Source organism: Zingiber officinale, chromosome 9A (genome assembly GCF_018446385.1).
Source record: "Zingiber officinale cultivar Zhangliang chromosome 9A, Zo_v1.1, whole genome shotgun sequence".
Classification (NCBI taxonomy): Eukaryota; Viridiplantae; Streptophyta; class Magnoliopsida; order Zingiberales; family Zingiberaceae; genus Zingiber; species Zingiber officinale.
This window is the reverse complement of record NC_056002.1, coordinates 71,999,814-72,071,902: the sequence shown is the minus strand read 5'-3', so window position 1 is coordinate 72,071,902 and position 72,089 is coordinate 71,999,814.

The following is a 72,089-nucleotide window of genomic DNA, read 5'->3' as shown; positions in this document are numbered from 1 at the left end:
CATGCTATGTTATGATTTACTTACATGAGTATGACTCTACTTTAGGCTAGCATGTAGAAAAAGTTTATATCTGGATGTTGGTTAAATGAACATGTCATCACTTTATGTTTAGATGCATGATTTATGTTTTGTGAGTAGGAAAGAATCTTACTAAACCTATGTGCTTATAGTTTAATTTCCCTTGTACTGTAGATAAAGGAAAAGAATGGTTGAACTAAAAGGGAGCAGCAGGAAGGGCAAGAATGTGTGTGGTAGTGGCATGGTGGAATAGATCTGCTTATTGCTTATATATTCTAAACTTTACGTATGATCTTATTTTGCAACATAATGTTGATGGATGATACTTATTGGTGGTTACTGATAACCATGATTTCATTGCATTATTTTGATTCATATATGAATGGTTTGATGTTGATTTTATAGGTTTAAATCATGGTTACATCATATTTTGTGCATTGTATCTATTTTGCACCTAATTACAAATTATTGTAATTTTGTGTTATTTGATGCTAATATTTGATTCTTATTTTGTAGGCATCATAGGATCTTGGATTTTGATCTATTTGGCCCGAAATTGTGCTCGAATCGGAGTTCAAACGAGAAGATCAAGCTTTGAAGTATTATGGGCCGTTTATCAAGAATAGGAGAGATCTGTACCATCCGTTGAAGATCTGGCAAATCCAACCTAATGGGGAGCAGATCTGAGCCATTGATGAAGATCCAAAAGTTTTGATCCAGATCTGAGTTCATCTAGCCATTGATCCAGCCATGAATTAATCTGGACCGTTCATTGAAGACAGGGCAGATCTGGGCCATCCAGTGATGATCTGGTCTATCCGACTTAAGGGAGAGTAGATCCAGACCCTAGAACAAGATCAGTACCTTCAGATCGGATTTTGGGCAAACTTTCACCGTTGATTTAGCTCCAAATCAATCCCAGCCGTCCGATCAGATCCAGATCTGATTCAAAAGAGAAGCTACAGTGCTAAAGTGCCTTCGTCGATTCTCCACAGCGCTGTTCTTCGCGTCCCACGGTGTTCTCTGAGATTCCGACCCCATCTCGAATTCTAGATCAATTTTCCGGCAACTTCATCGACGACGACATTCTCAGTGCTTGCGACCAGCTTCCGGCCATCTGAGCTCGCTCAAAGGTGGTCCTGCGGCAAGAATTCTGCTCCGCAAACCTCTGCTTCTGCCGCTGACGATTTTGAGGTGTTCCTCCAATCGATGGTTCCGTTTTCCATCCGAGAGCATTGGCCGCGTTCCTCCACTGCTTCTGGACCATTCCCGACGACAATCCATCCACCATCAGCTCCATTTCAGATCTGAGGTTGCAGTTGCAGATTTACAGATTTCCTGAGGTTGGCAGCATCGATCTTCATCAGATTCGTTTGGAGTGGTCTCCGATGGTGCTGGTGAAGGCTGAGCTGAGTTTAGTTGCTGAGGTTGTCTTTCTGTGATTACAGTTGGAGTGTTCTCTGCTGTTTCCTTGTGTAACGGCAAGGAGAGGTTGCCAAGAAGATTGGTTTGGTGTTGAGATGGTTTAGGGTTTCTTTTATGCATTCTTTTTATTGTTGGTAGATTTATTTGGATTAAGTAATCATATTTTTCTTTTAGCTTAATTGTTTTAATTCAAATGTTTGGAATAATTTAGTTTCCATTGATTTTAAAGTTGTTATTAATCTTGCTTTAGCTTAGGATTAAGTATTAGTGAGTAATTTAGTTTTCTGTAGTTTAAGTAGCTTTAATTTCAGTCGTAGTGAAGTTTCTTAATTGCTTGCATTTCATTTGCTTAATTTGGATTTAAAGCTTTAAAACCCCCATTTATATGTTAAAACCCCAAAAATAGGAATAAAAGACGATCCTAAGATTACATCCTACTATTGGTAACTCGAGGTTCGATCCTGGGCTCGTTACTACAACATTATCATTTAGTTATGGGGTTCAGTGGAAAATTAATTGTTAATTTGATAAGCCCATTCTTGACACGTAGAGTTTTAAGCTTATCAAATTTTGGCGCCGTTGCCGGGGAATAATATGCAATGTTTGGTAATTTTAGGATTGTTGTTTGATTGCTTTCATGATTATATATCCATGTGTTTGATTTTATTTGTTCCTAAGTCTTCTGATTTTATTTGCTGATTGTCAGTGTAAGAACAGGAAATTCTTTTTACCATGGATTCATATTATCCGTATTTTGGAGATTGGAGTCAGAGTTATTATTATCAGCCTCAGACTGGGATTTATGTGCCTGAATATCAGTATGAGGATGTATAAGAACAATTTGAAGAATCAATGTGGAAATTCAATGAAGTTATGCAACAAATGAGAGAGCATCAAGAGCAACAATTTGCAAGGATACAGAATATATAGACTCAATTGGATCAAATTGCATCATCCATCAACCAGTTGTAAACACAAAGCATTAGTAAAGAGATGGATTGTGGAGCTCTTGTCAGGCCTGACACTGCATCTACTTCTTCACTAGATTCTTTAAGTACTTTTTATTGTTGTGAAGATGATGTAGTTGAAAATACTTTTGATTCTACTAATGTTGTTGCTTTAGATGTTGTGAATGATGTAGGAATTAATGTTAAAGATGATTTAAGTGTAGGGGAATGCTTACTGGAAGCATTACATCAAGAACCACCAAGAATTGAGGATGTAAGTGTAGGGACTTGTGCTTTGGAGCCAAGCACCCAAGAATCACTACATGAAGATGTGCATGCACCAGAACTAGAGTTTGAGCAATTACTTGATGAGAAAGAGGTAACAGCCTCCACTTCAGGTACCTTTCAACACGATAAGGTAAGTATTGTTTGTGATATATCAGAAAATTTCATAGAGGTACCATTTATTGATTTTATTAGATGTGAATCATTTCTTGAAATATCTTTTACCCACACTAATTTTCTCCTGTTTTCTTTTTACCCCACATGTGTGTGGGAGGTGTTTTCTTTTATTGATTGTGTAGGAGAATTTAAGCTTCCAGAGTGGGTGCTTAAACTGAACCGCCTTCGACCTCTAGAAAAAGCTTTAAAGGGAAAAATGACGAATAAAAACAATTTAAGTGGAACCACAATTACTCCATTTTCGGGGTGACTTCTACTTCTAAACCTTCTTCAACCACCGGGAAATGAAAGGGGAGTTGGTTCCAATTTTATTTTCTCTTGCATTTTGATTCATGCTTTGTGTTTAGTTTTTCTCTAATAAATTCGTTATACGTTTCTTTGGTTTCATACTTTGTGTTTGCACTTTTTTTTACATTTTGCATTTTACTTTCATACTTTGCATTTTGTTTGGTATATATAGCATTTCATTTGAATAAAATTCTCCATGGGAATTTTCTAAGTAATATTTTTAAGATGGTAAAAGTCTCTTAAATTTGATCATCAATTTTAGGTCATTGTACATGATAGAATGCTTTTCTTACATGATATTAGTTAATTTGGTAGTGGATTCCAAATTGATTAGTTGAGTTTGTTTGCATGAAATTACCTAGAGAGGACCACCTTAAGCCTAAACACTATTTTATCTTTGTGTGGCATGAACTCATAGCAATTGAAACTTTAGAACTTGCTTAGTTTCTTTTCAAAGTCACAATAACATTTGTGTGCATGGAAATTGAGGATTTTATCGATTTTGTTCCCCTTCATACTTTCCAATTTCTTCCTCCACAATTTTCTTGAAACATTCTTATCTAGCATTCTAAATCTTGATCATTTTTGCTTGTCATTCTTCTTTTGTTGAGAGTTTTGGATTAATTGCTTGATGAGTTAGATTGCTAAGATGGACAAGGTTTTATGTGTTGGGGGAGGGGTTTAATTGAAATTGAGTTCTTTTGTGTTGGGAAGTGAGTGAATGCACTGAAAAGAGGAAGCATAGTGGATTTTATTGGCTGGTGTCTTTTGCTAATAAGTGATACATTTGATGTGTGAGTAGAAGTGTTATCAATAGCTTGGAATTCCAGGAGCTATGGAAATCTGCAGATTTGAAGTGCAGAGATTTTTACAGAGCTAGAAATTTAAGTGCAGAGCTGAAAAATGAGGAGCATTTTGTATCAGATGTGTATCAAGATTGGGAATGCAAGATCCAAATGAGTGGGAGTTTAGTTGAAATTTAAGAATATGCTAAAACAAATGGTATGCTTACCTTTTATGGCATTTGCAAGATGAGAAAAGATGAATTCAGAACTCAATCTGGACAGCAGAAATGCAGAAACAGGGAGTTTATGTAATCATTGAAATTTGATTTTCATGAACCATAATTCAGAATTCAATTAGTGGGTAGTATTTTATCAACACATCACTTGAGCATTGCATCGTTTACTTTGAAAAGTTGAAGAAAAAGGTAACATTTGACACTCAAAATAGTGAGTTTAAAAGCTGGAAACAGAATTCAGAAATAAATGGAAACAAGTTGAGCAACTATTTCATTATCAGCCTTAAGACCTTTGGGAAGTTATTGAAATTCTTGTATTTCCAACAGCAAATGTGGATTACTTTCTTTCCAATCCTCTACAAAATTGTTGGACAGGAATTTTAAAGTATCAAGTTGTTGGAATTCTGAAATTGCAGTAAACCTTATAATTGATGCTATAAGCTGAGACAAGATAGAGATCAAGCTATTATTTGATTAAATGGTTGTAAAGTTCTATGGGAATAAATTGTTGAAGCTTGATGTGAGAAAGTTAGTAACATCAGTTGTGGATATCAAGTGTACCAATCTGAATTCAGAATTTTGTGAGAATATTACAGTATTGGGAAATTCTGTAAAAGTTGAGAGCTGTGGGAGTATTAAGAATTCAGAAATGAAATCAAGTAGGGGAAAAGCTTACGTGAGGTTTTATAATGTGAAGTAACAAATGGAATGTTGGCATCAATAGTTTTTATCAGAATTCATTTCAATTCCTGAAAAGTATGAAATGGCATGACACTTGATAGTACTTGAAAGGATGCATTTGGTTGAATGAGAAGAATGAAAGAAGACATTGATGGTTGTTGATTTGTGAAGTGATACTCAATCCAAGGAATGGAATTTCCAATCTGAATGAACACATGAAAACAAAAGGAAACGTTTGTTGTAATGACAGAAATTAACATAGTGCAAAAACTCCAGAAATGCAGATTTTGCAGAATAGTGAGGAAATTCTGTGCCAAATTGGGAAGAGGTTTGAGATGAGCAAAAGCTGCTGGAATATGGGAAGCTTTCGGATATGCATTGTAAAGGGTCTATATAGACAAGATGAAGGAGTATTGAAATATTTTGTGGCTAAACAGTGACAATTGGTACAAAGACCAGAATGTGTAGAAATGGAATCAGCAGTGGCTGTGCAGAATGAAATCAAGGCTATTGGTTCATTACAAATTTTGAAACTCACCTGCTAACCCAGTATTGACAAAGGATTATCTTGCTTAAATAGAGCTACAAGATTTTTAGACAAGAAATCTGATACTAGACAAGGAAACAATGTTGAAAACTAAAAATGAATCAAATCTGTAGCTTGAGTTTTGGACTGTTATTGCAGCAGGAGAAAGCTCAATTTAGAGCTGGAAATTTGTGCCATTGTAAGGAAATGTGGTTAAGTCTTGCTGTAGATCAAATACAAAAGAGGGAAACAGCAAGAAATGTAGCTGGAAGTGAAGATGAAAACCATAATTCTGTAACTGAATTATGTTCTCATGGAAGTTCAGATTTGTGCCAAAGTTTTCTTGAAACTTCTGATCATTGGCCATATTAAATTTTCATTTGATGCTCCTTCCTTTCCGAGCTTACCATGGATCAAAATATGATACTCCAATGAAGTGGTTTTCTGAAACTACTCAGTTTTACAAGAAATCAGTGAGTAGCTTGTTAAGAAAGGTGGCATTGGAGAAATTTTCTTGCTAACATGATCAAGAATATAAAGTGCATGTTTGTTGAGATCGCAGAGGCAAACTGATGAAAAAAAAAACAATCTGTTAGTTGCAGAAGTGGTTTGGAGATGAGTTTCAAAGCTGCTGTTAATTTTGAATTCTGAGTTTGATTTCTTGATGCTAGAAGGAAGGTTTGAAATTATGAATTGGATAAGTTTAGATCTGAAATTAATATCAGAATCAACTACTATCTGGAGTGGAATCTGGAAATTCAAAAATGCAGAATTTTGTATCAATGGTGTGCCAAAATTTGGAAATCTTACAAGTTGTATAGAAGCATAGATTGTTCTTTGCCCGGTGTGGTTTAAGATTCTGTTATCTGTAAAGATAGAATCTGTAAAGAAATCTTAAAATTGATGATAATAGCTTTGCTGGAATTTTTGAGCAACAGGTCAGTGATGCAAAGAATATGAATCAAGACAAAATTGAGCTACTGAACTCTTCTTTACCTTCTTGTTGCGATTGTTGAAAGCTGAATCTCTGATATGAATTCAGTGCTGTTATCAGAGATTTAAAGTTGGGCAGCAAAATTACAACTCAATTGTGATAAAGATCAGTTCTGAATTTTAAGTATCAATTTGGTCTATTGTGTGCCGATTTCTATTTTAAGGTAGAATGCAAATTTCTAACCAGCCTTAGATTCTGTAATTGTGGAAATTTCAAAATATGAGTTCTATTTTATACCAGTGCAATATATATGCATTTTCAAGCTGTTCAGGAGAGCTAGAAATTCTGTTATAAGCAAATGAAATGTGGCAAAATTTGCAGAAACCAGTAAGTTTCTGGGTAGGTTTGAGAGAAACCAGTAAGTTTCAAGATAGTTCCTCTAACTCTGTTAAAAATTTAATTGAGATCTGCAGAAGTGAAATTCAGAAATCAGATTTGTTTCTAAAATTAGCAAGTGTGTGCTAAGCTCTTCTTCTCAAGTTTTTCACTACAGAAATGGAAATGGTCTATAATTCTAATCAGTTTATATGCAAAAGCTTATTGAAGTTCTTGATTAGCAACTGATTTCTGGAACTTATCTTGAAAACTGAAAACAAGGGAACTTGAATTTGAAGATTATCAGGAATTGCAGAATTTGAATAGTGGAGAATACAGTTTGGTCCTTTATCTATTGAATGCTTGGTCTTGATTTCTGAAATTGAAGGATTAAAGTTTAACTCTCATATAGTTCAAAGCATGCAATTTCAATGGATGTAATTTCTGAAACCTGAGGTAAAGTTATGAATCCAGAGTTAGAACTTGTGCAGAGACTGCAGAAAACAGAGAAGATTTCTGGAATTTGGAGTTTCAATTGTGTGCCTAATTGATCTGCAGGTTTCTTCCAAAAACTTTCAACCCATTTACTGATCAGGACCAAGGTGAATTCAATTCCCTGTTGATGCAGTGTTGAATAATGTTCGTGTCTATGTTTAGTTTTTCATGATTTAGGGCCAGATGTTCTTGAAAACCAAATTCTGAAACTAAGGTTTAGAAATCCATATTTCAAAAAGGGCAGCTTTAATTCTAAATTCTTTGGCTTAGTTTCTGAATTAGATTTATGAATTCATGAATTATATATATTAACTCTATTTTAAAGACTTTGTAGTTGATTTTGGCAGAGTTATTGAAGATGAAACTGTTCAGATTTGCAATTCTGGAAAACTTGAATTCTGTAGCTTAAACTTCAAACTGTTTCAGATATTGAAGTTATGAAATTTATGAATCTTGCATGAAAAGAAATTTAGCCAATTCATGAGATGTCCTTGCAGAATTAGAATGCAGTTTTGAATTCTGTGATCAAGCTGCATTTCAGTTTTTGAATCAGTAAGTTGACACTACTTTGTGCCAGGATTTTAATTCTGAAATTGTGGGTTTTCAATAGTTACCATCTTTAGTGTTTCTATGCTTGGTAAGGAAATAAATCAGTAATGGCAATTAAGCAAGGGCTCAATATTATGGTGCTAGATTCATCAACTGTAATGCTGAGAACATTTAAAGGGAGTTGTAGTGCCAAGTATATGTGATGATATCATCTTGTACTGCTTAACTTCTGAATTATTGGACTTTTATGATGCAATTGTGAGGAAGTTGTACATGCAAAACACCACAGAAACAGAGGGAGAAATAGAACAGATTCTGCAGAATGCAGAATGAACACTAGAAGGGTGCCTGGAAGTGTTTCAACTAGTTGTGATGTGTTTCATTGTCCGAGACGGCAAAGATTTTAAGTGTGGGGGAGGGAATTCTTCTCCATGAGGTGATTTGAGATTATTTTTGAGATTTCAAAATGCTGAAATTGAAATGAAAAAAAAACAGTGAAGAAAATTTTTTTTTTGGCAAATCAAGTGTGAAGATAGAGTATCAAGAATTTTGGATTGCCATCAAATTGAAGGGGAGATTAGCTTGGTCTTTTGAATTGATAAAAATAAATGGTATTCATCTCTTTTCACTTCAAAATTGGTCAACTCATCAAGTATATTCCTCCAATACTCTCATCTCCTCAATTTTTCATTAAATTCTTTTCTTATGCCTATTTCATTCACTTCACTTGTTTTTTTGCTTCCATTTCAATTCAAGCGTGAAGATAGAGTATCAAGAATTTTGGATTGCCATCAAATTGAAGGGGAGGTTAGCTTGGTCTTTTGAATTGATAAAAATAAATGGTATTCATCTCTTTTCACTTCAAAATTGGTCAACTCATCAAGTATATTCCTCCAATACTCTCATCTCCTCAATTTTTCATTAAATTCTTTTCTTATTCCTATTTCATTCACTTCACTTGTTCTTTTTGCTTCCATTTCAATTCTTGATGATAAATTCCTTTTGATTCATGTATGCTATGTTTATAGTGGTGGAGAATTAGAAAATAAGCAAGCTTATGGTAGTGAAATGTTGTGAGTTGCATTGAGTGAGCTCCACTTATACACATGTTTGAGTGTGAGAGCTAGAATAGGTAAATCCCTTGTGACATTACATCTTGCTTAATTTTTCAATTGGAATGAAGCTACCATACCTACTAATTATTGTTTAGATTGTATTCATGATTATTTGTGATCTTTAAATGGTCTTAATTAAATTCTTTTTACTATCTTCTAGGTATTTCTAGGGAATTTTTTGTGGAGATTATTTTTAGTTTTCCTTACTTTCACAGGACGTTCAAGACTAAGTGTGGGGGATTTGATAACCATGATTTCATTGCATTATTTTGATTCATATATGCATGGTTTGATGTTGATTTTATAGGTTTAAATCATGATTACATCATATTTTGTGCATTGTATCTATTTTGGACCTAATTACAAATTATTGTATTTTTGTGTTATTTGATGCTAATATTTGATTCTTATTTTGTAGGCATCAAAGGATCTTGGATTTGGATCTATTTGGCCTAAAATTGGGCTCGAATCGGAGTTCAAACGAGAAGATTAAACTTTGAAGCATTATGGGCCGTTTATCAAGAATAGGAGAGATCTGTACCATCCGTTGAAGATCTGGCCAATACAACCTTATGGGGAGCAGATCTGAGCCATTGATGAAGATCCAAAAGTTTTGATCCAGATCTGAGTTCATCTAGCCATTGATCCAGCCATGAATTAATCTGGACCGTTCATTGAAGATAGGGCAGATCTGGGCCATCCAGTGATGATCTGGTTGATCCGACTTAAGCGATAGTAGATCCAGACCCTAGATCAAGATTAGTACCTTCAGATTGGATTTTGGGCAAACTTTCATCATTGATTTAGCTCCAAATCAATCCCAGCCGTCCGATCAGATCCAGATCTGATTCAAAAAGAGAAGCTACAGTGCTATAGTGCCTTCGACGATTCTCCACAGTGCTGTTCTTCGCGTCCCACGGTGTTCTCCGAGATTCCGACCCCATCTCGAATTCTAGATCAATTTTCCGACAACTTCATCGACGACGACATTCTCAGTGCTTGCGACCAGCTTCCAGCCATCTGAGCTCGCTCAAAGGTGGTCCTGCGGTGAGAATTCTTCTCCGCAAACCTCTACTTCTGTCGCTGTTGATTTTGAGGTGTTCCTCCAATCGATGGTTCCGTTTTCCATCCGAGAGCATTGGCGGCGTTCCCACTACTTCTGGACCATTCCCGACGACAATCCATCCACCATCAGCTTCATTTCAGATCTGAGGTTGCAGTCGCAGATTTGTATATTTCTTGAGGTTGGCAGCATCGATCTTCATCAGATTCGTTTGGAGTGGTCTCCGATGGTGCTGGTGAAGGCTGAGCTGAGTTCAGTTGTTGAGGTTGTCTTTCTCTGATTACAGTTGGAGTGTTCTCTGCTGTTTCCTTGTGTAATGGCAAGGAGAAGTTGCCAAGAAGATTGGTTTGGTGTTGAGATGGTTTAGGGTTTCTTTTATGCATTATTTTTATTGTTGGTAGATTTATTTGGATTCAGTAATCATAGTTTTCTTTTAGCTTAATTGCTTTAATTCAAATGTTTGGAATAATTTAGTTTCAATTGATTTTAAAGTTGTTATTAATCTTGCTTTAGCTTAGGATTAAGTATTAGTGAGTAATTTAGTTTTCTGTAGTTTAAGTAGCTTTAATTTCAGCCGTAGTGTAGTTTCTTAATTGCTTGCATTTCATTTGCTTAATTTGGATTTAAAGGTTTTAAACCCCCATTTATATGTTAAAACCCCAAAAATAGGAATAAAAGACGATCCTAAGATTACATCCTACTGTTATTTCCTCGAGGTTAGATCCTGGGCTCATTACTACAACATTATCATTTAGTTAAGGGGTTCAGTGGAAAATTAATTGTTAATTTGATAAGCCCATTCGTGACACGTAGAGTTTTAAGCTTATCAGTTACCCACTATGGACTTATGTTTTCATGTTCCATGTTAGTATGCTTTATTCAAGTAAAACAGCATGCATCACGTAGCAAGTAGTAGATGTTAGATCAAGTTATGAATTCTAATACATGGTTCACATGATATGTTTGGATATATACTCTATGATAATGGACATGCTTCTATGATAACATGATTATATGCTTTAGTTAGTCTAGTTTGTTTTAAAAAAAAGTACAAAAAGATTTATATACTTCCACTGCCATATATGCATGTATGTATGTTTTAAGTAACTCCGTCCTTCTCCCCCTTTCTATGTGGTGGGGAGGGCGGGCGTTACAATCTTATTCCTCAATTGTCCATCATTTGTAAAAGGTTGTCGGTTCTCTCTTGCAATAGGCAACCGACCTAGGATTGAAATCTATACCTAAATGTGATCAATTAGGAATGAACTTATGTTGTCCTTACACGGGCTTGCATGTCACGTGCGTCCCTCGCATAATCAACATACGAATTCATCACTCATCAACCGCATCAAGATATAAAGATTAATGCACACAATCTATCCTACCTCCTTGAATTATCCTATTTCACCCTCAAGATCATTCCTCAAACGTCTTTACACGGGCATGTTCCTATCACGAACGTCCCTTGGAATATCGAATGAGATACAATCTCAACAAGATCCACAAGATATCCAAACATCCAATCAAGCATGGTAATTAAGCCCTAATCATAACAATCTATACAAGATAGAATGAATATAAATAGGGCAAAATCATAGAAATAGAAAATTGGCACATCGACAAGAGTTTTACATCAAATCATCCTTACAATTACTCCCTCCATCAAATCTACTCCATAAAATAAGGGAAGAAACCCGAAGAAAAGTAGATTACAAGCATTCTTAATCCCTTTAAATCCAAGAAAAGAGAGAAAGAAAACTTATCTACAAAGAAGAATATCTTTGGATCCAATCTTTGCTTTCCCGGAGTCGATTCGGTGAAAATCCACCCTTAGATCACCGGAAATCCCTCCAAGAATGGTAAGGAACGCCCCAAATCTTGTTTCCCCCCAAAAGGGAGAAGATCACCTCTCAAAACATGAAGGAGGTTTTATATAGAGGTGAGGTTTGGGCGCTACACAGCCTCGAGGCACGGCCGTGTGAGGTTCACACTGCCAAAGCCATTCCCTTCTCTGCCAATCTTACACGACCATGTGTGGTACACGGCCGTGACATCTTTCATGACCCCCCCCCTTGCATGGCCGTGTAGATCTACACAGCCTGGACTGCTTCTACCTCTGGAAACCTGGCACGACCGTGTGGTGTACACGGCCAAAGCCCTCTTGCTCACTGGAAACCCTGCACGACCCGTGTGGTGTACACGGCCAGGGCTTCCTTGGTTTTTGGAAATCTTACATGGCCGTGTGGTGTACACGGCCTAGCTCCATTTGGCTACAAATCTTGGCACGGCCGTGTGAGGATCACACGGCCGTGGTAATTTCCTCCTCTGCTGCAGCCACACGGCCAAGGATATCCACACGGCATGGGCAACCCCCCATGGTAGGGTCGTGTGAGGTTAAGGAATGACGCCTTCCTCTCTAGCTTCACTTGCAGATTTGGCCTCGAACATGAATCCTTCACCAAATTCGACTCCTGCGTACAGAAAATGCACAAAAGTAGATCTCTGAACAAAAAAAGTAAATATGCTAAAAGGAAAGCTGGAAGTATGAAAATGCGTTGACAAAGCATGTGCAAAATACGTGAATGTGCGTCCAAACATGCATAAAAGGTGTATATAATCTATGCACATCAATAATATGTCTATTTGGATTTACTATTTATATGGTTAGAAACATATGTTACTTTTATGTGATAAGGATAACTTAAGATTTTATACTTTCAACATAGGAAGTTATTTAAAGTATGTAAATAAATGTTTATTTTGTATAAAAATAAATTGATAATTATAATATTTTTAAGTTACCTAAATGGCCATGAAAATTATTATGCCAACAAAAAAACATGTAAGAAAATTTCACATTATCATTTATTTTTTTAAAAAAATTATCATAAACCATATTAGTGATCCATTTCTATCATGAGTGGAAATATACTAGATCCTCTTATCTAGCAGATCCATATGAAGGGAAGAAACAATTTTCATGGCAATAATCTATGCTAGGCTGCATGATAGGATTATACCTTTGTTGCGTACCCTTTGCAATCCCGACAGCAACCTTTTTTTTGGATCCAGATCTCAGCGCGTTCAAGCGTCCGCACCTCTACGGTATCCACATGAACATATCCTTCGTTCGTCGCACGAATGAAGCCTTCGGAGAAGAACCATCTTCTTGTGATAGCAAGAAGCATGGTTTGGCCAAACATCAAGAATCGGCCATGGAAGGAGGAGGAAGAAGATGGAATCTCAAGAGTCACCTTTTTTTCATCTAATGAAAAATAAAATCCAAAAACCTATTTATATTCATCTAATGAATACCAAGGGTTTTTTGTCTCTTTGTATTCCTTAATGGGTTGAATTTATTATATTGGATTAACCATTAATCCAATAACCCAATAAGTCTAACCCATTGAGTCTAACCCATTAATCCATTGTGTTTAATTCGGATTGGACTCAATCCAATGAGTGGGTTCATTTGAGTCTAACTCAATTAGTAACCAAAAGGCCTAATCATCTCATGATTGGCTCTTAGGGCTAATTACTAACATGAAACTCCTCCAACCATGAGTTGACAGAGGAGAAATCCAATTTGGGTGAGTTTTAGAGTTGAATTTCAATTCTACTTTGATTTAATTTGTTAATTGATGATGTTGTTAAGTTTGGTTGTATATGGATTACTAAATATGAATGTGAATTGGAGGAGAAAATGATTGTGTTGATTGAGGATTATTGGATTTGTTGGATGATATGATTAAACCTAAACTAATCATGTGGATGGACTATGTAGGTTGGGTTTATGATGCCTAATAGTTGATTCAAGTTAGCTTAATCTAGTGTAGTTGTGATTCTTTGTGGATGGGTTGATCGATTGATAATGAAGTAACTGAGTTTTAGATTGATTATGCTTCTAGTATACTCTAATTGGCGGTTAAATGGTTAGGGTTGCTTAATCTATTTAGTTATGAAATTAGAGCTTCATTTATAAGTTGATTTCTCTAGTTGAATTAATTCACCAAGATTTTATCTACGAAGAAGTTTTGGATTACCAAATGGAATGGAAACATAGTTACCTAATCGAATTAGGATTGAGTTTTGGGGTTTAGCTAGCTATTGTATATGTGATAAGCTAAACCATATATCATATTATTTGCAGGACGTTGATTCGAGATAAGTGTATCGACGTGAGATTTTTTACCATGATCGACATATAAAGGCAGGTACTTCTTGCTTTATCTCTTTAGTACATTGATCTTAGTGCATGAGCTAAATATTCAAATAGTTACTGTGTTTATCCTGACTCCACCTTATTTTTCTTGTGCTTGATGCCTATCCACCCGATCTTTGAGCTACTCATTTCTATATCTATACAGTCTCTCTTGTCATCTATGATATTTCACAGATACTAGATACCGTGGTTACTTGCTTGAATGTTGTTTATTTACACACCTTACTAAGCATGTTGGCTTCATGTAGCATACCTGATTTCTATTTATATATATATATGATGACTGCTACATTTTACGCATCATGCCATTGCATGCATGGCGGCGACCATTTCTACCTTGTGGTTGAGAGGGTCATTGGCTAGGGCCACATGCTCGGTCACTCATGGGTAGTGGTAGCTGAAGCGTGCCACTTGTCCTATCGTGCTCCCACTCGCTTACTCATGGATAGTGATAGCTGGAGTTGCGAGCAGCAGGGACCCCCGTCGCAGATGTAGCTAGTTAGCTACTATGCTACTGTACCCTCGGCCAATCGAGAGTAGTGGTAGCTGAAGTGGTGTATAGTTTGTCACTGACCTGACCTCTCGACTATACAGGGGTCATGGTGCAGAGGGGTGGGCGGGAGTGACCATCCGTGCATACGCTGTTATTACTATACCTGCTAATGCTGTTGCTTACTTATGCTGATATGCTTACATAAGTTTAGATATATACCTATGGTATGTGTTTAGACACTGGCTTACTTATTGTTAATATGTATATACCTCGCATGTTACTCATGTAGTTATGAACAGTACTGTAGCAGGTCTTTGCTACTGCTGACTTTCTATTACTAGCCTAGGATATGGTTTCAATTATGGACACATATTATGATATCACTATAGTATCTGCTATTTTTCCTACAAGACTGTATACCTTGTATCTCTAGTTCTTTATTATGTTCATGTACTATCTGTCTATTACCCACTGAGTCCCAGCACTCACTACCCCATAAACTGGTTTATTTCGCTAGGTAGCAGATAAAGGATTTATGGAGTCACCTTGAGATCCTGTCCGCCAGTCCCATGTCACATCGAGCTTCTCCTACCATTAGTGCTTCCATTCGCATTATTGGTTTTGCACTTGTTCTTGTATTTGTGTATTCTTTTATATGGAGTTTTGTTTTATGGAATCTTGTATTTGGTTTGGTGATGATGTGTCCAGCCGAGCCAGCTCGCAGTTAGTTATTTTGTTTGTTTCATGTTCGTTATTTTGTGATTTCCACTGTGCTATGTTTCAACCATGTGGGCTGACTATTAACTGCATTGGTTGTGATTATTTCAAGCCGTGTTGGCTACTTATAAATTGCTGGTGTGTTTATATCCAGCCGTGTGGGCTAAAGTATATAGTTGATGAGTATGCTTGTGGATGTATGTATATATACTTCAGATTGTCATTGTTAGAGGGGATGTGCTGTCCGATTTTTGTTATTCTCGAGGCGTGACAGTTGTATCACATAAGTATTAAGCAACTACCATAATCAACCCTGACCATAATCGAAAATAGAGCTGATTGACTAAGTATCATCATGCTGCACCAAGTAAATGAATACCTACTAGACAGGTATAGAAATAGATACACAATCCAACTAAATTGGAGAGTGTCTATCCATAACGTATTAAAGGTAGTCAACACAAAAGATAAGATAATCACCAGAAATATAACTTCATTTCGTATATCTTGGAGATGTCCTACAGTTGCCTAGTCCTAGAACTCAAAAGTCACATCAAAAAAACAAACCATAAAATTAGAAACATGTATAATAGACCTCATAAACCTGTGGCTCTGAAACCAGTATCAAGCAATCAAAAATTGGGATCAAGGACTAGAAATCAATGTGGAACATGATCTTGAGAGATAAAGGGTTAATTTCTATAAAAAATGGATTGTTTACAAAGAATTTAAGAAACAAAATTCCTATCTTGGAGTATTTAATAGAAGCTACGAAATAAAAGTTTATTTTTAGGATATGGGTTCGTATGGAGTAAATGGTGAATCTATTCAGGTCAAATTTAAATTTTTTCCCCCAAATAATTAACTCTTCCATATAGTATTTTAGAAAAGCAGACCATGTTGAATTTCAACCAATCTCTTTATATTATGGTTGTTGCTTTGCTTTGCAAGGTTATATTTGCATCATCACATAACAAAGTTTTGATACATTATTTATGTCTCACTCAAAACACAAGGTTAAACTTAATATTTGCATTGTGACTCTTAAATTTCAAGTGAAATGGTAAGCTAATAAACTACAATTTATAATTTTTTTATTGAATCAAAAGTATCAAAATAGTAATCATTGATTAGCTCAGGAGAAGTTCAATGTATTGATAGGTTATATTTATATCAAATATCAAAATTTAAAATTTTCTTTTAGTTTGTATTTAAAAGTAAGTTTTTTCTTGTATTGATTGAAAACTAAGGCATTTAATGTTGAATTTAATGAAACTTATAGTCATCTATCAACTTTGTATCATTTTTGAAAATTTTGATGTTGTTCATGTAACTTTGTGATTTTTCAAGAAAACCTTTCTTTGAAACTTTAAAATTTTTAGAGATTTGTATATTTTTTTCAAGCAACATAGGGTTAAACTTATGTTTTCATTTAAATATATATGGATAATAATAATAACATTTTTTTTATCAATTGTGATTTTGTAAAAAACTTATGTTTTCATTTAAATATTTCATAGTATTGATAATTTTTTTATTTATTATCATTAATATATTTTTTTCATTATATCTAATTATCTAAATTATCAACTAAATTTTAGGATTTTTATAGTCAAAAAGTTGAATAATTACAATTTAAAGCATATTTTATATTAAAATTAATAATTTTAGTAAAAAAAAGTGATGCTATTTTTACACTAAATTATATGTAACAAATATTTTTATTATAAAAGGTGATTACGCTCACCCTATGAGCCCCTTACAACCGGTCCCTAAGTTATATAAAGGGAGGTAAATCACGGGATTAATTTATAGCCTGCCGCAAAGTGGTTAGGGGGTGGAAGGGGTTTTTTTTTCAAAAGGATATGCATCCTCGGAGAATTGGTCCTTTGCCCCGTACCTAGTCTACCCCCCTTTAGCCAAATGGGAACCTCGTGGGGACTATAGTCACCAAATCTTGACACTTATAGGCATTGTTATAATTTGTTAATTGAATAGTTTCTTATTTACTTGTTCATTGCATCTTTTATTATAGCTTTATTTTAGTTAATATTAATATAAAATATAATATAGTTTAGTATATTCTTAAGTTTACTAATAAAAATTTCAATAATTTTTCAAATGATAAATTTATTTTTAATTTAAATGCTTTTATAGAATGTATATTCATTTTTGATAGACTCAATATTTCTATTAATTTTTTAAAAAATAATTTGAAGTATATTATCTCATATCACTTAAATATGATTCATTCACTACCTCAATTAGATATTTTTAAAAGTACTTTATTTAAGATATATTTATTTCTTATAGATATGACTAATCATATTGTCTAGGGGGATCCAAGCAAAGCCAACAATGCATGTTACGATTTCCAATTAATTGATTCCTTGGGAAAAATATGCCTTGTCCTTTTTTCGTAATTTCAGCAAGTTGGTAAACTGCATATTAGTAAATAGAAATGAGTACTCTTAGTATTTGTAATTTGATAATCATACACACAAAAATAAATATTTTGTATAAAAACTTTGAGATTTAAATTTAGGAACAATAAAGATAAGGTGATTATCTAAATATGTAATGCCACTTAGTTTCATAGCATATTTCACTCCGATGCCTTGAGATTTATGCTTTCAAACAATGTATGAAAATAATATTAATAACTTACATAGTAATTCAAAAAAATCAATTCCTGTCGAAGACGGTGTAGGAGCAAGCTCTCTAGATGTTGTCGGAAAAATAAAAATGGATAACATAAAGAGGATTGCTAAGCTAATTTTCCTTGTGTCCATTATCATGTCTCTAATGTTAAGATGGATGTGAAACACAAACTTGATTAGCTTTTAAATTTAATTGAATATTATGTCCATTTGGATCTACTATTTATAAAGTTAGAAACATATGTTACTTTTATGTGATAAGGATAACTTAAGATTTTATACTTTCAACGGAGGAAGTTATTTAAAGTATGTAAAGAAATGTTTATTTTGTATAAAGATAAATTGCTAATTATAATATTTTTTAAGTTACCTAAATGGTCTTGATAATTAAGTATGTAAAGAAGACTAACTCTAGGTAGGATTGAAGTCAAGGAAAGACAAAGAGGGATTAACAATTTGGCAGTTGATCAAATATTGCAAGAGTAAACTCAAGGCAAATGGAAAATCCTAGAGGAGTGAAATCTAAACAAGTGGAGAAGTCCTAGAGTTGCAAACTTTTGGCAAGTAAGGAAGTCCCAGAGGTCAAGTAGACTAGATACCTAAAAGGGGAGAAGTCTTGGTAGGTCAGATAGACTAAATATTATGTAAGTAAGAAGTATATGTGTTTTAAAATTAACTGTCTTTCAAATTTTTTGGATGATCAACTAAGGTTTTTGGTAAATTGAAGTTGATTGACTAGAAAAGGAGGTTCAAGTGATAGGATGATGCAATGAATATAGAAAACCTCCATATATTGAGTGCACACAAGGTGGAGATACACATTGTGCTAGGTCAACGACAAAGTGATTAGGTAAGTGAATGATCTAGTCAATGCAAGATGCACTATGTATCACGATGAGAATCTAACGTGGAGAGTGTCTAGTACACTTGAAAATAGGACGTGTTTAACTAAAAATTAGATAACAATTGAAAATGGTAATTGGACAACAAGAAGTTTTGAGCAATTTTAAACATGATCAGGTCAACAAGACATCAATTATGAAAAATACTTTAGACGAGACTTTAGAATAAACAATCTTTCATACATCCTCCATTTACTTTGCAACTGTTTCTTATGTTCATCCTAGGATGGTAATGTTCCATTTAGGATCTACATAGGACAAGCCAAAGCAGTCTACAACAAATTCATTTCAATGTTTGACAAGGATAAATGTAGTACACCCACACTAAGACATAGGTTGTTGAGTTGAACCCTAAGGATCGTGAACCACATAAAAGTTTTGGTAACCATATTGTCATGATAAGATTTAAAACTCAATTTAATTATCAAACCCTTGCTATGCTAATTTATCATTGGGAAGACTCGAGTCGTTTCCCGACAAATGTAACTGTAGGATGATAGTTTTTAGGATCAATTTATTTCTTTGGGTTTTTCTATGTTGTAATTGGGGGTTTGGATTTGGGGTTGCTAAGACTAATAAATGAAAGACAATGCATGTAATTAAAACACTAATATAATATAAACTACAATTGCAAGAGAATTAAAGGAAACACGAAGCATTCAATGAACTTACAACATTAATAAAACCTAATCTAATCTAACCTAATATCTTCCAAATAAACGACAGAAACTTAAAAGATTAAATGAAAGAGAGATGATGTTAGGAGAATGCCTATGGAGATGGACCGGATCATCTCCCCCTCTAATTTGATTAAGTGAGGTGAAGATGCCCACCCTTCCTCTAATATAAGTGAGAGAGAGAGAGAGTGAGAGAGAGAGATGATGTCAGTTAAGTGATGAATGTGGATTGTTGAAGGTTCCTCGGGAGTGGAGCAGACTCCCCTCTCTAATCCGAGCAAGAGAGGTGGAGATGGCCTTGATAGATCGCATAGTCATGATACAATTTTAATTCAAATTAATTACTAACCTAACTATACTAATACAATATAGGATAACTCAGATCATAATTCACAAGGAACGTAGTCGGTGATTTCTAATCTTAGGATCAAGTTATTTGTCAATGGGTATATGGGTTTTAAGTTGTGAATTCTTAAGGTGAACAATGAATGAAACCCTAATCTAACCTAAATTATCATAGCAACAAATTAAAGAACTCAAGACATTTAACGAAACCTAGTATGATCTAATCTACATGCATTGAATTGAAAATAAAGGAAATTATAGTATAAATGAAAATGACTTATGACATTTGAAAAACACAACATCTAAACTATCCTAATCACTACAATCTAGGAAACAAACAAGAACAATAATGTTATAGAACACCTAGCTACAAATCAACAAAATTAAAACTCAAATAGGTTAAAATTCAAATGCATAAGAGATAAAACCAAGCATCCTATTAACAACTCAATTTCATGAAAAGGAGACTACACATTGCAAGAAAAGTGATCTCTAGATCAGAATTGAAAGCATACAGATCAAGCAACAATGATGAAGAAGAAGCTCAGATGGTTGAATGAGAGGTTAACAATGATTTGGTGAAGAGGGGAGGATGTTGTTATCCAATCAATCGAAGAAGGTAAACCCCTTTCTTCTCCTCAATGGATGAAAGCTATGGAAGATGAAACGCTGCCAAAAGGAACCAAGGTGTGGCTGAATTAGTAGAAGAAGGCCTAATCGGAGGGATTGACATTGAGAGGATTGAGGAATAAGGAATTGTGTTCATGATAGAGATGGGATTAGGTAAGGGAATCCCCTTGAACCTAGTGGAAGAATATCTTGGTGTCGCATAATGTGAATGAAGGTAGATCGTTGGAGTTCAGTGGTAGCACGCGAATTAAGTAGGATATCTTCTGAGCTTCTCGGGTGGTGGCTGAAGAATTGATGGACTAGAAAAAAAATCTCTAGACCTCAGTGGATGAAGGAGATGAGATATAATGGCCAGTATCGATGGAGATGGTCGGAAAACTAAGGAGTTCAAGATACCTCAACCACGAACTCCTCTTGACTTTCAGGTGGAAAGCTAAGGAGTTCAAGATATCTGAGTGAAGTGATGTACTTCCCTTGTTAAATCTCATTAATGATAGTAAATCTCTAACAACATGAGATAGTAACTGCGTGGCTTATAGTACCCAAACAAATTATTCCTTCACTATTAGTCTCGACGAATCTTAAAGATGGTTGGTTCGGGGGTTACAAGGTTACCACTCTTACTCAGTCATTGAGTATAGCGTTATAAGTGACCAATGAGTACATGTCACAAAGTATGTCAAATATCATCATTCTAGGTACTCAAATATCCACCATAAGGGAATGATAATCCAAAGTCTAAAGGGTCAAATAACCTCTTGACTGAGAGTCAACCCATTAAGAGGGCATCTCCATAACTCTCATATTCATGCTCGTAAATGTCCTCCAACAAATATCGACAAAAGGTTGACCACTCTGATCTAAGATATAGAGTTCAGGACCTTGGGTAAAAGATTAAGTAGTCAAGTTCTTGTGCTACTTGATGGAGATAATGTTAGTTGAGTTGACTAACCGTTGTCTTGTAACCCATCATACTATGATTGCTCCAGTTGAGGTTCAGGAACCTCTAGTGATGAGCCATGCACACAAGGGTAGAGGAGAACTATCATTATATAGCTTGTTGAAATAACTGTTAATCGACACTATGCCCCTCGATGATCATCATCTGTTATTTCCACTTAGTAACAGTTGGATTTTATTTGTGTTAATCAATTAAAACCACCTTCTCTATATCATTATGGGTCATATATCTCTATGTACCATCAAGGTTATCTAACCATATTCAATCAGTACTCCATGAGTTAGGATCTCCCATGGAATAGCGTTAGGCGAGTCGACTAATCATCATCTTATTAACCATTATGCTTCTAGTCCTTATTTCAGGTTCAAATACTCCTGACAATGGGGTATGCTAAAAGAGGTAGAGAAGTACTCTCTTTTAAAAACACCTCAAAGTAATCACCAAGTGATTTCTTGTTCCCAAAAGTTGTCTTCTTCATTTTCCTTCACGTGGTGCCTAGTCACAAAAGGATAAGAAACAAACTTCATCATTTCTGCACCAGTACAAGTTATATATCCAAATATACTCCCCAAAATATACACCCTAGTAACATTTGTTGTATAATACTGCAGCAAAATAATAAATAAATAATAAGGTTATTTGAGAAATAATATTATTAGATTTTTCAGGATTTTTTACAAATTTTTTGAGATTTAAACGGAGTCCATATAACTCATTTTGAGGGGATGAATCGGTGAGGCTAGGTGGAAGCCTGTTTGGAACACCATTTAAGTGGGAGTTGATTAAGGAGTAAACATAGACTTTAATTAAAGCTAACGTAAGGTTAGATTAATTATCCTAGATATAAAACCTAGCTTTCCTCTTCTCCACTATCATTTTCGCGATTTCTCACTGTAACGCCCCGCCCCTTCCTGCTTAAGCTAACGGGGGTTACTTATCTTTTCGTCTTAAAAACAGCGGAAGTCTTATCTATAGTATATTTTTTTTCATTAAACTTTTCCTTTACTTTTCAAATCATCATCACTAACTACCTATTATGTGAGTCACATAACATGCTTAACTTAAATTTAAACCATAATACTAAAGGGCATGATGAAGTGTCATAGAGTCATAAAAGAACAACATGAACATAATTCTTATTAACTAGAAGCAGGTCTTTCTCTTTATCCAAGTCACTACTACACACGTCTTTCTTGCCCTCTCCTGCTGCTCCCTTTGAACATCCAATCCTTGCCCTTATCTATGGTACAAGAAAAGTAAGCTGTGAGCACTCAAGGCTCAGTAAGATCCTTTCCTACTCACAAAAATTGTATAGCATAAATAAAACTCCGAGGCATAAAGAATAAAGACAACTCATCATATCATGTATAGAAGCATCATATCATAACATAATCGTAAGGTATCATGGCATATCATAATAAAGTCATAAAGTGCATTCTAGCATAACATAATCATGATCATAACATATCATAACATAATCATAAAGTTCATCCCAACATAACATAACATAATCATAAGCATTATGACATATCATGATAAAATCATAAGGTGCATTCTAACATAACATAATCATGATCATAACATAATCATAAATTCATCCTAACATAACATAACATAATCATAAGCATTATGACATATCATGATAAAATCTTAAGGTGCATTCTAACATAACATAATCATGATCATAACCTATCATAACATAATCATAAAGTTCATCTTAACATAACATGTCATAATCATAAGCATCATGGTACATTGTAACATAATCATAAAGTGTTATGCGAGATGACTTTCAAAAACATGATTCATGCAATAGTATATGCAACATGTCCTTTGAAAACTTATTACTTACATACTTAAACATAATCATAACATGATTGGGGCCCCGGCTTGTACCACATACATAAATGCGCGCGTCCTATATAGGTCCAAGGTAGCAAGTCTTGAACCCTACAAGGCATACATACTAGGCCCGTTTCTTAGTCCATCGACCTAGGGGCACTTAGGAGCCCATCCCTAATGAGGCCCGTTTCTTAGTCCATCGACCCCGGGGCGCTTATGGATCCCATCCTTCACTACAACAAAAATATTAAAAGACAACGGTTAAAAATCGTTGTCGTATTCTCTTTAAAACCGTTGTAATTGGCAGTGTTGTTAAATGTGCGGTAAAAGACAACGGTTTAAAACCGTTGTCATTGATCACATTAGACAACAGTCATGCAACAGATTTAAAGCGTTATCTTTTAATAACAATGACAACAGTTCTGCAACATATAAAATCGTTGTAATTGCCAGTTTTACAATAATTTTGATCGCATATATGCTTTTGACAACAAATACACTGTTGTCTTTCTTCCAAATTTAGTTTTAAATCATTGTCTTTGCATACTTTTCACAACAGTTAAAAAATTGTTGTCTATGTTGATTAGAAACTGCATCACGAATAGATAAACTAATTTTTTTGCACACAAACCTGTACAACATATATACATTCACAAAACCATTGTCAACATATATACATTCAGTTGCATTTTATACATCTTGTCTCAACCAAAAACTAGTACAACATATATGTACATTCACTTAAGTTAAGTTTATAAACTTCTACAATTACTACAAGCCAAGCTATCCAAACATGACCATAAGTTCATGACAAACACAAAATTAAGTTTATCAAACCACAACCATGCAAATTAACTTATCCGTTTCTGAATAGATCAAGTGATCAGGATGTGCAATAATCTTCACGTACTAGTCCTTTTTCTGCATACAAAACTTCATAGACTTAGCTTGCAAACCCAACTTTATCCCTTTTCTGAAAATAAACGTCCTGGAGATTACTTTCCTTTAGGATGAAAAGAAGAAAAAAAATATTAATATGATGTGCTAGATTTCTAAAGAAGAAAGAGGGGTCATTTCTTACCTCCTAATAAGTTGAGACTTAGCCAATATCCATGATCATGATAGAGGTTTGAATACTTAAATTTAGTCCCTCATGTTTCATTTGAATCAATGAAACCTTTGGTATTTGGTTAAGTACTCACTATGGTCCTTCTCCAGACCAAACCTGGATTCGGAAGCTTGACCCATTATTTCATTGAACTACATGAGTTAAAAAAACAAAAAACACAACAGAAGCTAAAATGTTAAAAGACAACATATTTTATTTATGAATATGCAAAGATATGATAATTTAGGTTTTACCTTTATGTTTTGCATCAGTCGTTGACCTTATGTAGGGAAACACCGAAACAACTTCCAAGTAAATTGCAAGTGCTAACAATGGACAAGGCACAATCTACAATTATAGAAAAAAAATCATTAGATCTTGTAAAAACAATCATATAAATAAAAGAAATGTTTATTAGATCTTGTAAAAACATGCAAGTTATTTATGATCAAAGGAGACAAGTTTCAAAATCTTGGACAATTCACTTCAGCAGGTTAAAACTGGAACCAGTCACTAATCTTGTCTGGTAGGATTGGATGGACTCTAGTTAACCTAAAATTTTCACAAGTTTAACTTGAAAAGAATAGTCAAACCTTCAAATGAAACCACAGTCCAGATTTTTCAATACAGGAGTCCTAACAATTTATAAGGTATGGCACAAATCACGAAAAAACTTAAGAGCACTTCCCAACTTACCCACAGATATCACAGTTGTACTCCTCTTATATTTGTACATTTGGACATAGAATAGGATATTTCAATTACAATATTAATCATTGGAGAACTAAAATATTACTTACGTATATATAAACAAGTACTTACACATGAGAAAGGGAATGAACAAGCTCATGCAGGAAATCAGTAATAAATCCATTCTCATCCATTAGCACATGGTAATGAGTGGGTCGGGTTGTACCCTATGAAATTACAAACACCAATATAAGAAAAACTTGAATTACTTATAGCTCTTGAAATATTAAATTTATTTAGACAAATGGCAGAATTTAATCCACAAAGCAAGTTCCTGTCAAGAACATTGATAATTTAATTTTGAAAATATACCTAGTAATTCACAAAGCAGGTACTTGTAAAAAAGAAAGCACCCAAATAAAATCCACACCGACCAAGAATGCTAAAAATTTATAAATGTAAAGGCTTTAAATAGAGTACAACTTTTGAAACACAGAGCTTACAGTCATGCCAGCATTGTAGCACATGTAGAAGTCATAATTCCATGGATGACAAATTTGGTTAAAAATAATTGTCCCTGCATTTAAAACTCCATGGGAAAAAAGTAATGTCAAAACATACAATGTGCTTCATATTTGTGCATTTGCGCATGTCATGTATGAGGCTTGAAACATCACGTCGAGCTAAAAAATTAACAACAACCCAACGGGTGATTTGAGACGGCTCCATCAATTTCTGAAAGAGGTATATATTTTAACTACAATAATAAACTCATTGAAAGCAAAAAAAAAACACCTTTTGGTTAAAATTCCATCTCCCCCTTGATGGAATAAAGTCCTCTCCATTGCCAACTTTGAGCTGCAGCATTTGCTTTTGTCATAAATAACCTCAAATAATACATAAAAATATAAATACAAAACATAAAACCATACCCGGGGAGGTTGCTGTAGGACCGTTAGATTCGATAGAGGGGGGGGGGGGTGAATATCGATTCGAAAATATCAAGTATAAGCGCAGCGGAAAAGTAAAGTAGACACCGTGTTTTTTTACTTCGTTCGGAGCCTGTGACGACTCCTACTCGAAGGCCCGTACTCCGTGAGTACTTTCGTTGGGCAATTCACTAGCAGTTCGAAATAATGATTACAAAAAACAATACAATGAATGCTAATGAAAATGAAAAGCAAATACCGACAATAAAGACAAGAAAGGAGCGTAGTGTTGGAGCAGTGGAAGACTTTTCTTTTCGTTGTTGTACTGAAGCTCTCCTCTTACCCTTCTTTTATATGAGGCTCGGGGCGCCCTGGATGCCTTCCGGGCGCCCTGGTGAGACGTGGCAAGTCCAACCAGCGAGCTCCACGTGGCGACGCGCGATCAGGATGAACTTTCCCTCCCGGGTGCCCTGATCCCTTCCGAGCGGCCGGACCTCCGGGCGCCCTGATCCCTTCCGGGCGGCCGGACCTCCGGGCGCCCGGACCCTGTTTTCCCGCAGAATCCGTCCTGCAAGACAAACGTTAGTCCGGAGGCAAATTTACCCTGCAACACAGATTGTTAGCAAAAGCAAAGTGAGTATGAATTAGCAAAAATAGTATGACTTAGATTCCGTCTTTCCGAGACCGGAATCTAGTCACGATCTCGACTTAGACTTCCGAAATGGATCTAAGCCGGATCGACGCCTAATGTTCCCTTCCCGGGAACGCGTCCTCCCCTCCAGTGACTTACCTCACTTACCTGCCAGACGTCCGGTCAGCCCGTCGACCCGTCTGGACTTCTCGCCAAGCGTCCGGTCAGCCCGTCGACCCGCTTGGACTTCTCGCCAAGCGTCCGGTCAGCCCGTCGACCCGCTTGGACTTCTCGCCAGCTATCCGGTCAGCCCGTCGACCCGCTTGGACTTCTCGCCAAGCGTTCGGTCAGCCCGTCGACCCGCTTGGACTTCTCGCCAGCTATCCGGTCAGCCCATCGACCTAGCTGGACTTCGTGCCAGGCGTCCGGTCAGCCCGTCGACCCGCTTGGACTTCTCGCCAGCTATCCGGTCAGCCCGTCGACCTAGCTGGACTTCGTGCTAGACATCCGGTCAGCCCGTCGACCTGTCTGGACTTCTCCTGCACACTCGATCAAAGTGTCAGACAAAAACAAACTAACTTAACCTGATTTGTCATTCATCAAAACCTGGGTTAAATCGTTAGTGCTAACCGCACCAACAATCTCCCCCTTTTTGATGGAATGATAACTTGGTTAAGTTAGTGAAAACATATGCAAGAACCATGCATTTATGTGGTTTTTAAGTTAGTTTGAATTTTCAGTTAGGTTCAGCTAATTTAACCTAACTTAACCACCTAACCCTCCCCCTTTGGCATTCATCAAAAATAAGCATGGATTAAGTAATTATAGACTTCAGACAAAATAAAATGTCAAGTTAATCTGGGGGAGTTTAAGCTTTTGAAAATTTGTTTAAAGCATTAGCTTTTAGCTTTTAGAAAGCTAGCTAAGTTTAGATAGTTTCATTTTCAAACATAAGTTTTCAAAAACCAAAATTCCAAAACTAAGTTTGAAAAATTTATTTTTCCAAAAACTGATTTATTTTTCAACACTAAGTTTGTAAACGATTTAATTTAAAACTTAAGTTTTGACAATGATTTAAGTTTGAAAAATCTAACTTTCATAATTTTCAACACTGAGTTTTTGCAAATCAAATTTCAGTTTGCAAATATTGATTTTGAACTTTACTTTTAGTTTTCAAAGGAGTTTGGTAGAACTAATTTTGATAAAGTAAAATAATTAAATATAATTTTCAAAAATCAAAATTTTAAATTTCAAAAGTACTAGTTTCAAAACCATGGTTTAAAATACTTGAAAAGTTGAGTTTTCAAAAACTAAGTAAAAAGGATAAAAAGTTTGTGATTTAAAAGAAACAATTTTGAGTTGATTTAAAAAATTTTCACAATTTTAAGCAAGTTGATTTTGAAAATTGATTTTTAAACTTTGATTTTCAAAATTAAGGAAAATGATTTTGAGAAGCTTAGAAAAATCTAATTTCCACAATTTTCAAAACTAAGTTAAATCTAATTTTCAAAATCAATTTTCAATAAAAAGTAAAACCCAATTCTTAAAAACAACTTAGTTTTATAAGAGTTAGTTTTCAAAATTAGGTTTAAGAAATTTTTAAGAAAATATTTTTCAAACAAAATTTAAAATATTTTATATAAAGGGAAATTTTTAATTAATTCCTCCCCCTGAACCTGACATAAAATTTGAAAATATTTGCTAAAAATATTCAATGTAGATATATATTTATTTTTTAAATTGAGGTAGAATTTTCTAGAGAGATTTTAAAGAGAAGATTAAAAAATAACACTTCAAGAGATAATTAAAAAATAAACCTCCCCCTTAATTTGATACTCCTTTAATTTATTAATCCTCCTTATTTATTACTTCCCCTTAATATAAAATTTTACAACCGTAACATATTTTTGTATCTAGGTGTTTTAGACGATTGAATAATTATCTTTATAAAATTGTTCATTTAAATTTGACTAACGTAATTAATGTTAGATTAAGTTGAAATAAATTAACCTTTAGTGTAATGTTAAGTAAGATAAGTTGTTATTAATTCAATAATTGATCAATATTAATAATTTATTGATTAAATTTTGCTATAATCTAAATTTTGTATTAATTGATGAAGGTGTTAGTTATAATTTAACTTTTCATTTACTTCCTTTTAAGTTGGATTGACTTAGTTTAAAGTTGGTGGTAATTTGAAGTTAAACTCGTTATTAAACAAGGTTAAGTAAGGTTCAATTTAAGTCAAACTTTAATTATGTTTTAATAAAAATAATTAATATTTTAAAGGTTGATTAAGAAAAATGACTTAGAGTAATTTTAATATTTTTACTAAGGTTAAACCTAGGTTCTGATCAAATCAAGCTTAGTTCTCAAATAAAGTTAAACTTAAATAGTTAAGTTCCACTTATTAATTACATAATTAAGTTTAAAGTTGAAGTTAACGGAATTTAAGTTTTTAAGTTAGGTGTCTAAGTTTAAAATGAATTTAAAAGAATTATAATTATAATTATTTTTAAGGGATTTTAACAGGAATTTAATGACAATTAATATACGTTCAATTCAGTTTTGATTTTTGATTAAAATTAATATCAGTGATTAATTTGGCTTTAAGTTTTAAGTTTAAGTTAAATTTTTAAGTTTTAATTTTCAGATAGGTTAAATTAAGTTGAAAAGTAATGTTTAAATTAAGTTTTAATTAGTTTTAATTTAAGATCTAATTTTCAGTTAGGTTAAATTAAAAAATAATTTTAAGGTTAAAATGATGTTTAAGATTAAAAATGAGTTTAAAGTCAAAATAATAATTTTTAAAGTGAAAATAGTCTATAGAAATAATTTATTATTATTACTATTTTTTTTTTAAGTTAAAAGAATTTTATTATGGTGAAAAACTAAGAAGAATTTTTCAAAATGAGACATAATTTTTAAAATAGTTTTTAAATGATTTTTAAAAGTTTTTAAAATAATTTTTGAAATAATTTAAAAATATTATTTTTTATATTAAAATAATTTTAAGTTAAAATAATTTTTAAGTTAAAATAATTTTTATGTTAAAATAATTTTTAAAATAACAATAATTTTTAAAAGGTTTTAAAAGAATTTTTAAAGTTTTTGAAAATGATTTTTAAAAGAGTTTTTAAAAATAATTTTTAAAATGTTTTAAAAGAATTTTTAAAAGAATTTTTCAAAGTTTTTAAAATGATTTTTAAAATAGTTTTTTAAAATTTTTAAAAGTTTTTAAAATGATTTTAAAATAGTTTTTAAAATAATTTTTAAAATATTTTAAAAGAATTTTTAAAAGAATTTTTTAAAGTTTTTAAAATGATTTTTAAAAGAGTTTTTTAAAATAATTTTTAAAAGAATTTTTTAAAGTTTCTAAAATGATTTTTAAAATAGTTTTTAAAATAATTTTTTAAAATGTTTTAAAATAATTTTTAAAAGAATTTTTTAATGTTTTTAAAAAAGTTTTTTAAAATAATTTTTAAAATGTTTTAAAAAAATTTTTAAAGTTTTTAAAATGATTTTTAAAAGTGTTTTTTTTTTAAATAATTTTTAAAAAAATTTTTTAAAGTTTTTAAAATGATTTTTAAAAGAGTTTTTAAAAGAATTTTTAAAAGTTTTTAAAATGATTTTTAAAAGAGTTTTTTTAAAATAATTTTTAAAAAATTTGGAAATAATTTTAAAATAATTTTTAAGTTTAGAATAAAATTTTTTAAGTTAAATATAAAATTTTTAAAGTTAAATTTAAAAATATTTTTTTAAGAAGTTAATTTTTGTTTTAAAATAATTTTTTAAAGTTAATTTAATTTTTAAAATAATTTTTAAAGTTAATTTAATATTTTTTTTAAAAATAATTTTGTTTTAATTCGAAATTTAATTTTTAATTAATTTAAAATTGAATTTTAATTTGAAATTCAAATTTTAATTAATTTTAATTTAATTTGAAATTCAAAATTTAATTTTAATTAATTTTAATTTAATTTGAAAATTAATTTGATCCTTATTCATCTCACTCGATCTAGATTATCAATCAGGAAATCCTATAATTTTGTGAGATGAATTAGATTTAATTACAGAGTTTGGTTTAACTTTTGTTAGATTCAGGTTTAGCTTTGGTCTCAACAAATAGGCATTCTTTCGATAAACTTCTAATCTTGGTGAGTCACTTGGACGTCATTAGAAGTAGCCAACCTTTCGAGGTTTTCCGAATAGTCCTATCCACGGAGCTTAGTATTAAATCTTGGTCTAACTAGTTAGGATCCATTTAAGGGTAGGTTCGGTCAGTTCCACTTGGCCAAATGCACCAGATCGAAGCCATATCTTTCTAGACATGCGATGCCCAAGCTTCCCTAACGTACTATCATCCAAAAACTTCACCAGTACCATGATTCAAGTTAAACTTGGTCTCTTTTTAACTAATCCTAATTACCTTGCCGGGTTAGTTTGTTTGGGTTACCCTGTCGGGTAAGTTAGTTTTGGAGGTGTCAGCTATTCTGGAGCCTCCCCCTAAATCATTGGTCTTTAATTTAAAATTTTTGTATAATTAGAGTTGGTTTTAGTTAAGTTGTAATGTTTAAATTGGTCAAATTATCTTTCTTTAAGAGAGTGTATTTAATATTTGAATGTTCTTTCAATTTCAATTTTATTGGGTTAATTGAATTATCTTTCTTTAATAGCTTATTTTTAAAGTTTAAGTTTTTATTTATTTTTAAATTTGAATTAACTAAACTGTTTGAATTATATTTTCTTAACGGTTTATCTTTTAGCTTTTTATTAATTGTTAATTTTGAAATTTCTAGATTATTTGTATTTAATATGTTATCTTTAATATTTAATTTTAAGTTTGTTAAATTCCGTTTTGATTTTATCAAAGTGTTTGATTTTATCCTTATATTTTCTTTGTCTTTTAAATTGATATGATTAATTGAATTTATTAGATTAGTTTTATCTTTAAAGTTTAATTTCTTATTAATTAAAATTTTATCAGAAAATATTCTAGAGGTATTTTTGCAAGTATTGTCATGTACACTATTTTCACATATACTTTCAGACATATCCAAATTAACGGGCGCATATTTTAAACTATTACTAGCAAGGGTGTTTTGGTAAATATTACTAACCTTGAGCGCAACCCCTAATTCAGCAGGCTTCTCCGTTGGATCTGACTCGAGTCCGGATTCGATTTTAACTTGATCTTCTAGCTCCATCGGCATCTCGTGAAGTTTGATCAACTGGGTCCACAGCTCATATGCGTTCTTGTACTTTTCTAATCTGCATAAAATATTGTTAGGTAGAACATTACAAATAATGTTACTTACCTTTTTGTTCAGTTCCGAGTTTTGAGAAGGTTTCCTCAAAATTAGCATATAATCGATGTCTACGCTTCCTAAGAAGCATTCCATTAATCGCTTCCAGTAGTTGAAGTCTTAATGATCGTATGGTGGTGGTTCGCAGGGGTTCCGTCCTTCTAGAAGAGTCATAATTTCTTGCACACAGAGAAACAAACAAAAGATTCCAAGACTTGGTCTTGGATTAGCAGTGCCAAAAATAATAATATTTCACTATTTTCGAAAAAAATAATAATATATTATTAAAATATTAATAAAAAATATTATTTCAAATTTTTGAAAATGTAATATCTTGTCAATACTAAACAATGGTGAAGAGATGGCGATGTATTTTTCAAAAATAGTTTTGGAGGGAAAAAAATGAAAGGCGTAAGGTTTTATTTTAAAGACAAACGATATCTAATTTTTCTTTCAAAAAGTCCCCCCTTTGCCTGATTGGTGGTTGCACCAAATCAGAGCGGTACCTGCTCTGATACCACTTGTAGGATGAATATCGATTCGAAAAACAGCGTTAAAAAGAGTTAAGCGCAGCGGAATTTAAAAACAATAGACACAGTAATTTTTACTTCGTTCAGAGCCTGTGACGACTCCTACTCGAAGGCCCGTACTCCGTGAGTATTTTCGTTGGGCAATTCACTAGCAATTCGAAATAATGATTACAAAGACAGTACAAGAAATGCTAATGAAAATGAAAACAAAGCTATACCGACAAAAAGAAAACCACAAGGACAAGTGTACGTTGTCGGAGCTTTGTTAGCGTCGCTGGAGCGTAGAGCAGCAGAGCAAGCAGTCTTAGAGTTCTTGTTGTTTCTGATCTCTCCTCGACCCCTCTTTTATATGAGGCTCGGGCGCCTGGATGCCTTCGGTGCCCTGGTGAGACGTGGCAAGTCCAACCAGCGAGCTCCAAGTGGCGACGCGCGATCGGGATGAACTTTCCTCCCGGGCGCCCGTGTGCCTCCGACCTCCGGGCGCCGGATTCCTTCAGGCGCCCGGACCCTGTTTTCCCGCAGAATCCGTCCTGCAAGACAAACGTTAGTCCGGAGGCAAATTTACCCTGCAACACAGATTGTTAGCAAAAGCAAAGTGAGTATGAATTAGCAAAAATAGTATGACTTAGATTTCGTCTTTCCGAGACCGGAATCTAGTCACGATCTCGACTTAGACTTCCGAAATGGATCTAAGCCGGATCGACGCCTAATGTTCTGTAACGCCCGAAACTTCTCAAACTTGCATTAGAATTATTCTACGATTTTTCTGGAATTTCTAAATATTTTTCCGGAATTTTCCGAGTAGCGGAAGTAGCAAAAATAAATATGAGCGTAAAACGGCCTAGGCGGGGATTGAACCCGAGACCTATGGTTTAGTGGACAAGGCTAGTAACCAGTGGACCCAGCAGGGCTGTGCTGAAAGGAAAGGGGAACAATCCTAGTTAAGTGGGATTTGGGCGGAAGTTATCACTAAGTATAAATAGGAAACTTAAGTTGGGTTTGGGTGAATTTGGTTCGGCAGCCATCTCCTCATAAACCCTCACCGTGACCTATCCCTCTCCCAAAAACCTACACTGCCGCCCACACCTCTCCCTCCTCCTCTCTCGGCGCCCAAGCCCCAAGGGCTCTTGGATCACTTTCCGGCGACGACTCCAACACGAAAAGGGTTCTTCTCCACGAGAGGAACGCGAAGACGTGAGCGGATCGTCGAGAGGACCATCTCCACCGGAGTTTTAGCGAATAGAATCGTAAGAAATTACGATTAGGAGGTAAGAAACCCCTCACCTGCGGTATAATAGCTTCCGTTTGAGTTTTTATGCTTTAGTTAGGATGTATGCAGTTTTTATCGATATCTAAGGTGTATTTAACTCTCTTTTCAGATTAGGGTCTTAGTTGAACACCTTTAGATGGGCCGGGCATGTCTTCCCTAGTGAGACAGGAGGTTAGATGTTGTCGGGTGCCTAGAGGTGGTCTCCCTAATAGAAAGGAGAGTTAGGGCACGCTAGGTGTTCGATAAAATAGCTAGTTTAGTAAAAATGCATCCTAGGCATCTTTAACAGCTCAGTTAGATACATTAGAAGTATCTATTCAGTATACTCAGTTTATTACAGCTTATATGGATTAGATATCCAATGGGTGGGCTCCCATAGTCGCCTCTAGGTTCAGATAATCTAGTTCTAGATCCAGATAACCTTGTTTCAGCAAAACAGTATTAGCTACTTCAGTATTTTACTTTCAGTTGGCACTGTACTGGATTAGATATCCATTGTGCTGGGCTCCCATAGTCGGTCCCTAGGTTTAGATAACCTAGCTAGGTTTAGATAACCTAGTTAACCCTACTAAATTCGGGACTTGCAAACCCGGGTCTAGTTAGGGATGCGCGCATAGCAAGTACAGTTGCCAGGGCCCTACAGCAGCATATTTAGTATTTTCACTTACTATGTATTAGTTTTCAAAACTCAAAAATCAGTTATACCAGTTGAGTTTGATTGCAGCTTCAGTTTAGTCTAGCTTAGCTCAGCATTATGCTTTAGTGTAATTTTCCATGTTAGCTCTATGTTCAGCTTATGTTATACCATGCTTGTATGATACTATGCCATGCCATGCTTGCATATTTAGTATGTTTTCCAAAAGCATGTTTTAAAAGCATATTTGCATCGTATGCATGATTTCGTGAGGTAGATGGTTTCTTACTAAGCTTTTTAGCTTACAGATACTATTTTCCTTATACTGCAGATACAGGTAAAAGGAAAATGGACTAGCGGAGGAGGCTGGAGGACAATGCGAAGATGGTGTGTGTGTGTGGAACTGGAATCAAAGGTCCTTAGGGGACTTAGCAGGATGAACATTAGACTCTTTAGCATGTTTACCTTAGCACTTTACAGTTTATAGTTTAATACTTTCATCTTTATGCACCTTTAGTTTTGGAACGTACTAAACTATGAAAGAATGAGTTAGATTGGTAGTAGTCATTATGGGAATGCTTGTTAATGCATGTTAGAAGTAGCTTCAATTGATTTAGAAGCTAGCATGTGAGGTTTTGTACGCCAAGTCTTGAAATCGAACTTGGGTGAAATCGGACTACGATCGGTCTCGGACCGATCGAGTCTGGCTATCTCTTGGATCGGTCGGGCCGATCCGGTGAATCTGATATGCTCTTGTATCCTCTGGATCGGTCAGTAGGCCGATCCAGTGATCTGATGATATCCGGTATTCGGTGCACGGATCGGTCGGCCGACCGATCGGACATACTGGATCGATCTGCCGACGATCCATCACGGGACGATAGCGAACCGGATTGCGGGTTCTGGATCGGTCGGTGGCCGATCCGAGAATCTGGAATCGATGCCGCCGATCCAGCCTCTACTGGATCGGTCCCCAGACCGATCCAGCCAGTGTTCGCGTGGGGGTCAATGGATCGTTCCACGGACCGATCCAAAGCTCCAATTTTGCCTCCTCAGCCTAGCTATGATTATCTGGAAGGTAGTGGGACATGAAATCTCACTCTCACAGAGTTAATAGAGGCAACTACAATAGTTTAGTAAAATTTTTATTCAGCCCAGTTTTCCGCATTAGTAATTTAGCTGCAGTTAGCAAAGAAACTGTAGCGGTCCACCTTGCAGCCTAGCAGTAGAAGGTGGGTCATTACAGAGTGGTATCAGAGCCGTGTTCCATACTTCCTACATACACATCAGCATTGTACCTGCAGCTTCCAAGTAAGAATACCTCTACTCTCAATATGTTCCTTGCTTTCTTATTTCAGTTCATGTTTATATATATCTGAAGCATGCTAGTATATGATAGTTTTTAGACATGATATCAGTAGTTGTGAAACTATGAATGCTTTAGTTATGTATGTTCTCTATGTCTTTAGAAATGGCACGAGGACGCCCAGCTAAGCGGGCACCAGCTACTGAGCCCCAGCAGGAGGCAGGCAGTTCAGTGCCCCCTCCAGATCTTACAGCGTTGGTGGCTCAGTTACAGCAGCAGCTAGCTGAACAGCAACAGGAAATAGCCACCTTAAAGGCTAACCAGCAACTCCAGCATTTATAGAGGTTCCACCAGTTCAGCCAACAGCACCAATACCAGCACCAGTAGTCCCAGCAGCTGAGCTAAGGAAAGAAGCTTACCTAATCCAGTGGCAGAGAGTTAAGCCCGAGAATTTCTCAGGCACTAGCGAACCATGGGATGCTCAAGCATGGTTCAAAACACTGGAGAGGATAATGGAGCTTCTAGACTGGCCGGAACAGGAGAAGGTTAAATGTGCTTCCTTCTGCCTGACAGGGGACGCTAGCATATGGTGGGAGAGAGTTAGAGCGAAGCGCCCAGTGAATCAGATGTCATGGGCTGACTTCGAGAAAGAGTTCTTCGAGGAATTCTTTCACATGCGAGTTACAGACCGCCGCTACGACGAGTTCATTGAATTTCGCCAGGGCAACCTCTCAGTGGAGGAAGCCGTGAAGAAATTCAACAGGTTGGCTCGTTTATGCCCAGAGCTAGTCAGCACAGAGAAGGAGCGAATCCGGTTGATGCTCAAGATGCTGAGGCCAGAGATAGCAGTGAACGTGGCTGGTGGCGTACATAAGCCACAAACCACAGAGGAGTTAGTGAGCAGCGCCTTGACCACAGAACATTATCAGAACAGCATAAAGCAGCAGAAGCAGGTCTCCTCAGAGTCCAAAGGCCAAGGAAGCTCTCACACTCAAAAACAGCAAGGCCACAGCTCTAACTGGAAGGGGAACTCCAACAGCAAGCGCAAATCAGGGAGTGACTCAAAAGGAGGACCATCTAGCAAGCGACCCGGTTATCCAAAGTGTGCTACTTGTGGGAAATTCCACCACAGGGTTTAAGGGCACGCGAGGATGCTTTGAATGTGGACAAGAAGGGCACATGGCCAAGCGGTGCCGAACAAGGCGGTCTTCCTCGGCCACAGATTCGGCATGCAAGCCCGGCCAGCGATTATATCGGATGCGATGCGCCTAGAAGGTCCCCTTATCGGCCGGGCGATTAGAAGCCCCTCCGGCTATGGCGAGCGAGGATCTACTCACTCACCGGGAGGACGTAGCAAATGCCTCGGCAGTCGTCACGGTCAGATTAGCATTTTCGATATAGTGCTCTTTTGTTCTGGGGCAACCCATTCATACGTAGCCGGGTGTTCTCCGAAAGATTAGAAATACCATCAGAAGTACTCGGTGGTCGGTTTTTGACGACACTACCTTCGGGAGAAGTTATGGCATCCATGGCTCGAGGCGGTGCGGTCATTATAGCGGGCGAGGGAACTCTTACGTGATCGATCACGCTAGAAATGACCTGACGTCATCACGGAATGGACTTTCTAATCGGATACGGTGCTTCCATAGAGTGCAGTAAGCAGAAAGTCGTATTAACCCGAAGCACAGTTTGAATACATCGGCAAACCGAGAGAAAAGCGGAAGATTTCTCTCGGCAATGAAGGCCCGGGTTGATGGATTCGGGATGTACGGGGTACCTAGCACATGTAGTCAGTACTAGTCAGGGCAAGGACCAACAGCTAGCAGAGGTCCGAGTCGTATGTGACTACCCAGCAGTCTTCCCTGAGGAATTACCAGGCTTACCACCAGACAGGGAGATTGAATTTGAGATAGAGCTCTTCCCCGGTACTAATCCCATTTCCAAAGCGCCTTATCGCATGGCTCCAGCAGAACTGAAGGAACTTCAGGAGCAATTACAGGAGCTGCTCGACAAGGGTTTCATACGCCCGAGTCACTCACCATGGGGAGCGCCTGTATTGTTCGTGAAGAAGAAGGATGGAAGCATGCGACTGTGTATAGACTACAGATCCCTGAATCAAGTCACGATCAAGAATAGGTATCCTCTTCCCAGAATCGATGACCTGTTCGACCAGCTGAAGGGAGTAGCAGTGTTCTCTAAGATAGATCTCAGATCGGGTTATCATCAAGTGAAAGTCAAGGAAGGGGATGTACCTAAGACAACATTCAGGACCAGATACAGACACTACGAGTTCGTAGTCATGCCCTTTGGCGTGACCAATGCTCCAGCTATATTCATGGACCTCATGAACAGAGTATTCAGGGAATACTTGGACAAGTTTGTCATCGTGTTCATAGATGACATCCTTATCTATTCAAGTACTCAGGAGGACCATACAGAGCATCTGAAGACAGTTTTGCAGATCCTTCAGCAGAACCAGTTGTACGCCAAATTCATGAAATGTGAATTTTGGCTAGACCGGGTAGCCTTTCTCGGTCACATCATCTCCAAGGATGGTGTTATGGTAGATCCCAGTAAGATAGAAGCAGTAAGTAACTGGAAGAGACCTAAGAACGCCAGCGAAATCAGGAGCTTTCTGGGATTAGCAGGATATTACAGGAAGTTTGTAGAGGACTTCTCCAGGATAGCCTCCCCACTGACAGCTCTTACCAGGAAGAACAGGAAATTTCAGTGGACAGAGGACTGTGAGAACAGCTTCAGCGAGCTAAAAAGGAGGCTGACCAGTGCTCCCGTTTTGGCTCTACCAGACGACACCAGCAGCTTTGACATCTACAGCGATGCCTCTAAGTCGGGACTAGGAGCAGTACTGATGCAAAACGGCAAGGTGATCACCTATGCCTCCAGACAACTCAAGGATTATGAGAAGAACTACCCTACTCATGACCTTGAGCTTGCAGCAGTAGTGTTCGCTCTCAAGATTTGGAGACATTACTTATATGGAGCTCAGTGCAGAGTATATACAGATCATCAGAGTCTGAAGTACTTCTTCACTCAGAAGGATCTGAATATGCGACAGCGCAGGTGGCTAGAGCTGGTCAAAGATTATGACATAGACATCCTCTACCACCCAGGGAAAGCCAACAAGGTAGCAGACGCACTCAGCAGAAAATCCAGCGCTACCTTGTTATCTCTAGCAGCCATGTCACCACCCCTACAGAAGGAGATCGTGGATTTTGGTCTCGAACTCATCGTCGGACAGCTCTCTACTATGACCTTAGAGTCTACCTTGCTTGGTGATATTCAGTCAGCTCAGGACCAGGACCCTGAAATTCAGAAAATCAAGCAAGGGCTAACATAATCAGAAAGTAGAGAATTCAGAGTGTCCGATAGCGGGGTGTTGTATGTTGGTGATAGACTCTGTGTTCCAGATCAGGAGGAGCTACGGAGACAGATTTTAGATGAGGCTCACAGGACTCCCTATGCGATGCACCCAGGCTCCACCAAAATGTATCAAGACCTGAAGAAACGTTTTTGGTGGCCTGGGATGAAGCGAGACATCGCCAGATATGTTAGCGTCTGCCTCACCTGTCAGAGGGTCAAGGCGGAACATCAGCGACCAGGAGGAGTCTTGCAGCCTATACAGATTCTAGAATGGAAGTGGGAGGACATCTCTATGGATTTTATAGTGGGACTGCCCAGAACCACGAATGGTTTCGATGCCATCTGGGTAATAGTCGACAGGTTGACCAAATCAGCCCACTTTTTAGCTATCAAGATATCCTACTCCATGGAGAAGCTAGCTCAGTTGTATCTCCAGGAGATCGTCAGACTACATGGAGTCCCACGAACCATCATTTCAGACAGAGACAGCAGATTCACATCACACTTCTGGGAGTGTGTACAGTCAGCATTGGGTACAAAGCTAAAGTTCAGCACAGCATTCCATCCTCAGACAGATGGACAGACGGAGCGAGTAAATCAGGTACTCGAAGATATGCTCCGAGCTTGTGCCCTAGACTTTAAGGGAAGTTTGTGCAAATATCTGAGTTTAGCAGAGTTTGCATACAACAACAGCTATCAGGCCACTATCGGCATGGCACCTTACGAGGCTCTCTATGGGCGGAGGTGTAGATCTCCAATCTGCTGGTATGAGAGTGGTGAACAGAAGGAACTAGAGCTTCAGACAGATCTAGTAGCAGATACCACAGCAGCTATACAGCAGATCCGCCAGAGGATAGAGACAGCTCAGAGCCGCCAGAAGAGCTATGCTGATACGCGGCGCAGACCCTTAGAGTTTTCAGTTGGGGATTCAGTGTTCCTCAGAGTAGCTCCCATGAGGGGAGTAATGCGTTTTGGGAAGAAGGGCAAGCTAAGTCCCAGATATGTGGGACCATACCTTATCAGTCGAAGAGTGGGCAAGGTAGCCTATGAGCTAGAGCTACCTTAGGAGATGTCAGCTGTCCACAATGTATTTCATGTCTCTATGCTGAAGAAGCATACCCCAGATGCCACCCAGGTGATTGAGTCCCAGTCGGTACAGATCCGCGCAGACCTCAGCTATGATAGTCGGCCTATTCAGATAATAGACCGAGCAGTTAAGAAATTGCGGAACAAGGAAGTACTATTAGTCAAAGTTATTTGGCACAATCACACAGCAGAAGAGGCAACTTGGGAGACAGAAGCCAGCATGAGACAGAAGTACCCAGAATTGTTCTAAGTTCGAGGACGAACTTTTTATAAGGTATGGGGGATTGTAACGCTCGAAAATTCTCAAACTTGCATTAGAATTATTCTACGATTTTTCTGAAATTTCTAAATATTTTTCCGGAATTTTCCGAGTAGCGGAAGTAGCAAAAATAAATATGAGCGTAAAACGGCCTAGGCGGGGATTGAACCCGAGACCTATGGTTTAGTGGACAAGGCTAGTAACCAGTGGACCCAGCAGGGCTGTGCTGAAAGGAAAGGGGAACAATCCTAGTTAAGTGGGATTTGGGCGGAAGTTATCACTAAGTATAAATAGGAAACTTAAGTTGGGTTTGAGTGAATTTGGTTCGGCAGCCATCTCCTCATAAACCCTCACCGTGACCTATCCCTCTCCCAGAAACCTACACCGCCGCCCACACCTCTCCCTCCTCCTCTCTCGGCGCCCAAGCCCCAAGGGCTCTCGGATCACTTTCCAGCGACGACTCCAACACGAAAAGGGTTCTTCTCCGCGAGAGGAACGCGAAGACGTGAGCGGATCGTCGAGAGGACCATCTCCACCGGAGTTTTAGCGAATAGAATCGTAAGAAATTACGATTAGGAGGTAAGAAACCCCTCACCTACGGTATAATAGCTTCCGTTTGAGTTTTTATGCTTTAGTTAGGATGTATGCAGTTTTTATCGATATCTAAGGTGTATTTAACTCTCTTTTCTGATTAGGGTCTTAGTTGAACACCTTTAGATGGGCCGGGCATGTCTTCCCTAGTGAGACAGGAGGTTAGATGTTGTCGGGTGCCTAGAGGTGGTCTCCCTAATAGAAAGGAGAGTTAGGGCACGCTAGGTGTTCGATAAAATAGCTAGTTTAGTAAAAATGCACCCTAGGCATCTTTAACAGCTCAGTTAGATACATTAGAAGTATCTATTCAGTATACTCAGTTTATTACAGCTTATATGGATTAGATATCCAATGGGTGGACTCCCATAGTCGCCTCTAGGTTCAGATAACCTAGTTCTAGGTCCAGATAACCTAGTTTCAGCAAAATAGTATTAGCTACTTCAGTATTTTACTTTCAGTTGGCACTGTACTGGATTAGATATCCATTGGGCTGGGCTCTCATAGTCGGTCCCTAGGTTTAGATAACCTAGCTAGGTTTAGATAACCTAGTTAACCCTACTAAATTCGGGACTTGCAAACCCGGGTCTAGTTAGGGATGCGCGCATTGCCAGGGCCCTACAGCAGCATATTTAGTATTTTCACTTACTATGTATTAGTTTTCAAAACTCAAAAATCAGTTATACCAGTTGAGTTTGATTGCAGCTTCAGTTTAGTCTAGCTTAGCTCAGCATTATGCTTCAGTGTAATTTTTCATGTTAGCTCTATGTTCAGCTTATGTTATGCCATGCTTGTATGATACTATGCCATGCCATGCTTGCATATTTAGTATGTTTTCCAAAAGCATGTTTTAAAAGCATATTTGCATCGTATGCATGATTTCGTGAGGTAGATGGTTTCTTACTAAGCTTTTTAGCTTACAGATACTATTTTCCTTATACTGCAGATACAGGTAAAAGGAAAATGGACTAGCGGAGGAGGCTGGAGGACAATGCGAAGATGGTGTGTGTGTGTGTGGAACTGGAATCAAAGGTCCTTAGGGGACTTAGCAGGATGAACATTAGACTCTTTAGCATGTTTACCTTAGCACTTTACAGTTTATAGTTTAATACTTTCATCTTTATGCACCTTTAGTTTTGGAACGTACTAAACTATGAAAGAATGAGTTAGATTGGTAGTAGTCATTATGGGAATGCTTGTTAATGCATGTTAGAAGTAGCTTCAATTGATTTAGAACTGCTGTGTGAGGTTTTGGCACGCCAAAGTGCTGAAATCGAATTTGCAGGATTCTGTTCGGTCTAACACTGTGTTGTAGGTCCAGCTGGATCGGTCGACCGATCCGGAGGATCGGTCGATCGAACAAGAAGAGTCAGCCGACCGATCCAGACATACCTGGATCGGTCTGCCGACCGATCCATCACGGGACAGTAGCGAACCCAGGATTCTGCAGGTTCCTGGATCGGTCAGCCGACCGATCCAGGAATACCTGGATCGGTCTGCCGACCGATCCAGCCTCTACTGGATCGGTCCCCAGACCGATCCAGCCAGTGTTCGCGTGGGGGTCAATGGATCGTTCCACGGACCGATCCAAAGCTCCAATTTTGCCTCCTCAGCCTAGCTATGATTATCTGGAAGGTAGTGGGACATGAAATCTCACTCTCACAGAGTTAACAGAGGCAACTACAATAGTTTAGTAAAATTTTTATTCAGCCCAGTTTTCCGCATTAGTAATTTAGCTGCAGTTAGCAAAGAAACTGTAGCGGTCCGCCTTGCAGCCTAGCAGTAGAAGGTGGGTCGTTACATGTTCCCTTCCCGGGAACGCGTCTTCGCAGTCACTCCCCTCCAGTGACTTACCTCACTTACCTGCCAGACGTCCGGTCAGCCCGTCGACCGGTCTGGACTTCTCGCCAAGCGTCCGGTCAGCCCGTCGACCCGCTTGGACTTCTCGCCAAGCGTCCGGTCAGCCCGTCGACCCGCTTGTACTTCTCGCCAGCTATCCGGTCAGCCCGTCGACCTAGCTGGACTTCGTGCCAGGTGTCCGGTCAGCCCGTCGACCCGCTTGGACTTCTCGCCAGCTATCCGGTCAGCCCGTCGACCTAGCTGGACTTCGTGCCAGACATCCGGTCAGCCCGTCGACCTGTCTGGACTTCTCCTGCACACTCGATCAAAGTGTCAGACAAAAATAAACTAACTTAACCTGATTTGTCATTCATCAAAACCTGGGTTAAATCGTTAGTGCTAACCGCACCAACAGTTGCAATACTATGCCTTCTATTTGAGTAAAAGCAGTGGCAATGCTAACGCTACATGCATGTAGGAGTGGGTGAGCATCATAATTATTGAATCTCAAAGCCTATCTATCATCCAAGGATAAGCATGAAAAAACAGCATACATGTCATACCAACAAAACCAATCTTAAAGATCGACACATACCTCAATGAGGGCATTTATTCATTCATAAGGCTTCAGCCTTGACTTTTCCACCAGGGAAGCTTGTTGAAATGTTGACAGTGATTTGGTATATCTTTGCAGTGAAACTAAGTGTAACACCCACGAAATTTTAAGATATGTATATGAGCATTAATCTCTTTAGAGCATGAAAGTAAGAGGAATCAAAGAAATAAATAATAGAAATAAAAAAAAAAAGATGAGGTCAAGGTTTGAACCTTGGACCTCCCACAAATAATGAAGATAAATTGATGCATGACAACTACTAGGATAATGATTTACATATGGATAGGAAAGAATGGAATCTTAGTTAAAGGTGAGAAGAAAAATAAAAGAAAACTAAGCAAAAGAGCAAGAGAATACCAAGTGACTTACCTCCTCTTCCTCTTGGTTAAGAGAAGGAACAAGAAGAAGGCAAGTTGCCTTCCTCACCCTTCCCTCTCCTCATTTTTGTGGGAATCAAGAGAGGAGTGATGGATGAATTAAGGGAAGGATTAATGAAGGCATAAATTCCCCTCATGATGAATAAATAGAAAATGAGAAAAGAAATCTCTCATTTTTTCTCCTTCTTCCTCCTCCTTCTCCCTTCTCTCTTCTCCACCGAGACCAAGGGGTCTTCCCTCTCCTTGATCCGAACACTAAGTTAATTTCTTCTCCAAGAAAGCTAATTTCTGAGAAGAAATCTTCAAGTTCTAGCCCTTCCAAGCAAAGGAAACCAAAGGAGGCACAAGAAGAAGAAGCTTCTTCCTTTCTTTAGCAACTAGAACATGTTTTTCTCTAAGAGAAACCACAAGCGAAAGGATGTAAGTTCCCCTCACCTGTGGTACAATAGCTTATAGGGATTTTTCATGTAAATAGATTTGCTTAGCAACCTAGGTATTGTTTCATGAAAATCCATGTTTTTTAACCAAGATCAAAAGAAAGAATCTAAGTTTAAAGACCTAACTAGATGTGCTCAATATACTTCTTGTGACATGTATATTATGGTAGGAGTTTATCCTTATGTTTTTACGCTAAAAGGGTTATAGGTTCATGAACTTAATATTTCGGCCAAGCATGAACAAAAGAACTAGAAGAGCTTCAAAACTAAATTAAGCATGATCTCTTGTACTCATAATATGTGCTCTATGATAATAGTGTGGTTAACATATTTGTTCCCAATTGTATGTTGATTTAACTTAATTTTCATTCACATGGGTATTCGGCCATGATAAAACTAAAAGCCTAGGAGAGCTTTAAATCTAAAACTAAGCATGCTATGTTTCTCTAAGATAGGGTAATTATGATGTGCCATGATTGTATGAAAATATAAACCCTATTTCATATGCAAGAAGATTCGGCCATATTAAGATGTGAAGCCTAGGGAAAATTTATAACAAGTCTAAGATGCTCATGACCTTCTTGATGAAATGATATGAAGTTAACTTGTTGCTTTTATGCTTAATTGTTGCATAGAATGAAGATTACATGTCTATAACCTTCGGCCACTTAAGGTTCCAAGACCTAGGATGATTAGAACTTGAACCAAATTGCTTATGTTATTTCCTTATAAATGATACCATGAAATTGTGTAGGTTCTCATGCTTTTAGGACACTTGAACTTTGGTTTTGAGTCCTACACCATTCGGCCATATCATGTTTAAGGGCCTAGGAAACCTAGAACCTAACTCAACTATGCTCATGTTAGTCCTTAAAATGTTTGCTATGAAATATGTTTAAGGTTCTCATGCTTTTAGGACACTTGAACCTTGGTTTTAAGACCTATACCATTCGGCCACATCATGTTTAAGGGCCTAGGAACTTTAGAACCTAACTCAACTATGCTCATGTTATTCCTTGGAATGTTTGCTATGAAAGTTGTTTAAGGTTCTCATGCTTTTAGGACACTTGAACCCTAGCATCAAGTCCTACAAGTTTCGGCTATGATGAAAGTAGAGACCTAGGAATCTAAGAACCCAAACCAAACATGTTCAAAGTATTCCTTATGATGTAAGATATGATAAAGGCTTGGGGTTCATATGCTTTCATGTTGCTTACTAAACTAGGTCACAAATTAGCATGTTTCGGCCATCACATGATATTAGGGTAGAAACCTAATTATGATCTTTTATGTGCCTCACATGCAATGCTTTATGACATGATAAGAATATGCTATGTAGCTATACTCATTTATGTGATTAGGACTTATGAGTAACAATGTGCTATATGCCTAAATTCATGATATGCTGTGTGCTCAAATTTATGATGTGTTGTGTGCTTAATTATGCTTATGACCATGATATGCTGTGTGCTCAAATTCATGATATGCTGTGTGCTCAAATTTATGATGTGCTGTGTGCTTAATTATGTTTATGATCATGATATGCTGTGTGCTTAAATATGCTTATGATCATGATATGCTGTGTGCTCAAATTCATGATGTGCTGTGTGCTTAATTATGCATGTGATCATGATATGCTGTGTGCCCAAATTCATGATATGCTATGTGCTCAATTTCACATGCTTTAAGTATGCCTAAGAGTTGCCTCCCTACAAGTGGGATCAAGAGCACTCTTCATGATATGAATATGACATGAAAGTTATGCTAAGAATTATATTATTATGACATGCTACTTTACTTTTAAGGCTTGTACCAAGGGTGGGCTCCATAAGTGCCCCGGGGTCGATGGACTAAGAAACGGGCCTCGTTAGGTATGGGCTCCTAAGTGCCCCTAGGTCGATGGACTAAGAAACGGGCCTAGTATGTATGTCTTGTAGGGTTCAAGACTTTCTACCTTGGACCTACATAGGACGCGCGCATTTATGTATGTGGTACAAGCCGGGGCCCTAATCATGTTGAGATTATGTTTAAGTATGTATGTTATAAGTTTTAAAAGACATGTTGCATATGTTTTCATGATGCATGTTTAAGAGTTCACCTTGCATTCACCTTAGGTGATGATGCCATGATACCTTATGTTTATGACATGATGATGCCATGATATTTATGATGATGCTTATGACATGTATGATGTTTATGTTGTGTGATACCATGATATCTTATGTTTATGTTGTGATCATGCCATGATATGCTACAGGATATGATGAAATTAACTCCATATGATATGACTTGTGTTCTCAATATGCTATATGGTTTTTGTGAGTAGGAAAGGAACTTACTGAGCCATGAGTGCTCACAGCTTACTTTCTTGTACTACAGATAAGGGCAAGGGATGGATGAACTAGGGGAGCAGCAGGAGGGGCTAGAAGGATGTGTGTGGCAGTGATTTGGCTAACGAAAAAGAAAAGACCTGCTTTCATAAAAAAATAAGAATTATGCCTAGCTTTATGTCACTACTTCATAACTCCATGACATTTTATTATGTGTTTGAGTATCATTTTTTAAAAATATGTAAAGTATGCTGTGTGGTTTATATGTTAGATGATTTGCCATGGTGAATTTAAAAGCTAAAGAAAAGTTTTAAAATTTTACGAATAAGACTTCCGCTGTAATTAGTAAGTAAGTATGGTAAAGTAACCCCCGTGGCCTTAGCAGGAGGGGCGGGGCGTTACAGTGCCAAATTTGTCAGGATAAAAATAAAGGTTCTTTCAAAAAAAATTTAAAAAAAGTGAAGTAGAATGAACTCAAAGACCTCAAGGGGCACATATGATGGTCCTTTTGGTTTTCCAACATTTAAGCAAGGAAAATCAACAGAGTAACACAATTGAATTCTCTGTTGTCACGGAAAATAATCATAAACAATTACTTCAATTGTATATGAATTTTCATTTCCATTTCTCAAAGGAAGGAAGCAAGACCAATTCCAACCTTGAGGCAGATACAACACCATTATACAAATACTAATGGTTTTCATAAAGCAAGATTAGTTCCAAACATAAGCAGAGAAAAAGGAGAATTCTGCAGTTCCAAGCAATAAATTCTTATCGCCAAAGGAAGAAACACAGAAGTTGTACAAACTCACATTTATATAAAAGCAGCTTCTCCTAGTTCTTAAAATAATGCTTCATTACATATGCTTCAAAAATTCAAAGATTCTTATAAACCAATTGATTGCAAAATGCTGACAAATAATGAAACAACACAACCTGGAAAAACTCACATTTCATCTTTGCAAGCCTTGTCACTTACCCCAATGATTTTAAATATGTTTAATAAAATTATTTTTTTTAAAAAAATCACTTTTCCAAACAAAACCTAGGTGAGACATACCTTTCGCTCATCCTCACTGCCTCCATGTTCTTACTCATAATTGCTGCCATCCTCACTGCCTCCATGTCCTAACTCAAGGAAGTAGGAAGCTGGTACACTTTTTAAGGTTAGATGAGACAAGAAGGCTTATTCATTTGTTACAAAGTTGTTCAGCTGTTCCTCTAAAGGAAGGTGAAGCGAAACCATCACAATCAAATGCTTCCTCCGTTTGCATCTATGAATTAATTGTAGCAACTTGAGTAAAAACCTTTCTTGAAAAAACCAAAGAGTTGCTAATCAATTCACAGATCAAATAGAGATCCAAGAAATCTCAGAACTTCTTGTTTTTAAAGCAAACAGAACATGAAGTCAAAGGTTTTCTTTAGTTTTGATTGCAATCTTAGATTAATACGATTGCCTAAGGAAAAGGGAAAACAAAATTGAAATAGGAAGAGGTTGTTTGGCGAGATCAAAGATTATTCGATCTATGAACATGTACAAAGAACAGCAATAAAGCAATTTGGGGTAGAAAAATTTGAGATCGGCATATAATCAAACACATTTGAAGCATCTTGTTAGTTACCAGCACTGGTCCATCTCCCACGTCCGCGGCTGGCGTCGACCGGCGTAGAAGAAATACGACGATCAAGAAGAATGGAACGACCTCTATATCCGATCGGTAACGAGGACCCCTCGATCATACTCGGTGCGCTTGTCCGGGTCGAAGAGCGTCTCGTAGGCCGTGTGGATCCACATGAACTCGTCAGCCAGTCCGCTGCGACCACCGCGTTCGGGTGGCATGCGCCGGCGTGCCTCCAGTAAGCCACCATGATCTTGAGCCCCGATGTGGCAGCGGCGATGACGAGCACGTCGTACAGCGTGCCGGGGCTGAGGGTGAAGTCGGGGGCATCAAAACGGCAGTGCGAACGGGAATCTGGCGATGGCGATGAGCAGAGGGGGAAAGAGGAGGAGGGAGCCCCTAAAATCCCTCCTCTCACCTCTTCTGAAGGTTTCGGTAGGAAGGTCGGGGGGGGGGGGGGGGGGAGAGAGAGATCATATGAGGAGAGGGGTTTAGGGTTCGGGAAGGCTAAGGGGGAAAATAGGATGCCAAAAAATTTTCGGAGGGAATGCAAAACACTGCCACCACAAAAACTGTGAAGGGAAAAAATGGCGAAAGAAAAAAGTCAAAGACAACGGTTTTAATAAACCGTTGTCTTTGACTCCCTAAGAAAGCGCTTAAAGACAACAGTTTTAGAAAACCGTTGTAAAATATGTTGTTGATTTTACAAAAAGTCGCTCAACGACAACAGTTTTAACAAAACTGTTGTCTTTTGTTTTTTTTGAAAGCTCAAAGACAACGGTTTTGTCAAAAACTGTTGTCTTTAACCAAATTAACAACACTTCCTTCTAAAACCGTTGTCGTAGGGGTTGTTGTCTTTTAGCATTTTTATTGTAGTGCTTGGTACAAGCCATATAAAGTAAAGTATCATGTCATACATATCATGGTTCTTGTTCTTTCATGCACATCATAATTCTTATCATATCATACCATATAGAATTTGGGCACACAGCTCATCATAATGGTATGTAAAATTTGGGCACACAGCACATACATGCATAGTTTGGGCACACAACTCATCATAAATAGCATGCATAATTTGGGCACATATCTCATCATAAATATCATGCATAAATTGGGCACACAGCTCATCATAAATAGCATGCATAACTTGGGCACATAGCACAGCATAAGGGTTACCATCATACATAGATCGTAAGTGTACATAATTTAAACATAAAAGCATAGCAAGCTCTTACCACATCATAAAACATTGCATGTGAGATACATGAGAAACATATTTAGATTTCTAACCCTAATGTCATATAGTGGCCGAAACATATAGTTGTGATTTAGGTAAGAAAACCACATACAAGCATGTGAACCTTAAACCAATATCATATCATATACCATAAGGAAACATCATGAGCATGTTTAGGTAGGGTTCTAGGTTTCCTAAGCTTATATACTCATCCTGGCCGAAACTTAACAAGCATTACATTGGGTTAAAAATTATCATTCAAGCATGTGAACCCTGTTGGGTTTTTCGGACCGCGAAAACCGCTTTTCGCGTCGCGGAAACCCCGAATCACCCTAGCCAACGAATCTCGTGCGAAGAAAACTTTACAAAAAATATGAGTACGAGTTTAAAGCTCCGATCTACAGTAGATCTATAAAAGAAAACTTTTTATACCTTCGATGCATGCCCTTTTCGTAATCCCGCAAGTCCAAGGTACGTCGGATCTCGAAGTTGTCAACGTAGACAACTCTCTAGTGATATCCACACGAACAAGAAGTGGTCTCTAACACTCAAGGATGGAGAAGAGAGTACCCCAAGTGTGCTAGCACTTTCTAGGGCTCTCGGGTAGGATTTAAAAGAGAGAAAAAGAGAAAACAACAAGGAATCTCATACATTCACTAGTAGTATCCTCCTTTGTGACCTTCACTTTCCCTTATTCTCTTGGATGACAATTCACACACCTTCTCCCTCCATGAAACCTCACTTCAACAGCAAGAGAAGGAGAGGAAGAAGCTAGGAAGAAGAAGCAATTACCACTAATCAATACACACAAACAAAACCCCTCACCACATTAGTGTGGCCGGCCACATGTTGTAACCTCCCTCATTAATGTGGTCGGCCACATTAAATGGCATGGGATGTGTAACCTCCATGAGGTGGCACACCATTATGAGGTGGAGGTGATGTGGCAAGGTTTGTCATGCCATGTAGGATGAGTCAACCTTCATGATGTGACAATACATCAATTCAAACTTGATGATTCAACTTCCACTTGGTCAAGTCAAAATTGACCAATTTTTCTTCCTTGTTGAGTTAAATCCAACCTTTGATTCAAGTCAATTTCAATCTAATGAATCTCAATTCATTAATATAAATTGACACAATGAATCAAATTTAAATTAGACTTATTCAACAATTGAATCTAATTGAGTCTAACTCAATAAGTCTAATTTGAATCCAATCTTTGGTGTATCATATGAACCTAATCCAATTGGTTCATCATATGAACCTAATCTCCATCCACTTGTTCTTTGTGTGTGACCCAATAGGTTCTTGTAACGTTGGCAATGTTTCTAAACTCCTTTAAAAACATAAGCAATGAGCGGCATCTAGCAATACATCATTGCTACCCAAGTTACAATAAATGTTGAGATCCAACATCACCTTGTGACTACTAACTGTGATTCCTCACAATATATGACAAGTGTCCTTCTATCCTAGACATCTAGATTGGTCAATGTGAGGCATAGACCGTGTCATCCTCTGACCAATCTAAATCTTGAACTCCAAGTAGACTCACTAAATCAAATGAGCTCAATATCCTATATTGACTCATTTGGGCATGGCCATGCACTTCGTGGTCTCACTCTATCAAGAATACCGATGTCTCTCCCGTCATATAGGAGGGATAGATCCCATCTACATCACTCACATCCCTCTGCATAATTCGTTACATACCCAGTAATCGCCTTTATAGTCCACCCAGTTACGGGTGACGTTTGACGAAACCAAAGTACATAACTCCTTATGTAGGGAACCATGGTGACTTCAGGTCTAAGGACTAGTAGTCATACTAATAGCCACATGAGAAAGTATATGACACTCATATAACGATCCATGATACTTTCTCATGGCGGGTCATTCAGTATACATTCTCTAATGCATACCCATGTGTCAACTTGATATCTCTATATCCATGACTTGTGAGATCAAGTCATCGAGTTGACCTACATGCTAGTCTTATTACATTAACATTGTCCCTGGATGTTAATACTCGACTAAGAATGATTTAGAGTAGTGTTCCCTATATCATCTCACTATCGATTCAACCAATCGATTGATATAGGTAAGAACCTTCTACTCAAGGACGTTATTATACTTACTTTATTTGGCATCAATACAAGTAAGTATAATAACCAAAAACCAAATGGCTTTATTTATATAGAATATGATACAACAAGTCCAAAATACAATCATCAAATGATTGGCTCTAGGGCTCTAGCTAACAAACCCTAAACCAAATCCGTAGCAAATATTACAAGGAACATCATGAGCATAATTATGTTAGGTTCTAAGTTTCCTAAGCCCTTAAACATGTTGTGGCCGAGACTTATAAGGCTTGAATCTAGGGTTCAAGTGTCATAAAAGCATGAGAACCCTAAACAAATTTCATAGCAATTATTTCAAGGAACAACATGAGCATAATTAGGTTAGGTTCTAAGTTTCCTAAGCCCTTAAACATGATTGTGGCCGAAACTTGTAAGGCTTGAATTTAGGGTTCAAGTGTCATAAAAGCATGAGGACCCTAAACAAATTTCATAGCAATTATTTCAAGGAACAATGTGAGCATAATTAGGTTAGGTTCTAAGTTTCCTAAGCCCTTAAACATGATTGTGGCCGAAACTTGTAAGGCTTGAATCTAGGGTTCAAGTGTCATAAAAGCATGAGAACCCTAAACAAATTTCATAGCAATTATTTCAAGGAACAATATGAGCATAATTAGGTTAGGTTCTAAGTTTCCTAAGCCCTTAAACATGATTGTGGCCGAAACTTGTAAGGCTTGAATCTAGGGTTCAAGTGTCATAAAAGTATGAGAACCCTAAACAAATTTCATAGCAATTATTTCAAGGAACAACATAAGCATAATTAGGTTAGATTCTAAGTTTTCTAGGCCCTTAAACATGATTGTGGCCGAAAGTTCATGGAGCATGAAAACAAGTTCTAACCTCACTACAACATGAGCATGTCATATTAATCTCATAACTTGTCTTAAGGAGGATCATGGCATGACTAGTTTAGGTTTAACAATTTCTTTTAGGCTCCTAATCCTATCATGGCCGAATACTTAGGAGCATGGAATAAAATTTATTCATCATCTAGGCATGAGCATATCATGTTAACAACTTTCTTATCATGAAGTACTTATCATAAAACAAAAAGGAGCATGCTTGGTTTGAGTCTCAATTTACCTATCTCCTTTGTTCATGTTTGGCCGAGAGTCTAAGGGCATGATTCTAAGTTCCAATCAAACATTCTAGCATATGAGCATTAGATAAATCCCTACCTTAAGAAACATGTTATAAGAAGCATATTGAGCATGTTAAAATTTAGGTCTTTATATTCCTAGGTCCTTCTTTTTGGTCTTGTCTTGGCCGAAATTTTTCATGAAGTTAACTTGGGTTTTTATGTAACCAAATCTCATAGAAAACACACAAGCTATTGTACCACAGGTGAGGGAAACTTACATCCTTTCGCTTGTGGTTTTTCTTAAGAAGAAAAGTATCCTAAGTGTCAAGGAAGGAGAGAGCTTCTTCTTCTTGTACCTCCTTTTGCTTCTCTTGCTTGGAAGGGATAGATCTTGAAGGTTTCCTCTCTAAATTTAGTTTTCTTGAAGAGGAACTTAGCTTAGCTTTTGGAATAAGGAGAGGGAAGGGGTTCTTGGTTCGGTGTAGAATGAAGAAGGAGAAAGTAAGGAGGAAGAAAGAAAAGGATTTAATCTCTTGTTTTTCTTCTCCCAATCCAATTTATTCCAATAAATGAAGCATGTCTTCATTCATTCCCTCAACTCCTCTTTTCTCTCATTCCTTTAATTCCCACGAAAATAGAGAGAGAGGGAGGGAAGTAGGCAATTCATCCTTTGCTTGCTTCTTTTCTTAACCAAGAGAAAGAGAAGGTAAGCAACTTGGTTTTCTCTTGCTCTTTTGCTTAGTTTTCTTTTATTTCCTTCTCACCTTTAACTAAAATTTCATTATTTTCTATCCATATATTATTCATTATCTTAGTGGTTATCATACAATCAATTTATCTCTATTATTTGTGGGAGGTTCAAGATTCAATCCTTGACCTCACCTCTTCTTATTCTATTTTTTTTGTTTCTATTTCCCTTTTTTCTCTTATTCTTTTTATTTCTATGCTCTAAAGAAAATAGTACTCATATACTTATCTTATAATTTTGTGGGTGTTACACTCACCTCTTCCGAGCCCCCCTGTTAGTAATTAGCCCTAAGAGCCAATCATGAGATGATTAGGCCTTTTTGGGTTACTCATTGAGTTAGATGTTGACTCTCCGCAAGTGTACGGATATGTCGTAATTAATAATAAAAGATATCGAATCCACAGGGACTGGAATAAGCACTAAAGATGTCTCAATGCGAGTAAGCTAAACAACCAATCAATTGATTTACAAAAGCTAAGTGTAACTATGAAAGGTAAACAAGGAAATGAAAGAATAAGAAACAAGAAATAAGGCAACGATAAAGGGTATGTTCTAGGAGTTTTCGTTTCTTTGTAAGGTTTGTTCAATGTAAATGATCTACCAAATCTTATTCCTCAATTGTCCATCATTTGTAGAAGGTTGCTGGTTCCCTCTTGCAATAGACAACCTGGCTAGAACTGAAATATATCTAAACGTGATCAATTAGAAATAAGGCAACGATAGGGAACTTTACAGTAATCTGATAATACTCGATATGCGAGACTATGACATTATATTAGGCATGGATTTCCTGAGCAAGTACGGTGCCTCAATCGAGTGCCGTAAGAAGAAAGTAGTTTTCTGACCTGAAGCTGAACCAATGTTTGAATTTATTGGGGAATCTGGGAAGGAAATTGAAGGATTCTTATCAGCTATAAAGGCACAGAGAATGTTAGACGAAGGGTGTGCTGGATTTATAGCACATGTGGTTGATGCAAGACAAACCGGGAGCCAGAAGCTAGAAGAGGTCAGAGTAGTATGCAACTATCCGGAAGTATTTCCTGATGAACTACCAGGACTAGCACCCGATAGAGAAGTAGAGTTTACGATTGAGCTAGTTCCGGGTACTAAACTAATCTCCAAAGCACCCTACCGGATGGCACCAACTGAATTAAAGGAACTTCAAAAACAACTACAAGAGTTACTCGACAAGGGACTTATCCGGCCTAGTCACTCTCCATGAGGAGCTCCGGTACTGTTTGTGAAAAAGAAGGATGGGTCTATGCGAATGTGTATAGACTATCGAGTGCTGAACAACGCAACAATTAAGAACAGATACCCTCTTCCACGGATCGACGATTTGTTCGACCAATTGAAGGGAGCAACTGTCTTCTCAAAGATTGACCTAAGATCCGGCTATCATCAAGTGAAGGTGAAACAAGATGATATACCCAAAACAGCCTTCCGAACAAGATACGGACACTATGAGTTCGTAGTTATACCCTTCGGAGTAACAAATGCCCCTGCGATATTCATGGATTTGATGAATCGAATATTTACAGCATACCTTGATAAATGTGTGATCGTCTTCATTGACGATATCCTCATCTACTCAAGAACCCAGGAGGAACATGCTGAACATCTGAACATAGTACTACAGATTCTCCGAGAAAAATGACTGTATGCAAAATTCTCCAAGTGCTAGTTCTGGCTAGATCGAGTGGTATTCTTGGGTCATGTCATTTCCAAAGAAGGAGTCATGGTAGACCCAAGCAATATTGAAGCCGTAAGTAACTGGGACAGACCAAAGAATGCCAGCGAAATCAGAAGTTTTCTGGGATTAGCAGGCTACTACAGGAAGTTCGTAGAAGGTTTTTCTAAAATTGTAGCCCCTATGACGAGTCTTACCAAGAAAAACAAAAAGTACGAATGGACAGATGACTGCGAGAGGAGTTTTACGGAGTTAAAACGGAGACTGACCAGTGCTCCGATCCTTACTCTTCCGGAAAGTAACAAGGGCTTTGATATGTATAGCGATGCTTCCTTACTAGGGCTTGGAGCGGTACTCATGCAAGATGGCAGAGTCATCGCCTATGCCTCTAGACAACTCAAAGAACATGAAAGGAATTATCCCATTCATGATTTAGAACTAGCAGCAGTGGTTTTTGCACTGAAAACATGGAGACATTATTTATATGGAGCCCAGTGCAAAATTTATACAGACCATCAGAGCTTGAAGTATTTCTTTACACAGAAAGACCTAAATATGAGACAATGCAGATGGCTCGAGTTAGTCAAGGACTACGATTGTGAAATCTTGTATCATCCGGGAAAAGAAAACAAGGTAGCCGATGCACTCAGTAGAAAGTCCGGCACCACTTGATATCGCTATTCTAAGTTCGAGGACGAACTTTCTATGAGGTATGGGGTACTGTAACACCCATGAATTTTTGATATATAAATACATAGGTATTATTCTCATTAAGAGCATGGAAATAAATAAAAAGAATAAGAGAAAAAGAAGAGTAAGAAACAAAATAAAAATAAGAGGTAAGAGGTGGAGGCCAAGGATTGAACCTTGAACCTCCCACCAATAATGGAGAAAGATTAATGGCATGATCACCACTAGGATAGAAAGTAACATATGCATAGGAAGGAATAAAAATATTAGTTAAAGGAGGGAAGAAAAATAGAACAAAGTAAATTGCTCACCTCTTCTCCCTCTTGATTAAGAGAAGGAATAAGAAGAAGGCAAGTTGTTTTCCTCACCCTTCCCTCTCCTCATTTTCGTGGGAATCAAGAGAAGAATAATGGATGGATTAAAGGGAAGATTAATGAGGGCATAAATTTCTCTCATGATGAATAAATAGAAAAAAATGAGAAGTAAATCTCTCATTTTCCTCATTCTTCCTCCTCCTTCCTTCTTTTTCTTTTCTTCACCGAGACTAGGAGATCCACCCACTCCTTGATCCGAGCACTAAGTCAAGTTCTTCTCCAAGGAAGCCAATTTTCAAGAAGAAACCTTCAAGTTCTAGCCTCCCCAAGCAAAGGAAATCAAAGGAGGCACAAGAGGAAGAAACTTCTCCTTTCCTTAACAACTAGAACACTTTCCTCCTTAAGAAAAACCACAAGCGAAAGGATGTAAGTTCCCCTCACCTGTGGTACAATAGCTATGTGATTGTTATGTGAAAATATTGTTTAAAAACCTATGGTTATTTCATGAGGGTTTCGGCCAAACAAAAAGGAGGAGTTTAAAGAACCTTGAAAACCAACTAAGATATGTTCATGATGTTGCTTATGTTATGTACCTTATGGTAGGAGGGTTAAACTAATATTTTCATGCTAGAATGTTTAGTTAGAACATAAATTTATGAACTTGGATTTTCGGCATAGAAGGAACAAAAGAGCTAGAAGAGCTCTAAACCTAAACCAAGCATGCTACCTTGTTCTTATGATATGTACCTAATGATAAATGGTGTTATTGATGTTTTTTTTCCCACTTGTATGTCAATTTAAACTTGATTTCATATTCATGTATATTCGGCCATGATAGAGTTGAGAGCCTAGAAGGGCTTTAAACCTAAAAATTTAAGCATGCTATGATTCTCATAAGACAAGATATGTAGCTAATATGACATGCCATGATCTTAGGTTAAGTTGAACAATACATTTTATGTATATGATGGTTCGGCCATTTTAGGACTTGAACCCTAGGAAAGTTTAAATCAAGTCTAAGATACTTGTGATCTACTTGATGAAGAGATATGAAATAAATTAATGTTCACATGTTGCTTGAATCTTGAATCCTTGTTCTTTAGCATTCGACCACAATTGTTTTTAAGACCTAGGATGCTTAAATTTCTAAACTAAGTGGTCCATGTTATTCTTTGAAGTGAATGCTAGGAAAATTCTTATGGTCTTCATGCTAATATGCCACTAGAAACTTAATTCTCATGCTTACAAGATTCGGCCACATTAGGTTAAAAGGCTTGAGAAGCTTGAAACTTAGACTAAAAGTACTTATGGTGATTCTCATGATATATATATTGATATGTTAGTATGAAGATCAACCTTTTCATGTTGCTTGTAACCTAGAAACATGTTGCTAGGGTTTCGGCCATGTTAGGGTTAAAGGCTTAGAGAACTTGGAACCTAAATCAAATATGTTCAAGTGGCTTCTTATGGAATATGATATGAAAATTGTTAGGGTTATTCATGCTTATATGTTGTTAATAACCCAAAATGAGGCTTAATAAGTTTCGGCCAGGTTATGAAAAAGGGACCTAGAAAGCTTGGAACCTATACATAACATGCTTAAGATGCCTCTTATATCATAAGGAATGATAGATGTTTAGGGTTCATATGTTCTTTTGTTGCTTGATAACCTAAACCATCTCTACATGTTTCGGCCACCACATGTCACTAGGGATAGAGACCTAATTGTGTTCTTCCATGAACTTCACATGCAATGCTTTATGATATGTGGAGAGTATGACATGCTGTGATGTTCATTTATATATGTTAGGTCCTATTCATGATATGTTGTGTGCTAAGTTTCCTGTTATGCTATGTGCTTATTTTTATGATATGCTGTGTGCTTAAACTCATGATATGCTATGTGCTCAAATTCATGATATGCTGTGTGCTTAAACTCATGATATGCTATGTGCTCAAATTCATGATATACTATGTGCTTAAACTCATGATATGCTATGTGCTCAAATTCATGATATGCTATGTGCCTAACTCATGATATGCTATGTGCTCAAATTCATGATATGCTGTGTGCTTAAGATCATGATAGGTTGTATGCTTAATTATGCATGTGTTCATGATATGCTGTGTGCTTAAAATTATGATATGCTGTGTGCTCAATTATACATGCTTTAAGCTATGCCTAAAAGAGTTGCTTCCCTATAAGAGGGATCAAGAGCACTCTTCATGACATGAATATGACATGAGTGATATGGAATATGTAAATATGACATGCTATTTTACTTTTAAGGCTTGTACCAAGGGTGGGCTCCATAAGCGCCCCGGGGTCGATGGACTAAGAAACGGGCCTCGTTAGGGATGGGCTCCTAAGTGCCCCTAGGTCGATGGACTAAGAAACGGGCCTAGTATATGCCTTGTAGGGTTCAAGACTTGCTACCTTGGACCTACTAGGACGCGCGCATTTATGTACGTAGTACAAGCCGGGATCCCCTCTTATGTTGAGATTATGTTTAAGTATTTATGCTATACGTTTTAAAAAGACATGATGCATGTTTTAAAGGTTCACCTTGCACATACTTTATGAATATGCCACGATGAATATGATGATCATGTTATGATATGCCATGCTACCTTGTGTTTATGCTATGATTATGCCATGATATCTATGATTGTGCTCACGATATATATGATGATCATGTATGATATGCTATGATACTTTATGCTTTGATATAGATGCTTTGTGATTGTTGACATGCTATACGGATTTTGTGAGTAGGAAAGGAACTTACTGAGCCATGAGTGCTCACAGTTTACTTTCTTGTACCACAGATAAGGGCAAAGGTTGGATGGACTAGGGGAGCAGCAGGAGGGGCTAGCAGGATGTGTGTGGTAGTGACTGGCTAAAGAAGAAAAGACCTGCTTTCATTAAATATGAATTATGCTTGGTTGATATTTTTATGATTGTAACTCCATGACATTTTATCATGTTAATTCCTATATGTCTTGAAATAATGTAAGGTATGACATATGGATTCTATGTTTCAAAAATGTACAAGTAAGACTTCCGCTGTAATAAGTTAATAAGTTCTTAAGTAGGGTAGAGTAACCCCCGTGGCCTTAGCAAGAGGGGCGGGGCGTTACACTGGAGGCACCTTAGACCAAAGCTTGGAGGCGCCTTGGAGTGGCTTGGAGACACCCTCAGGTGGATGAGATGCGACCAATTCTGTGCTGATCTACGTGGGTGACTTGGGAGGCCTGGAGGCGCTTTGGACAGGCTTGGAGGTGCCTCCAGTAGTGTATAAAAGGGGACCTCGAGGCAGCAATTAAGAAAACACATTCCAAGTGATCTTTCTCCGATAACGACTAATAAGAAGTTCCCGAAGTGTTGTAGCAACATCCCGACGACCCGGAGCACCAGATTTGATATTCTTGTTGTCGGTATTGCTTTCCTTACAGTTCAAATTGTAATTAGTTTGTAATAACTTTTCGAGCTTATAGTTGTTGCCCACCAGAAGCGATCAACGATCGCGGGCCTTGGAGTAGGAGCCGTCACAGGCTCCGAGCCAAGTAACTCTTCGTGTCTTTGTGTGTGATTGTCCTTTTAATTTCCGCTGCATTTATCTCGAGTGTTTTAAATCAAATGAAATAGCCACGAGCCGCCCCCCCCTCTATCACTTCTCGATCCAACAATTGGTATCAGAGCGGGGTCACTTCGATTTGGTGCAACCACCAATCAATCATTTTTTTTTGTGCTTATTTTCAATTTTACAGAGTCAATTAGAATTGGCTTAATAGCTACATTCTAATTCTTTTTATGAATTGATTTTTGCTTGAAATTGGTGCAACACCACTCAAGCTCATTAATTTTAGCTCTATTCCCGCACTACTAATCCAAGACCTAGTCTTGGGACATCTTGTTTTATTTTGTATTTGCATATTAGTTAAATGGCCCAGCAAGAAGGATACAGTACCATTCGTCCCCCGCTCTTCACCAAAGAAGATTTCGGATACTGGAAAGGACGAATAGAAATCTTCCTAAAAATCTAGTTCGAGATGTGGATGATCGTCAAGACTAGATTCCAACTGCCAACCAACGAAGACGGCAAGCCTACACCCTGTGAGAACTGGGAACCAGCTCTAATCAAGAAGGTGAAAGCCAATGCTAGAGCAACCTGCACCCTCTAGTGTGGACTGACCTAGGAGGATCTCAACAGAGTTGGTTCGTTTTCAACTACAAAGGAGCTATGGGAGAAGCTGATCGAACTACACGAGGACACCTTCGACACCAAGGTAAGCAAAAGAGATATGTTATTTAATAAATTATATAATCTAAAAATGCAGGAAGGAGAGACAGCAAGTCAACTCCACGCTCGAATTCAAGACATCCTCAATTCCCTCCATGCAATTGGGCAAAGGGTTGAGAACAGGGATATAAGGTACGCTCTTAACGCGTTTCTAAGGAGTACATTGTGGGCGTCAATGGTAGATGCCTACAAAGTCTCCAAGGACTTCTCTTCCTTAAAGTTAGATGAATTAGTCTCTGAGTTCAAATTAGTCTCCGAGAAGGGCATTGCTTTGGTTGCAGGTACAAGCATAACACGTGAACCTAGACCAAGGCATAGAACTGAACCAGAAATGGACGAAGAACCTAACTCAGATGATGAACATGATGAGCTAACGGCTGAGCTCGTCAACCTTGTAAAGAAGCTCTACAAGAAGAAGAAGGGGTTCAACAAAAGGGACCTCAAGAAGGCAGTCCAGTCCAAGGAAGCCCAATCAAGTTCGAAGGTAAAATTTGAAGTGACATGCTACGGCTGCAACCAGAAGGGACACATTAAAGCCAACTATCCCAACCAAAAAGAGATAAAGAAACAAAGAAGGAAAAAAGGTCTTGAAGGCAACGTTCGAAGAATCTTCCTCAGAAGACGATGACAACGAACTCGATCAGATGAGTCTCCTTGCACTGATGGCCCGGGATCAGATCAATATGTCCGAGAGCGAGAGCGAATCGGAAGCTGAATCGAAAAGAAGCCACGGATCTGTATCCATTTCCGAAGGGCCTGACCCCACTGTAAGTATTCCACATTTAAATAATTTAGTTAATTATTTGTTACGTAAATTAACAAAATCCAATATTCGGATCAAGTCACTTCTGAAAGTGGCATCAGCCCTTAAAAAAGTGACCAACCCCAAATACTTGCCTGACATCATTCAGATTGGAACCTCGACTCAAGTCCAAAAGCTTGAGGAAGAGAATTCCAACCTGAAAAATCAAGTCGACCGGAATAAAAGGTCGTATACAACAGATCCGGAATTGGATTCAAACCTAAAAAGAAATATAGATCATATTTATCACTTATACACAGAACAAATAGAAAAGTGGTCCAAGCATGGGTACCCAAGTCCAACTTAGTCAATTAAGTTGGACTGGGTCAATATTGCGTTCCCAAAGATCAAGTACACTACCTTGATAGAGCATATCGAGGCTATGATCCAGGGGAAGGCAAAAGAAAAAATATATTAATAAATAGATAAATAATTAAAATAAAATAATTAAAATATAATTAAGAAACTTAAATCCAATTTGTAAAATTAATAATGTAAGGAGGGTCCAGAATAGCTGGCACCTCTAAAACTAACCTACCCGACAGGGTAATCCAAACCAAGTCACTCGGCAGGGTAATTAGGGTTAGAACTAAAAGGGCTAGGTTCAACTTGACCTACGGTACTGGTGAAGTTTTGGATGATAGTACGTTAGGGAAGCTCAGTCTATCTATGTCTAGGAAGATATGGCTTCGACCTGGAGCATTTGGCTAAATGGAACTGACCGAAGCTACCCTTTGCGGATCCTAACTAGTTAGACAAAGGTTTTGTACTCAGTTCAGTCGATGGGACTATTTTGAAAACTTCGAAGGCATGGTTACTTTAATGATGCCCACGTGACTCACCATAGCCCAGAGGTTTATCCAAAGAATGCCCATTTGCTGAGCTCAAAGATAAACCTGAATCTAACACAAAGTTAAATATAACCATATAACTGAACCCAATTCATCTAACAAAAATTATAGGATCCCCTGATTGAAAAATTCAGATTGGGTGAGATGACTAAATAAAAAATTAAAATTAAAATTAAAATTAAAATCAAAATTAAAAATAAAAATAAAATTAATATTAAAATCAAAATTAAAATCAAAATTAAAATTAAAATCAAAATCAAAATTAAAATCAAAATTATTTAAAATCCTTTTTAAAACTTATTTAAAATCTTTTTTTAAAAAAACATATTTAAAATCTTTTTTAAAAAACTTATTTATTTTTTTTTAAAACTGATTTAAAATCTTTTTTTAAAAATTATTTAAAATCCTTTTTAAAATTTATTTAAAATCTTTTTTAAAACTTATTTAAAATCTTTTTTTCAAAATTATTTAAAATCCATTTTTAAAAACTTATTTTAAATTTTTTTTAAAAACTTATTTAAAATTTTTTTTAAAACTTTTTTAAAATTTTTTTAAAAATTATTTAAAATCTTTTTTAAAACTTATTTAAAATATTTTTTTAGAAAAACTTATTTAAAATCCTTTTGAAAACTTATTTAAAATCTTTTTTAAAACTTATTTAAAATCTTTTTTAAAACATATTTAAAAAATGTTTTAAAAAACATATTTTAAAATTCTTTTAAAACCAACAAGAAAAAACAAAAAAAAAATATGAGAAGTTGCCTAATGAAGGCTCCTCTGCGACGGTAGAGGCGCCCTCTAGGATATGCGGGAAAAATCCCGCCGAAATCATCTGAGGTGCCTCGGACCGAGTCTGAGTTGTCCTAAACTCTTTATTGGAGGCACCTTCAACACAGAAATGAGCAACGAACAGAGAGTTCGCTGCAGTTTGTCATCTCGCGAAAAACTTCGATCCAAGGCATCTTAAACCCGGTTTTCCTCCCTTCAACTCCCTCAAATACCCTACAATGTCTCCTAGGTATACTCTAAACTATCTGAAATCATCTTTTAAATAGTATTAGTAATTATTTTGCAAATCTTTATGTATATGGTTGAAATTAGGTAATGACACAATGTTGCGTCCACCTCCGGTATGATCCCGTTCACCGACATTAGATTTCCTACTGAGCAGTATAGGATTAGCTTTTCTTAGCATTCATATTCTGTCATTAAGTGTAGATACCTAAATAGACCCTGTTTTACGAGTTATTGTCCATCTATTATACAGATGATTGCCCATTACCAGTTGGATAGACTAGTTTACTGCAGTCATGCAGTAAACCGAGATCTATGTGCCCAATTTTTTAAAAACCTTGAAAAGGTTGATGATTTGGTCTATTCCACCTGGGTTGGTGAAAAAGACATCTACTTTACACCTGCCTTATTACGCACTAGCTTAGAGCTTAGATAGTCAGCATCTTCTTTCCTGAGTTACCCTAGTAGGGATCTGCCCTTTGACGATCCCTACTCCAACATTACTCTAGATACACACTATGAGTACTTTTTTGGTGGGGACAGACCACTTGGAGTTTCTGATTTCAGGTCGATGTCTCTCATAGTGCAGGACTATGACATGTACAGAGTCCTCACTACATGCATACTACCTATCACATCTCGGGACGTCCCTGTTCGGATTTTTCGGGCCGCAAAAACCGCTTTTTGCGTTGCGGAAACCCCGAAACCCCCGCCATCGGATCTGTGCGAAGAATAAAATTTCGTAAAACTTTGAGTATGAGTTTTCTAACCTAGATCTACACTAGATCTACAAAGGAGAAGAGTTTACCCTTGATGCGAAGCCCTTCGCATAATCCCGCTCGTCCAAGGTTCGTCGGATCTCGAGAGTATCAAAGTAGATACTCCTCTATGTGTATCCACACGAACAAATGATTGAGAAAACAACTAAAAGGTGTACTAGCACCCTTAGAAGTTTCAGCCAAGGAGGTGGAGGAGAGGGAGAAGAAGATGAGAGCTTGAGAGGAGGAAGAAGATGAAATCAATTAGCACATAAAATGCACAAATTTTCATCTTTTAGTGGCCGACCACTTCAAGGCTTGTAACCCCCATGGAATATCAAGGTCACCACTCTTGGTAACTCCCATGAGGTGGCATTTGGTCAAGTCAAACTTGACCAAATGAAGAAGCCTTGATGATGTGGCATTGGTCAAGTCAAAGTCAAGTCAAAACTTGATTCTTCATCTTCCTACTTATGTCAAGTCAAACTTGACCACTTCTCTCCCTTGGTTTATCTAATCAAATCATTGGTTCAAGTCAATTTTAATTTAACGAATCTCTATTCATTGAATTAAATTAATTAAATGAGTCTAAGTCCAAATTAGACTTACTTAATACATGAACCAAATTGAGTCCAACTCAATTAGCACAATTTGGATTACTCTTAATCCAATTTGGTTCATCACATGAACCTAATCCTTTAGGTTCATCAAATGAACCTAATCTCCATCTAATTGTCCTTTGTGACCCTATAGGTTCTTGTAATGTTGGCAATTCTCCTAAACTCATTTAGAAGCATAAGTAATGAGCGGTATCTAACAACACATCATGACTACCCAAGTAACAAGAATGTTGAGATCCAACATCACCTTGTGACTATTAATTGTGACTCTTTACAATATATGACAAGTGCCCTTCTATCCTTGACATCTAGATTGATCAATGTGAGGCATAGACCGTGTCATCCTCTAATCAATCTAAATCTTGAGATCCAAGTAGACTCACTCAATCAAATGAGCTCAACATCTCATATTGACTCATTTGAGCATGACCATGTACTTAGTGGTCTCACTCTATCAAGAATATCTATGTCTCTCCCGTCATATAGGAGGGATAGATCCCATCTACATCACTCACATCCCTCCGCATAATTTGTTACATACCCAGTAATCACCTTTATAGTCCACCCAGTTACGGGTGATGTTTGACGAAGCCAAAGTACGTAACTCCTTATGTAGGGAACCATGGTGACTTCAGATCCAAGGACTAGTAGTCATACTAATAGCCACATGAGAAAGTATATGACACTCATATAACAATCCATGATACTTTCTCATGGCGGGTCATTCAGTATACATTCTCTAATGTATACCCATGTGCCAACTTGATATCTCTATATCCATGACTTGTGAGATCAAGTCATCGAGTTGACCTACATGCTAGTCTTATTGCATTAACATTGTCCCTGAATGTTAATACTCGACTAGGAATGATTAAGAGTAGTGTTCCCTATATCATCTCGCTATCGGTTCAACTAATCGATTGATATAGGTGAGAACCATCTACTCAAAGACGCTATTATACTTAGTTATTTAGCACCAATACAAGTAATTATATTAACCAAAAACAAATACCTTTATTTATATTCAAGAATATGATACAATGTGTCCATACAACAATCATCAAATTATTGGCTCTAGGGCTCTAACTAACAATCTCCCGCTAGCACTAGTACCAATCAGTGTAGGCTCTAAGGCCTAATGACCTAGTGTGACCATCATGCTTTCTCTGTACCAAAGCCTTGGTCAAGGGATCTGCGATGTTAGCCTTTGTGGGTACTCTACAAATCTTCACATCTCCTCTCTCGATAATCTCTCGAATGAGATGGAAGCGCCGTAATATGTGTTTGTTCCCTGGTGTGAGCGAGGTTCCTTCGCTTGTGCTATAGCTCCATTGTTATCACAATAGAGCACTATCGGGTCAGCGACGCTAGGAACCACCCCAAGTTCAGTGATGAACTTGCAGATCCAAACTGCCTCATTTGCTGCCTCTGATGCAACAATATACTCGACCTTTGTTGTAGAATCAGCGACTGTATCCTGCTTCGAACTCTTCCAGCTCATAGTATCACCATTAATGCAAAACACGAACCCTGACTGCGATCGATAATCATCCTGGTCGGTGTGGAAGCTGGCATCACTGTAACCCTTTACAGCTAGCTCGTCATCGCCTCTATATATCAAGAAATATTCTTTAGTCCTTCTTAAGTACTTAAGAACATTCTTGACCACTATCCAGTGACTTTCACCTAGGTCTGACTGGTATCTGCTCGTCATGCTCAAAGCATACGAGACGTCAGGACGAGTACATAGCATGGCGTACATGATAGATCCTATGGCTGAGATATAAGGGCTCTGATCCATGCGGTCTCTCTCCTCTCTAGAAGAGGGACCTTGAGTCTTCGAAAGACTCATGCCATGTGACATCGGCAGAAATCCCTTCTTGGAGTTCTGCATGGCAAACCATAGGAGTACCTTGTCAATATATGTACTCTGACTTAGGCCAAGCAACCTCTTAGATCTATCTCTATAGATCTGTATGCCTAGAATGCGGGATGCTTTACCTAAGTCCTTCATTGAGAAACAAGTCCCTAGCCAAGTCTTGACAGACTGTAGCAAAAGGATGTCTTTTCCAATGAGTAGTATGTCATCCACATACAATACGAGGAAGACAACTATGCCCCCTACAACCTTCTTGTAGACACAAGGTTCATTTATATTCTTGATGAAACCAAACTGTTTGATTGCATCATTGAATCGAAGATTCCAGCTCCGAGAAGCTTGCTTTAATCCATAAATGGACCTATGCAGCTTGCATACTCTGCCAATATGTTGTGGATCTACAAAACCCTCAGGTTGTGTCATGTACACATCCTCGAGCAAGTTTCCATTCAGAAACACGGTTTTAACATCCATCTATCATATCTCATAGTCATGGTATGCCGCAATAGCAAGCATGATCCGAATAGACTTAAACATCGCTACTGGAGAAAAGGTTTCATCATAGTCAATACCATGAATCTGCTTGAAAACTTTAGCTACCAAGCGACCCTTATAGATAAGTCCATCCATGTTGGTCTTTCTCTTAAAGATCCACTTACACCCTATGGGTTTTACGCCCTCAGGTGGAACAACCAAATTCCATACTTGGTTAGTGTACATTGATTCCATCTCGGATCTCATGGCCTCTAGTCATTTCTCGGAATCTGGTCTCATCACAGCTTCCTGATAGAAGATGGGCTCATCCTCTATGAGCACAACGTCATCATGGTCAGATAAGAGAAATGAGCTTACGACGTACCCTATCAGGCTTACGACGTACCCTATCAGACCTGCGAAGAGGTATGCCTACTTGAACTGGTTGTTGTTCCTTAACACCTTGTGGAACAACATCATCCACACAACTTTGTGGTTCCAGTTCAACTCCCATCGAGGATTCAGTGCTATTGTTTGCATCTTGAAGTTCTTCAAGATCGAACGTACTCCCACTAGTCTTTCTAGAAACAAAATCCCTTTCTAGAAATACCCCAGTCTTAGCCACAACTACCTTGTGTTGACTAGGAATGTAGAAGTAATATCCCTTAGTTTCCTTGGGATATACGATAAAATAGCACTTGTCGGATTTGGGTCCCAGTTTGTCTGAGACTTGACGTCTAACGTAAGCCTCACAACCCCAAATCCTCATAAAAGACACCTGAGCATCTCTCCTAGTTCATATCCTATATGGTGTCTTTATCACAGCCTTGGATGGAACTCTGTTGAGAATGAAGGCAGCTGTGTCTAGAGCATAGCCCCAAAGGAATGTAGGAAGATCTGTGTGACTCATCATAGACCGTATCATATCTAATAAGGTACGATTCCCCTTTTGGATACATCATCCACTGTGGTGTTCCAGGAGGAGTGAGTTGGGATAGAATCCCACACTCAGCTAGATAGTCACGAAACTCATGGCTAAGGTATTCCCCACCTTGATCTGATCGAAGTATCTTAATACTCTTGCCAAGCTGATTTTGTACTTCATTCTTGAAATTTTTGAACTTTTCAAAGGATTCAGACTTATGTGTCATCAAGTATACATAACCATATCTATTGAAGTCATCAGTAAATGTAATGAAGTACTTATATCCACCTCTAGCAGTGACATTGAAAGGACCACATACATCGCTATGTATAAGACCTAACAAGTCAGTCGCTCTCTCACTGTGTCCACTAAAGGGAGTCTTGGTCATCTTGCCTAGAAGGCATGACTCGCATGTCTCATATGATTCAAAATCAAATGAGTCCAGCAAACCATCTTTATGGAGCTGGGATAAATGCTTGTCATTTATATGACCTAAGTGACAGTGCCAAAGATAGGTTTAGTTCATGTCATTTGACTTGACCCTCTTGGTATTTATTAATAGATAAGGCTCTCAAGGTCTAGAATATAGAGTCTGTTCATCAGATGTGCACTATAATAGAACATATCATTTAAATAAACTGAACAACATTTGTTATTTATTATAAATGAAAACTCTTTCTTGTCCAAATAAAAACTGATATAATGTTCTTAGTCAAAGCAGGCACATAACAACAATCATCCAACTCTAATACAAGCCTAGAGGGCAGAGATAGAAAATAAGTCCCTACAGCAACATCAGCAACCCGTGCTCCATTGCCTACGCGTAGGTCCACCTCGCCCTTCGTCAATGCCCTGCTATTTCTCAACGCCTGCACATTAGTACAAATGTGAGAAGCACATCCGGTATCTAATACCCATGATGAAGAAATAGATAGATTGACTTCTATAACATATATACCTGAAGTGAAAGTCTCACTTCTCTTCTTAAGATCTTCTAGGTAGACTTTACAGTTCCTCTTCTAGTGCCCGGTCTGACCGTAGTGGAAGTAGGTAGCATCCTTGGCGACCCCTCCTTTAGGCTTCAGTGCCTTGCCTTTGCCCTTGGCTTAGGACTTTCCCTTGTCTTTAGGCTTGCCCTTGCCCTTGTGTTTCTGAACCATCAGAATAGAGTTAGGCTTAACTTTCTTAAGGTTGAGCTCAGCAGTTCGTAACATACTAAGCAGTTCGGGCAGTGGCTTGTCAATTTCATTCATGTTGTAGTTCATGACAAATTGATTGTAGCTCTCTGGCAAAGACTGCAAGATCAGGTCAGTAGATAACTCTTGGCCAAGTGGGAATCTCAACCTTTGTAGATTCTCTATGTACCCAATCATCTTAAGTACATATGGACCTACGGGAGCCCCATCTGACATCTTGCACTGAAATAATGCCCTTGAGATCTCAAATCTCTCGTGCCGTGCTTGTCCTTGATATAGTTGACAAAGATGTTCAACCATATCATAAGCACCCATTAACTCATGTTGCTTCTGAAGCTTAGAGTTCATGGTCGTGAGCACTAGATATGATACATCTAATGCATCATCTTGATGCTTCTTGTAAGCATCTTTGTCTGCTCGTGTGGCATTGGCAGGAGGAGCCTCCAGAATGGGCTTCTCTAGAATGTACAGTTTACGTTCTTGGGAGAGAACTATTCTCAGATTCATGTACCAGTTCAGGAAATTTGCTCCGTTGAGCTTGTCCTTGTTAAGGACAGAACGCAGAGAGAAGCTGTTCGTGTTTGATGTCATGGTAATCTACAACAGAAAAATACAAATAAATAAATAAATATCATATTCCAATTAATCATCTAATTAGGCCTTTAATTAAATGATACTCCCACTGAATTCTATAATTTATGTGGGATAAGATCCACATCATACTATGCCCTGAGTTAGCTTTGGCTAAAACGCTCAAGACTTAGTATGATTGGTAGGTAACTAATTACCTATTACATCTTTATACAACTCTTATTTATAGGATCAAGATCCGCATTTATATTAAAACTCGAGTTAGTTTTGGCTAATACATCCAAGAGTTAATATAAACGTGATTTTGTCCTATCTACCAACAATTGGAAAAATGTCTACAGTTAAACTTGATTTAACTAGTTAGACTCAATCTAATTGAGTTTTACTCATCCATACGTTGATAGGTGAGACCAAGATTGTCCCTTCGTACCCTACCAAGATAATATGTGTTGCTCTGCTTTGGCGGATTCAAAAACTACATGTGATCGAGGTAGTGATAGGTATCACGGCATGGTAGGCATTACGAGTTGTCGCGATTAAGATCTAATTTAATCGATGAGGTGTATCATATACTCGATTTAGATCTAATCTAATCGTTAGGGCGCATCATGTACGTGATTTTGATCTAATCTAATCGTCGAGGTGTATCATATACGCGATTGATCGAATCGAATCGTTAAGGCGATAATTAATTACTTATTCTAGCAAGCATCACATATACACACACAAGCAATTTATTAAATGTTTTGTGATTAGTCATGACCCTACAATGATCTTCTCAAGCCAATGAGAAGATCGGATGGTCAACCTAAGGTCAACAGCTTCTCAAGCTCCTCCCTTTGACCACCATGTGTTGCTCGCGCCCTCCTCGTAACTCTGTCTCGAGTGGACCTTCCACCGCTCCATTTTGTACATTAAAAAAGTGAAACTCGAGTTACATTCGAATCTAAACTAATTTACAACAGGAAATATAAAATAGAGGAAGGCACGACGCGCAGGTCACGAATCAAGTACAACACGAACAAACACAAAATGGCCCGCAGGCCATATTATGAATTACAACACAATTTTTCAATCTAATTGGGTCTTTTGGGCCATGACCATCACAAAATAATACATAATTCTAAATTATGCAATTTCTATAAATTTCTATAATTTTATTACAATTTTTTCAATTTTTATGAGTAAAAATTCCCGGCGGTCCCGTTTAGCGACTTTCAGGGGCAATCGCGGAACGAAGCCCCTTGCGAGGTCAGGGGCAGCGCCCCTACCCGCGATATAACCATCGCGAGTGTTCCTAAGCGATCCTACAGTGCCATAGTCCGCTGTCCCAAAACGATTTGGGGCGAAATCTTGCCGTTTTGGAAAAATCTTCTCGGTAGTCCACTTGTGCTTCACTTCTACGAGAAAAATACCCATAAAAATACCAAAAATCATAATTTAATAGAAAGTTACAGATTTGTAATTTTCATAAAAATACAAATTTAAACTCATACTCACTTCGCACGTGGCTCTGATACCACTGTTGGGATTTTTCGAGCCGCAAAAACAGCTATTTGCGTTGCGAAAACCCTGAAACCCCCGCCACCGGATCCGTCTGAAGAATAAAATTTCATAAAACTTTGAGTATGAGTTTTCTAACCTAGATCTACACTAGATCTACAAAGGAGAAGAGTTTACCCTTGATGCGAAGCCCTTCGCGTAATCCGGCTCGAACAAGGTTCGACGGATCTCAAGAGTATCAAAGTAGATACTCCTCTATATGTATCCACACGAACAAATGATGGAGAGAACAACTAAAAGGTGTTCTAGCACCCTTAGAAGTTTTGGCCAAGGAGGTGGAGGAGAGGGAGAAGAAGATGAGAGCTTGAGAGGAGGAAGTTGATGAAATCAATTAGCACACAAAATGCATTAATTTTCATCTTGAAGTGGCCGGCCACTTCAAGGCTTGTAACCCCCATGGAATATCAAGAGTCACCACTCTTGGTAACTCCCATGAAGTGGAATTTGGTCAAGTTAAACTTGACCAAATGAAGAAGCCTTGATGATGTGGCATTGGTCAAGTCGAAACTTGACTCTTCATCTTCCTACTTATGTCAAGTCAAACTTGACCACTTCTCTCCCTTGGTTGATCTAATCAAACCATTGGTTCAAGTCAATTTTAATTTAATGAATCTCTATTTATTGAATTAAATTAATTAAATGAGTCTAAGTTCAAATTAGACTCACTTAATACATGAACCACATTGAGTCCAACTCAATTAGCACAATTTGGATTACTCATAATCCAATTTGGTTCATCACATGAACCTAATCCTTTAGGTTCATCAAATAAACCTAAGGTTCTAGTGACTACTAATTGTGACTCTTCACAATATATGACAAGTGTCCTTCTATCCTTGAAATCTAGATTGATCAATGCGAGACATAGACCGTGTCATTCTCTAATCAATCTAAATCTTGAGCTCCAAGTAAACTCACTCA